The 60,948-nt window shown below is 38.1% G+C and overlaps 1 protein-coding gene across 2 annotated transcripts; it reads right to left on the reverse strand.

Moving 5' to 3' along the window:
• Nucleotides 1-13,660: 13,660 nt before the first annotated feature.
• DHX35 (DEAH-box helicase 35) lies at nucleotides 13,661-56,208 on the reverse strand. 2 transcript variants are annotated; one of them, XM_063297173.1, is made up of 22 exons: nucleotides 56,139-56,208; nucleotides 50,964-51,097; nucleotides 50,335-50,427; nucleotides 47,257-47,334; nucleotides 44,813-44,917; nucleotides 44,170-44,231; nucleotides 42,792-42,861; nucleotides 42,014-42,073; nucleotides 40,203-40,315; nucleotides 36,981-37,077; nucleotides 32,648-32,806; nucleotides 31,580-31,790; nucleotides 30,032-30,156; nucleotides 27,279-27,333; nucleotides 25,736-25,831; nucleotides 24,077-24,171; nucleotides 22,268-22,345; nucleotides 21,373-21,502; nucleotides 20,874-20,955; nucleotides 20,162-20,233; nucleotides 18,319-18,457; nucleotides 13,661-15,694 (listed from the first exon to the last, which is right to left on the reverse strand). In XM_063297173.1, exons 1-22 carry the CDS (start codon nucleotides 56,176-56,178, stop codon nucleotides 15,650-15,652), a joined length of 2,139 nt encoding a protein of 712 aa, XP_063153243.1. In that variant the 5' UTR covers nucleotides 56,179-56,208; the 3' UTR covers nucleotides 13,661-15,649. The 2 variants fall into 2 exon arrangements, with proteins under 2 accessions (XP_063153243.1, XP_063153242.1); XM_063297172.1 differs by having other exon boundaries at nucleotides 18,346-18,457; nucleotides 56,139-56,185.
• Nucleotides 56,209-60,948: the final 4,740 nt, after the last annotated feature.

Genomic DNA, 60,948 nt, shown 5'->3' on the forward strand with positions numbered 1-60,948 from the left:
TCTGATATGCCATACCTGCCTAGTCTAAATGTCTTGTGATGGTAGAATTTAGCAGCATTTAGGTGAGTGGAAAATGATGTGTAGGGGCTTCTTTGCTGTGCAGTGCAATCCTATCGTACTCAAGCTTTGGCAGCAGATAGGATTGCACAATAATAGAAGATTAAGTCTGGGTTTGCAGATTGTATTTCCACTTTTTCTGTCCGCTGAGTCAGGGCATCTTAACTGTGATAAAGAAAAAAACAGCTCTTGCATAAATGGTGGCCTTAATAAATAATGACTATGTAAAAGGCCAGTTGTAAGGCAACCCAGAAAAAGGTGAGTGATAATATGAAGTTGCTTTCAGTTAATGTGCCTGAAAAACAGGTGCTGAAAACTAGACTTGTGCATATTACTTCTGGTCAGCACTTGGCTTTTTATATTTAGGTTGACTGCTTTCCTAGATTCATTGATGGTTGTTAGGATTCACAAACTGAGTAAGATCACGCATGCTTAAATGGAGTATTGTGAAGTGAGAGCTGCAGGGCCACAGACTTGTTTTCTCATACCTTTTCTGAGAGCAAAATCTGCAGGTAGCCCCACTACCAGCTGCATTGCTGGATAAGCCCCAAGGAGTAGTTCCTGCCTACGCCAACAAGACAGGAATGGGAAGAAGCACCAACTTCATGTCAGTTGTACATGAAGGAATCAAGCTGGGGCAGTTACAATGCTGCCCGCATACCTTTATATAAAGGTCTTAGATTTCAGGGCACTTAAATGGCAATTGCTCCATTTAAGAGAAAAACTGACTCTGCCATGCTCAAATAAATCTTCTGTCCACTTGACCTGCCAAGTGGAGGTGGGAGGATGAAGGAACAGGACGAGGCTTGTGGCTGCTTTTCTGCAAGAGAAAACTGCAGTAGACAAGTTCACCCAATTGTAGTACTAATAAAACAAACAGTGTGTGTGTGTGTATATATATATATATATTATTGTATATATACTATATATACTATATATATTATTGTATATATATATAAATTATTGTAAACCGCCTGGAGTCCCTCTTTTGGAGGAGATGGGCAGTAACAAAGTTTGAATAATAAATAAATAAATGTGAGTGTGTGTGTGTGTGTGTGTGTGTGTGTAAATCCTGAAATGCATTAACTTAAACATTCATAGAAGGAAAAGCTTTCTGTTCTCTTTTCTCCTCCCCAAATTTGTTTAAGCCAGTACTTCAACCAATGGAGTTGCAATCGAGCCTCGACTGAGATATAGCCAAGTTCTAGCTCAAGAAGTATGTTGGTAACAGAACAAGGAACTCAGAAGAAGGTTCTCAGAAATTTAGATTGTACAGCCTCTAAGGCACGGATGTCATTGTAAATGCAAGATTGAGCACCATACAGCAGAACACTTAGCATTTTGGCTTTAAAAAGTTTAATTGCTGCAAGCACATAATTGTTACCCTTACACGTTGAATACCTAATGATCGCATTAGAGGCTGTTTGGGTTCGCAAAGAGGTTTGAAGAGTGAAGCTTCCAAGACGATGATAACTGGAAATAGATGCCAAGATGTTTGACAGCCTTCACCTGCTCAGTTTGGCAGTTATTGATCTTCCAGATATGGGGGTGGTTAGCAAACCACCCTGTAAATAGGACTATCTTGGTTTTTGTGTGGTTGATTTCTAGCATTTCAGACTGGCAGTAGGATTCTAATGCATATTAATGTACAGATTAATTTAAATACCATTATTGTAAGATCTAACCCTGATATGGGTCATTTTTCTCTTCCCGTAGCATTCTCCCTAGCTGTCATTGTTCAGGACAACTTCATCCTCCAGAGCTGCTTATTCAAAGTTTGCACAGGAGTAGGGGAAGACTTCTTTTCTGAACTTCCTTTAGTTGACTTTCTCTAGGACCCAACTCATAACAGCATTTCAACTAAATGCCATTATTTGTATAACTATTTACAGAAAAACAAAGCCATCTAGCCTAAAAAAAAAGCTTCTGATTCCAACTATTATCTTCATCCTCAATTTTCCATCTTGATGTTGTAACGTGGAACCAACCAGAGGTGTGTTATTGTCACATAAACAATTGTTAATATTGTTGGTGCCACCAGGAAAGGTCTTCAGGGCAGAAGGAACTCAGCAAAATGAGTAGGAATACCTCTAAATGTAGCAGAGATGGCTTACCATACTTTGAAAAAAGTAACACTCCCATAAAAACGCCTTCCTCAACCATTGTCCAGCAATTACAGTTATGTAATTACAGAGCTATGAAAACACTTTTGCACAGGCCACACCTTACCTGTTGCAACTGTTTCCATTTCTCTAAAATACAAGCCAACTGAGAGCTAGAAAATAATACACCATGGCTAGTCCAGCTGCATGCAACAGGTGCTCTCCTGTGGTCAGACTACTAAGAAGGGTCCTTCTTACATTTGCAGATGCTTGCTTGTTTTCCATTCTGATGCCCAGATGTTCTTAACCCTCCACAAAGCCCCTTTCACAGCTTTGCATTTAACAAGACAAAGGAGACAGTTAACAGGATGAAACTCTCCCCCCTGACTTCCCTTCCCCTCCTCCTTTTTTTCCAAAGACCTTCACAAACTAGCTCAATCTGCTCTTACAGACTTCTTGCTGATACGTCTCACTTTATTGGTGAGTTTGGCCTTGGGTGTCTCAGCTGTTTGATCAATATTGCAGTGGGTCAGTGATATTTTCTCCCTTTTAGTGTCTTGCTGTCTTTAACTTTGTCACCTGATGAACAGCACTACCACTGAAACGCTTATCTTGTATCGATTTTCTCAGCTCTCCTTCTGCATTTCCAGCTGTCCCACCATTTCCTTTCCTGTCACCAGATGCCCATTTAATATGAACTTATCCCCTTCTACACAAACTCCTTGTTTTACAGGGACTTTTTCCCCACCACAAACAGCCAATTGTCAAAAAAACAATTTCCTCGTTTGGGGAGGAGGCTGACTCATTGATATCCTTCACCATTTATTATTGGGATTTCTGCTTTTCTCCTTGTCCTCATCATTATCGCTGCAATTTCAAAAGCGATAGAATGCTGTAAATTGAGGGTTTTCTTCTGTATTTTCATTAACCCAACCCTGGGTAAACCACTTGTAGGAAACTAAGAGCCCATATGGTGCAAAGGATGAAATACTTGCTAAGGTATATCTAAAATATTTATATCCTGCTTTAATAGCAGTTTCCCTAAGCAGTTTACAAAAGGGAAAGGGGAAGTACAGTCACATAACAATAATTATTAAGAGGTTTTTAATTCTCTTTTTTAAGAATAAATCGGCCATCAGGACAATTGTACATGAGAAAAGCCCCAGCAGAAAAGAAAGGTTTTAAAAGGCATAAGCTTTTATTGAAAGCTTATAATCACTTGAGAGACCTAGTTTGGTGTAGTGGTCAAGACACCAGGAGACCATGAGTTCTAGTCCCACTTGAGGCATGAAGCCAGCTGAGTGACCAGCTAGGAAGAAGAAGGCAATGACAGACCACTTCCAAAAAAACATGCCAAGAAAACTGCAGAGACTTGTTAAAGCAATCTCCAGGAGTCAACGCTGACTCAGAGGCACACATTTATACAGGTAGTCCTCGCTTTATGACCACAATTGGGACCAGAATTTTGTTTGCTAGGAAGTGGTCATTAAATGAATCCGACCAAATTTTCTACTTTCTTGCAGCAGTTGTTAAGCAAATCACCATGGGCATTAAGCAAACCACATGGTCATTAGGGAAATCATGCAGTTCCCCATTGATTTTGCTTGCCAGAAGCCAGCCAGGAAGGTCAAAAATGGTGATCATGTGACCACAGAATGCTGCAATGGTCATGGACGCAAACTGGTTGCCAAGCACCTAAATTGTGATCATGTGACTGCAGGGATACTGAGATAGTTGTAGTGTGAGGAGTGGTCATAAGTTGGTTTTTTCAGCACCGTTGTAAGTTCAAACCATCACTAAATGAATGGTCATTAAATGAGGACTACTGTAATCACATCATCAGTTGCATAAACTGCAATTCACAAAAACTTCTGTCTTTTAATAAAATTTCTTAGTCAGAAAAGGTACTCCTGAAATTCTTGTCACCATAGACTAATGCGGTTCTTCTTTTGTAGTAACTACCCCAGCTCACACAATGAGCTTTCACAGTTGGGGACAGACTTGTAATGGTGTTTTAAAATAATTAAAAACACATTAAAAACATATTACACCCATCAGCTTAACAGTGAAAAGTATATCTTTTACTTGCCAGGGTAAATTTAAAAAAATATTTGTATGTCAAATTAAAATTATTATTTAAAAAATGAAATGATTATTTATTTGGGCAATTTATATAGCTGCCCTCTCAGAAATGAGCAGCACACAATTAAAATAATAAACTATAATAGAATATAAAACAAATTCTGCCAAAGGCAACCCAGCAATCAAAACAAGTGTCCAGGATGGGTCGAAAAATCATCCTGATCTTTGTGAAAACCAGGCCTTCATAGCTTTATCAAAGGCAGGCAGGGTTGGGACCGTCTGGATCTATTAAGAGGTATGGTGGTAATCTTATTTCCCTTGGCAAGGAATTCCATAATTTGTTTTATATATATATATATATATATAGGGACGCGGTGGCGCTGCGGGTTAAACCGCTGAGCTGCCGATCGGAAGGTCGGCGGTTCGAAACCGCGCGGCGGGGTGAGCTCCCGTTGCTCGTCCCAGCTCCTGCTCACCTAGCAGTTCGAAAACATGCAAATGTGAGTAGATTAATAAGTACCGCTTCGGCGGGAAGGTAACGGCGTTCCGTGTCGTCATGCTGGCCACATGACCCGGAAGTGTCCTATGGACAATGCCGGCTCCAAGGCTTAGAAACGGAGATGAGCACCGCCCCCTAGAGTCGGACACGACTGGACTTTACGTCAAGGGAAACCTTTACCTTTACCTTATATATATATATATATATATATATACACACACACACACATACATACATACATACACACACACACACACATACACACACACACATATATAATTTTTATTATAATAAAAAAGAAAGAAAAGAGAATAGAAAGAAGGAGTAAAAAATGCAAGAGAAAAGAAAAAGAAAGAAAAAGAGAAAAGAATATAATAAAGAAAGAGAAAAGAAATATATAAAGAAGTGACTTCCAACCTTCATCACAACAAGTATAAACAAATCTAGTGACTCTTCACCCCCTCTAAGGTTACAATTATCTCTTCATCCCATATCCCATCTCTTATCTATACACAAACCCATACATCATCAAAATTTGTTCTACATCTGATATTTCTTCAATGACATCTTTTGGACATAGTCTATCCATAGAAGCAGACATCATTGTTGATATTGCGGCTACTATTTTCCAATTCCATCCTTCAAAACTCTCCTTCAGTATTTTTATTGTTATAACATTTTGCAACATTTTACAGGCTTGTGAATCTTTCCTCTACCTAAAATCTTTAGTCCCCTCTAGTGTCCAGTTTTTGAAATCATTAAATTGTTTATCTTTATTAAGTCTTGTAAAAACCAAAACAGAATCTATTTCCCGCAAGAAGCTGTTTATTCTTTATAATTAATTCCAAAATCTTATTGAAAAATTTTACTATTCCAATTTTATCTGGACCCTTAGTCCGTTTATAACTTTCTAAGATCAAAATCTTATTTAGCTTTTTGCTGTTTATCTCAGATACTTTAAATTCTTAAATTTAAGATTTACATTTTCTTTCATTCAGGATTGAAGGCAGACTCACACAGCATTTTCCAACTTCTTGTTCCAAAGGTTCCTAATAGCTTAAAAGTAGTTATGGATCCATTTCTGAAAGTGATTAGAATCTACTCACCAGTTCCTTGGCCTTTGCTATGGTCGTCAGCTCCGCTTTCTCAAAGCCATCCTCCATTCACCATACCTTGCCCGGAAGTCCAGGAATTCCATAATTTGTGAGCATCCAGGATGTATACATCAAACTTTCTTTAATTTATATGCCAGGGATAGGCAACATGATACCCTTCAAATATTTTAGATTTCAATTCCCATCAATCCCTACTAGCATGGCTAATGAAAGGGATGATGGAAGTTATAGTCCAAAACATCTGGAGAGCGTCATTTGGCCTATTCCTACTATAGGGTAAAATGCATCAGCCAGTACGAATGGGGAATCTGCTGTGGACTCATCTTCTTGATGACTTGGACGGCATTGTATTGACTCATCCAAGTCTCACAGCAGTACATTTAACTTTTCCATTGCAGGAACAACATTTAATCTTCCCTCCACTTCAGATAAGCCATGCTATTCTGCCAAGAACATCCTTCCTTTCCCTGTGATGTTCCAGATTCCCACTATCATCACTGCAGGAAATGTGGCCCATCAAAAGAAAGCATTTCCCTCCCTGCTTGTATACTAACTGGGATAAAACTATATATTTCTATTGATCATATATATTTGTTTGTTTGTATTACTGTCATTTTTATACTTTCTGTAGTGGGCCATCCCAGCCAATATATTCCAATTAAATTAGGCAAATGTCAGTATAGAACTAATTACAATGTTCTAGAGTGACCTGCTTCATAGGAATGTTGTAATATTTAGCTGATGTGAGGGGAACAGAATACCCCTATCATCTTGGGCTTTCTCAGCAGGCTGACTTAATAAAGTAATTTAATTATTAAGCATCTTAAGGTCTCGAGATTATCCAAGAAAGCTCTTTTTGATTAATAGATTTTTTTAATGTGCATTCATGATAGAAAATTTACCATTCATGGACAGCATGAGTAATAAATTGGGCTGTAGTCTAATGATAATATTTATACGTATTTGGTATAAACGTGCTTAACTTCTATACATTCTACTTTTTAAAATTAAAAAGAGTGGGATATTTCAGGCAGTGCAACATATTGAGCCTTTTTCCCCCTTCCTGCTTTTATTTGGGTTTCTATTTTCCCTCCCACGCAAACAGACACAGAGCTATGCTGTGCTGTTAAAAACTATGATTTAACATACATGGACTCTTTTATTCATCTAACAAGTTTATTCCTTTGTCAGGTACTGCCTCATATCAAAGGATTTTACTGAGGTGAGCACACAGGGAATTTATTGCTGTAACAGGTTTATTCTCCCAGCCTTTAATCATTTATGCAGACTCCCTTCCGTTTTACAACTTCGGGGTACACAAATGGGCAAAAGGGGAGAGATCGTGGGGCCACAGTGCCCCCTTGTGGTCCAAAGCAGCACATGACAGCCAGAACATTAATCATAGCAGCAGGAGTGTAAAATTCAATTTTACCTCTCCATTCATTCTGAGATGAGTTGAAGGCCGGCCTTGTACATATAAACTGCACTTTACTTCATCAGGGTGCTGGTAACAAATGGCGTGTCTTCTTCAGGGAGTTTAACCATCAAAAAACAGTTCACCATTTAATTCCCTCCACGCCTAGGGTCAGAGCAGGAGCTCTTGGCATCAGCAAATGCTTCAGTCCTCAGCTGTGCAGTAAACTATGTTTTAGAGATTGTTCCTCAATATGAAATGATCAGCCCATTTATCTGCTAAAGGAGCCCATCTCTTTGTTCAGCCTCCCAATATTTTTTTCCGCTGACCCGATCTGGACAATAAACCAGACCCATCTTAAGATATTCTCTGTTCAATTTGTTATTTGAGTCTCTCCAAGCCCAGCTGTCTCTGTCAGCATCCAGATTTCCAATTTTCTTTTTCGGCCAGTTTGCCTAGGTTCTTCCTTACAAGACTGAGAGGACTGGTCCTATCCCTTCACCGCCCCCCCCCCAAATTATATATTTCTTTTCTTAAACTGCAAGAATGAGAAGTTCAGTCCAAATGAACTGAGAACAAATTGGCATTGTTCTCAACTAATACTGAGGTGAAATTTCTTAAGATAATTTTCACCTCCAAATAAGAGAGGTGAGGGAAAAGCAATGGCAGATTTTCCAAAGCCTTTATATTACATATGGGGGCAGCTGTAGGTCCTTTTACTCTTTCTTTGAAACTTTAAGGTACTTGCTAGAACTCTTCCTAAAAAAGCAGAAGTCTCCAGCTGCCTTCTTTTTTTTATTTCTCCCTCAAGAATGATGTTGAAATAATGCCACCATCATGCTAAAGAGGTTTGGCTTCTTGTATTGACAACACGTCATATTTATTAAGTGTTATGAAGAATACTTGTTAAAATTTTCCCAATTACCATTCCAGAAGAAATGAAGGTTCACAGCAAAGAGTACCTAACTTTTGTGCTCAAGTTCTAAAGTTATTGGCCGGCTGTGTTTCAAAGGTAAATAGCATCTTTGGATCATATCAAATAGCTGGTAAAAAGGGGAATTCCTATTCTGACACTGGCATTGAGACAATTGAGACAAAGGAGACTGGTAAGATGTAATTGATCTACTGATCAATGACGTTGCAATAGACTGGACTGTAAATTGATTCAGTTTCAAATCCTGAAAACACTAAGCCCCATCAACTTTCACTTCCTTTTATTATTTATTTAATATGTTCACATAACACTTCCCTTTGCCATGCCAAGCAGTTTAGTCAATAATTTTAATAATGGCTTAATGAATAAGCCATTCATTAAAACACAATATGAAAGCCAGTTTGGTGTAGTGGTTAAGACACCAGGAGACCATGAGTTCTACTCCCACCTTAGACCCAAAGCCAGCTGGGTGATCTTGGGCCAGTCACTTTCACTCTGCCCTAAAAAGAAGGCAATGGCAAACCACTTCTGAAAAAACCTTGCCAGTAAAACTGCAGGGACTTGTCCAGGCAGTCTCCAAGAATCAGACACGATTGAAAGGATTATTTTAAAAAAGTATAAATTTAAATTCAATTTAAAAAGTGAAGGGAAAAAACAAAACTACCTATCAAACATTTCTACAGGAAGGCCTGGGTAGAAAGGAAAAACATTAACAACTGCTTAAAAAATGTAATTGTATGTGTTTCACAAATAGCAGGAGGGTGAGCACTGCAAGGTCTGCAGGTTAATGCTGATGTAGGACGAAACTCAAAATTTGAAGGCTTGGATTAATAGGTAAAATATTAAATAGGTAGCTAGAATACATGCAAAGAAAGAAAAGAACTGCACAAATCAAGCAGACTATATATGGAAATTCAGCATTCACAATAATAAATCAAGATGGCACCCTGAGAATGGTGTGCATAAAAAGAGCTCTGCCGATTGTAGCCAGAAACAGCAATGGTACATCCGCCTAGGCCACTGATTTCTGGCATCCTAAGATTACTCCTAAATGCGCAAGGATCCATGGATAATACATTTAAATGTAAGCAGGCAGTCTGCAATATGTACGTGAGGAACAGAAGTCAAGGAAGGCAGAATCTCCTTTGAATAGGTTAATCTGAACAAAATGTTTTCTCATTGCTTTTTAAAGCACTTGATAAAGGAAGTTGACAGATAAATCAGTGCAGAACTACACAATTACTGGCTACTTTGCAACTCACAAAATTTCTACAAAAACATTGTGCAAGAATTGCAGGTAAATTGTATCTGATGATTCCAGACATGGATGTAATTGTATTACGTGTATATGAACACAATCCAACCTTGCTTTCCTTGAGTACAATGGTTATAGTATGCCATCATTAAATGTCTGCATATGCACTCCTTGCTACAAATGGGACCTGCAACAAAATATTGTAGAGTAACATTTTCAGGGTTTCAGCAAATCAGGATACCTTATTCTATTCTCTCTATTCCTCCATCAGTAGACAGAATAGATTAAGTTATCCCGGGTGGCTGAAACCCTGGAAAAGGAGGGTTGTCCATCTCAACAGGCAATCAACATTTTCAAATCCTGTCATCCAAGTTTTAAAGCTAATTTACACCTCATTACTAGAAGTGCTCATTTAAAATTTGGAATCCATGTTGTTGGCATGTCACATCCATTTTGGTGGCAGAGCACGTTTCCCATCAGATTTTTCTTCAGTTAACAATAAGCATAGCTCCCAAGAAACAGACAAGGTTCCTGCTTTTAAAAAGCCTCCTTGCTCTATCCCTCTAATGCCAGTTCTTCACCAATTCTGAAGTAGACCTATTCTTTGACCTCTTCAGACTAGTCAAATAAAAGAGTTAGCGGTACCAGCCAGCTACATCTTTCATAACTGTTCCAGACTGTGTTAGCATTTCAGATCTGCTGCACCAGTAGTGCTCTGCAGGTAACACTAATCTTAATCTACGGCCACTTTACTGTTGTAGATAGGAATGAGTCTTGTTGCCTCTCATTCCTATAAAAACTTTACTGTTGTAGACAGGAGTGAGTCTTGTTGCCTCTCATTCCTATAAAACCAGCAATGTTTTGGGAAGTGTGTGTGTGTGAGAGAGAGAAAAAAGTAAAGATGCTGATATCAAGTTTATGATTTATTGTAAAACTGAAGCTACTTTTGGCAACTTTTGTAATCTTTTGTACCTAACCTGGCTTGAAAATTTCATCTACCTATAATTCATAGCTGTACTGTATCTTTTCTTAAAGTGGGAAGATAGTTAGTCCCAGTTCTCCTTCCCATTTCCCAAAATAGCCTAGACTGGCCGGGGAAAACCCCCTACACTGTGCCACACGCAGGTTCTGCATCAATAGGGACATCATCCAACACTAGTCAAGGTTGAAGCCTCTAGACGTCTGAATGTGTCCAACTGGGTTGAACTACATTTTCCCAAGAATCAAAGCCAGCTGTTCAGTTCTTGAGAATTCAGATGTAATTCTGAGGTCTTAATTCTCATCAATATGACGAGCAGACTGAGGATTAGGACCCATTTGAGAGTTGTGAGAGATCAGGTAATACATTTTTATCCTGTTCATAAAGATAATATGACACTAACTGGCAGATTAATTAGGGTGCTGGACGGGCACTGGGGAGACCCGGGAACCCCCCTGGGGAGTTTGGGCCAGTCACTCTCTCTAATCCAACTTACCTTGGAGGGTAGTTCTCTGGGGTTTTGGAGAACAGCAGGACGGAATGCAACGTACACTGGCTTAAGCCCCTGAATGAAAGGTGGGATATAAATCTAAATTGTTTCTTCACACAAACCATAGTTTATAAACTATGAAGTAGACTCCTGTTTCTGCAACAAAAGTTCCCCTTTGTTTCAGAAGGGCTCAACCCCACCCCACCTCCAGAATATTTAGATGTCTTGGTGAAGGGGAAGATGTGAAAAAGCAGTAGTTCAGAATATTGAAGGTTATTTTTTTAGACATTGTCCCTTGGTGTTCCTACAGAACCTTCTGCCTGACAAACAAAATACAGAATGTCATTAAGGTTTAGGTGTAGTCCCTTGACAACTGATCACAACACTCAACTTTCCCAATAGCTAAGCTTTTTAAAAATGACTTATATTCTTTTAAAAAAGAAAAAAAATAAGCTAACCCTGATGCTGATCCACAGTATTGATGGACTATAAATCTTAATAAACACTTAACAATGTTTGAGCAATCCAGTTTATTCCTTTCCCTATGTACTGTACATTACTAGAAGAATTGTGCACAATAAGCAAAAACTCACACATTTTGATGGGCATAATTTAGAATGACCTCTTATCTAAGCCAGGTTCAGTACTGAGTAAATCACAAATCTTATCACATCCTCTAGCTAATTCTGTCTATGGCTATTGAACTGCTGTTTTTATTCTTCCCAACGCAACAGAAGATGGGGAAGAAATTATGTGAAGTACACTAGGAACCCTGTCCATCAGCTGGGTAACTTTCTGAAAACTGAACAGAGTGAGACCAATTTTGGTATATTGGGGGAGAAGCCAGCAAAAAGAAAGTTTGAAGGGAAAAAATGGTCTAGATCAGGCTGTGGGCTGCAGAGAAAAACATTTCAGGAAGAAGTTTCCCAGTGCACTCCCATGGAAGCAGCAGTTTGGATAGCAGCTCAGAATGCTGCTGGCAGCTCCATTTTAAGCCTTCATATTTTAAGCCTTTGTCCCTCCTCTTCATGTGACCAGAGTGGAGCATATGCAAACAGCCCTGTGCTTCCTCACACACACATGCACACATACAAACAGATATGCAATATAAGGTGAAAGCAGAAGCAGAAATTTTATTTTATTTATTGATTTTCTCTCTCTTTTATTATTTTTATAAATAACTCAAGGCAGTGAACATACCAAATACCCCTTCCTCCTCCTATTTTCCCCACAGCAACCCTGTGAGGCGAGTTGGGCTGAGAGTGTGTGAGTGGCCCAAGGTCACCCAGCCAGCTTTCATGCCTAAGGCGGGACTAGAACTCACGGTCTCCTGGTTTCTAGCCCGTTGCCTTAACCACTAGACCAAATACGTTTGCAGACAGACTTAATGTGTTACTTAGTTACATAGAAAAAAATATGCGCCTCCCATGATCATTGCTGGTAAATGGGCTGAAAAGAATTCCAGAAGCCACACTCTGCACACTTTCTCTATTTTGTTACTTGGATGGTCATTTTCCCCTAATAAAAGTTATTTTTTCATTCTTATTAGTAACTAATAAAACCCAATTATGGAATCTTGGGAGGGAGGGTATGTAACCAATACTGTACAATGACAGGATAAAAGCACACACAGAGAGATGGAGGATATGTCTGTGCAGCACTTCAGACTGAATGTGCTTCAGAGCATGTGGGGGTAGAAATGTTGCATTTATCTGCAATCCCTTCAAGCAACTGTGCCTGTTCTCTGGATCACAAATACACACACACACAAACATGGCACAGAATCCCATTTTTCTTGAGAATTTTGCAGCCTATGTAAGGCTTCATCTAATATCATGGTAAAGGTAAAGGTAAAGGTTTCCCTTGACGTAAAGTCCAGTCGTGTCCGACTCTAGGGGGCGGTGCTCATCTCCGTTTCTAAGCCTTGGAGCCGGCGTTGTCATAGACACTTCCGGGTCATGTGGCCAGCATGACTCACGGAACGCCGTTACCTTCCCGCCGAAGCGGTACCTATTGATCTACTCACATTGGCATGTTTTCGAACTGCTAGGTGAGCAGGAGCTGGGACGAGCCACGGGAGCTCACCCCGCCGCGCGGTCTCAAACCGCCGACCTTCCGATCGGCAGCTCAGCGGTTTAACCCGCAGCGCCACCGCGTCCCTTATATCATGGTAGCCAGTATCAATTTCATTATTTACATTTAACTAGCTCTCCAGAAACTAACATTAAAATATAAACTTGATACTTATGAATCATTATATGCCATCAAGTCATTGTGAATTCTGAGTAACCACACAGACTTTCTCCATGGTCCAACCCTAACCTCATCTTTCAAGTCTTCTAATGGTGATACGTAACACGCCCCCCACCCCCCCAGCAAGTCCTGCTATGCTGCCTCATCATGGGGGTGGGGGTACTTGGGAGGGATAAGCAAAGTATATTGGGAGTGTGTGCAAGGTGCATATATTCCCAGAAGGATCATCCAAGGTGTGTAGGTCATCCCAGATGCCTAGCTAAAACATGCAGGCACCTGAATTGAGCAGCAGTGATATAGGAAGATGCTGGAGGAGGAGGAGGATCACTTTAGTGACAATAGCAAAGGCATCCATTCATTCTGTGTGGGAGAGGCAATGGTAAACCACCCCTGTATTTTTACCAAGAAAACCACATGGATAGAAAATATAAAAAGATACTTACAAATTACCTTTTATAAACAGGCACAACATTTCCAGGATTATGGAAGACAACTTTATTTTGTTTTTTTCTAAACTGTTACAAGAAGACAAACAACATGGAAATTTACATACTTTGTATCCAGGACTTTGCGAACTCCTTTAAAGGAAAAGAGCTTTTTAGAGGCTCATTATGGAGCATCAACACCATTCTGGACATTACATAGTGCACAAAAAATAAAAGACAATGGCAAGCCTATGGAATTCACATACAGGGGGAGAGGGAGAAAAATCATAAATCCAAAGATTAGAATTAAATGTTGTTAAGCTGCACATACAGCACAAAGACATTGTGTGGATCACACACTGATGGATCAAGCTTCTCTGCAGATTTGTGAAAAGCAGAATGGGAAGAGGGATTTGAAAAAGTGACTCAGGATGTACATCCATATTCTGTGTAAAAATGGCACAATTTACATAAATTTTAAAAGAGGAAGGAGAAAGAAGAGAACAACCAACTCATGTTTAGAAAGAAAGACAAATACATATATCCAAAATACATATACCTAAAATATTTGAATATATATATCTCAAAACCAACATACTGAGGCAAAGAAGGGAATTACAAAAAAAGAAAAACAGCCAATGCACAGCTTAAGCAATGTACTCTATACAGACCATACTTCATCTCTGAGGAAGACAGTCCTAGCATAACTGCAAAGTTCAGAGCATTTTATTAAAAATGTGTATGTCAAAGTTTTTTTTAAAAAAAAAAGATTCATGGAAGCAAATTTTGTCATTGGTTAGATTTGGCTAAAAACAATACTGTCAGATGGATTTCAAATTAATAGGAACTTTTGTAAAATGGGGCCAGTGGAAGGAATTTAATTTCTTGAATTTGTTCTAATTTGCTGCTTCCACAGAGTATCTTTTTCCCCCATGCTACAGTCATTTCACCAAAATGTATTTATCCTACAAGAAGCATGCAACAAAAACCTAGGTAGAGCACTAGAAGTTCTGATGTCCCACTCCAAGGAATTCTTATATTCTACTGAGCCTTAGGTGGGGAAAAAAAGAATGTCCTCTGGAGGTGGTTCCTCTGACATCTTAAAGTTGGACTCTTTATCCTCATTGCTATAATCACCACTATCTGAATTTTAACAGACTGGCATAGAATATAAACCACAGCCCAAAGAACCACAGATATTTGTTAACTACAATATCAAAAAGTTGAGAATGTACAGATACTTATGCATGAGACTGGCCCCAAGTTCCTTACTTCGTAATATAAAACAAAAGGGAACAACAAACAATATACCCACATTAAAGTCCTTTCTTAAAGAGCTCAATTTAGTGAAAATCTTGACATGATGGTTGTAAAACAGGCTAATTTGAAAAGCATAACCATTATAAGAGACAAAATGCAAGAAAGAACAAATGCAGAAACTGGTAAAAGATTAGAAATCTATTGCTTTACAGGAAAAAAGGCAGGGAAAAAAATCACAGCAGTTAGGCACAATCACAGTTTCAAGGTTTTCATTTCTGCCCATTAAGGTACGTCAAGGCTTTGCTTGTGCTCCCAAATCTGCCTACAATTAGCAGGTAGGTCCAGGATGATCAAATTTCTCACAGTGGTCTGAAGGATCCTGAGCAACTCTCTGAGGGCACTGTATCTGCCTCCTCCCCTTTCTGCTTCAAGAGTACAATGTAGTTATCCATGTTTGCAGATTTCCTTGAATTGTGTATCTCTCCTTTTGCACTGATAATTTTTTCTACTTTGTTTAAAATGAGCATAATGCCCTGATGAACGGGAGTGGTCATCACAACTAGACTGCTGGATAAGATGTCCACAATACAAGCTCTATTTAAGTGTTACAATATATTGGTCATGCATACATCCCTACAGAATCCTGGCAAGCAGGCATTTCAACATGTATAGTTGATATGGGGTCAGGTTGCTAATCAACTAATTGTTGGAAGGACAGTTGTACAATTTCAAATTGGCAACAATTTCAGCATCACACATGGCAAACTTCAACAGCCAGAGAGAGTCAATGGTCATCTACTTTAGCTCTTTTGGCTTTCAGGGAAAGATGCTGCAATGAAAAAAAGAAACTTTTTTAATTTATTGTTTCATAAATGCTCTAATGAATCAACTCTTCATCAAAGAGTTGATCAAAACTAGCAACCTACTAGCAACAAATTCAATGTTGTTACAGCTCTACTAAAACTCCATTTTGCCATACTGCTGAAAGCTTAAAAGCATGCAAACGTTTGCCAATACAGAAATCATTGTTGTTTCTGAATTTGTAAAAATGTTGGTGTCTGGTACTCAAAAAAGAATAAAATGAGGAAAGCACACCTTGCAAAGTTACAGACTTTTATAATTCCTTCATCAATAGAATTTCTATTATTATGGTGTCTTCCACTATTAATCAGATGGCGTAATATACTCACTGCAAGAAGAGCTGCTTACCATACCTATTGCTCGCCTGATATGACAGATGGTGGCTCAGAAGAATTCACAGGGCCAACTGCAGTTGTTTTCTTTTTCCTCCTTTCTATTTGTCTTCTAAAGAAAATACATGCCTTGCCCCTGGATACTAAGCTGACCTCATCTCTCCTTTACATTTAAAAATCGAAGTGATATTCATAGAACAGCATTTTTTTAACAATGGTCGCTCTCTCTTCCATGGAAGACCTTTTAGTTCCTACTGCTTGCTGAAATAAGACTTAATTTTATATATTTATCAATTATTGGTATTATTTATGATTTTCATTGAATTTTAAATTGTTCTTACTGTGAACCGCCCAGGGTCCCTCCTTGTGGGGGAGATGGGCGGTGGTAAAAATATGATAAATACATAAATAATTGTAAGTAAGAGCATTTCAAGAATAATGTTGTTTTTCATTTTGTGCTGACTTTTCAGAAATTCAGCCCTTGTTTGGCAACTACCTTGTTTAGCGGCATTTGCAAATAAGATGGTAATAAACGATAATAAAAAATTAATTTTCCAAAGGAGCAACAAGTAAAGAGAGAATGCCTACTCTGGATCTAAATATTACATAACACTATAAAGATTATTTATTTATTTATTTAATTTATAATATTTCTTTCCCACCCATCTCATATTACAACTATTGGACCACTTTCTACCGGTTCAGGCATGAGCTTAGATATAAATGGTTAGCAATGCAGACACTACCTAGAACTCCAGGCGTGCCCTTTCAGTTAATAGAAAACTATTATTATATGCCTTACTTTCTTGTTAATGGCATATCTGGGCTTGTAACCAGAAACTGAAATATTCACATCTTTAACACTATGTTCCATTCTGCTAAAGTAGTTGTGATCTATTATTTAGTAACTAGCTTTCCTCAAAAATTGTAAAATAGTACTCCCAGTCAATAACTTGAGACCACAAAGTTATTATATGCCTACACATTTTTATAAGACTAGAATTAGCAACCTTCAGAAGATTTCGTCACAGCAAAATGTTGCATTGTGATGTGCTATAAACATTGACATGTTTCTACTGCATGAAATTTAGCATTTCATAGAGAACCTTTTCTAAATATGTCACATAATCATCAGAACAAATCTCTTAAGTTAGGTCAGCATTATTATCCCATTCTTGCAAATGAGAGGGGAGTAGTCTACAGCTGATGGAATACATCACTTGCTGAAGATCACCAAGCAGGTGTGACCAGCTCAAACTCCAATCCACAGGGTTAAATTTCCAAGAATGGTATGTGAAATCCTGTGCTCTCCCTCATTATCCCTTTTTTGAAGCCATTTTGTGGAACAAGAGTAGTTAAAACTAGCTAGATTCTTGGTTAAGGAAAACACGTTTTCAGCTTTAAACTATTATAGGCAATCATTGATTTACACCACCTAGTTCCTGGTCTCCTTGTGCAAGTCAACTTTTGCATAGGTTGACCACCATGTTTCTATATGTACTGGTACAGTGGCCACCATGCTCACATATATGCAGAAAACCAGCCACCATTTTATGCATGTGCAAACATGGCCACAATTTTTTAGTTGCATTTTGCATAACCCGTGAACTACCTGTATATTGGTAGCTGATAATGGTGTGCTGATTAGAGCACAGAGGGATGGGTTAGCCCCACTAATTCATCAAAAAGCAATTATAATCTTTCAGCTGAATTTACCAAGCAAGATAAAATGGGAGAAGGACAGAATTAATCTGGTAAGTGAAAGAGAGGGAGCATATAATCATATCAACTTTGTAAAATAAACTATGGTTGATGTTGCAGGGCACTAATTCTCCTGAGAAGGAACACTATTCCATGGCTTTTCTTGGGTTCTAATCTATTCTGTGTCAATCTCACTGAAAAGAGTATTACCAATTATTCTGTAAATATTAGCCTGTATTATAATTATTCAACAAAACTGTGAATATTAAAGTGTTCATAATAATGTTTTACAGAATTACCAAAAAAAATTCCATGTCAAACATGTTGCTTTAATCATGGTTTCTTTATGAGTAGAAGGTTGTATTTTTCCAACAATTTACAGTAAATGGAGCTCTCCAAGTTGAAGAAAAATGAAACAGATTCACCCATCATAGTATAAAAAGCAGAGCAAACAAAGTTAAATCTTTAAGTATATTGTGGCCTAATAAACACTATTAAAGCAAAATACAAAACACAAGAAAATATAAAATAACAAGAGCTGCCAATACAGCAATGGTACCGTTTGGAGTCTATGCCGAGCCTGTACCGTTCCTTGCTGATAGAAGTGAGGGGCCAGTTCCAATAACCAAGCAGATTCAATAGCTGTAACATCTCGCATGTAATACTTTGAAGTCTGTATGACTTCATTGTACACTACCCTAAAAATTAAATAGAAAAAAAAAATACAGTGTTTGAGACTTCACACCTGAGCTCAGAAGTAAGTTAATTATCTTCCAATATTTTATCCTTAGCTTAACTTCTTGGCATGGCAAATGTTTCACAGACACACTTTGGCCAGATTAGAATCTTAACTGCAGACAAGTACAAAGCTGCACAAACAACAATTGACTGACCGCTACTGTGCAAAGATTTCAAGGACTTTTATATATTCTCAAGGGCTTAAATTCAAGGCTTTTTCCTCCCACTCCTTCATGTCTTGAAGTCAGATAATTGTGTTACTATAATGGGTTTCTCAGGACTTAGAAAAGAGAATAGCAGTTTGAAAATATTTTAAGTACAGAATATCTGTACATTCTTCCTTGCTCAGGCAAAATGGTGGCTACCTTCTCTGTGAATCAGAGGGTGATTAGCAAGAGGATCAAGAAAAGTCCATCCTAACAAACTTTTCAGTAACCTAATCCTTTTTCCCTTTTGATAAATCCGGTTAAAGAAAACTTTGTGAAAATCCTGCTTTTTGATGATCTGCTAAGAGTCTAACAGCTATGTTCATATAATAGCCATCTCTAGCCTGGGAACCATTGGCTTCCACCACACCAACCTCATCCCTTACATAGCTCATTATAAAGAGCATCCATTAAAAAAGCATTTAAATACTGTCCCATTATTACTCCATAAGAAACTACTCATAATGTATCCAGTAAGCCTTAATATGAACATCTTTATGCTATAAATTTATATGCATGTTCCCACTTGTGTATGAAGACATTTAGAGTATTTCAACTGTTTTGGAAGTCAGCTTTACATCTCAGCATACTAAGAAAGAGTTCAAAGAAAATAATGTACGCTTCATGCAGAAATATCCCTGAAGAGCTGAATGATCTAGTGATGACCTTGCATGGGAATTAGCAATACTAATATTTGCTTGTTAGGATTGAGTCCAAGTTGTTCCTCTCCATCCAGACCTGTGCAGCCACCAGACACTGAGCTAGGACATTGATGGCATCACCAAGTTGGCTCTGGGTCAAAATGTACATCTGGGCATCATTGGCATACTGGTGATATTTGACCCCAACCCAATGGGAAACCAATGGCTTCATGTAGATGTTAAACAGAAGAGGAGAAAGCAATGAACCCTGCAACACCCCACAAGTGAGGGACTGTGGGTACAATTTTTGCCCACCCATCAATACTGACTGGAACCGGCCATAGAGAAAGGAGGAGAACCACTGTAAAATGGTGACTCCCACCATAAAAGCCAGACCAAAAGGAAACCGTAGTCAACAATACTGAAAGCTGATGAGAGATCAAGAATCACAAGGATAGACACACCACCAAATAATCAGCAAGTGTGATTAAATATATTATATGTACTTTCCACAAAGGCAAACCCTTTAACATCCTCTAGCAGACAATACAACCTATTCCAAAAGCAGTCACTATGAAGGCTGTAATCAAAAATCAAAGAAATAATACTGGATAGCATTTACTTAAAATGAAGCATACAGAAAGAAGGATAAAAAGCAGTTATTTAATTTTCCAGGCATTCCATGTTGCATCTTACTGTATAAATTAATGTGCCTTCTAAATTATAATCTTTCAAATGTAATGTGTTGTTAAAGATTGGCTCTCAATAAATTACAATATCACATTCATCCAATAATTTAAAAAAATCAACAACTTACCAACGAGGCGGTTTCTCTGCATACAGCACTGAGGTGGGATGGATATGAAGTTCGTGGTCATCACGAATAGTCCTTGAAATAACATTATTTCAGAAATACTTTATTTACCAAAGCAACATGTCTGTGTTTGTGTGCAATACAGGCCACTATCAATTTCCTTAAATATTGGCTTGATCAGGATATTACTGATCAGCAACATTTTCAGAATTCTTTCCCCGTTTTCATTTGAATATTTTGAAATCTCCTTTTCATTTTGATTGTTTTTCAAATGAAGGAGACTTTGTCAAGAAAAACATGCCTCAGCCTAATTGGATTTAGCTCAATTGAATTCACTATCAGGATGATCAGTTTGCCAAAACTGAGCAAGCATACCATGGACCTATTGTTCCAACTGATGGCTATCACAAAGAATGTTATGAATTCAAATTGTGATAATTTAATACAGTATATTTTGTGTGTATTATGATTGTTTCATCAAGTATAATCTTGACCAAACTTCTTCAGTTCAATCATAACTAGCCTGTGCTTCACTGCTAAATGAAAACAGTAATATTTCTACTGGTTTTGGAAGAATTTACTAAAATAAATTGATATATTTTGTGCTTATATTTTAATGTAATTGCTTATTTTTTAATTACTGTACTGTGGATGTTTTATATTAATTGATTACTGCACACCAGATGTTAGGCTAAAATCAAATAAATATATTTACCTATAGGACCCAGTAGAATGAAATCTGGCTGCATTAGCAAAAAATCCAGAAACAATACACCTTAGAACAGGGTCTGGATCACCTAAAATAAAGAGATGGATTTATCATTTTACAGAGGTCATATATCAGAGATAGGTACTTTGGTGTCCTCCAGATATTCTGAACTTCAAATTATAGCAGCCAAGCATGGGACTTACAGGAGCTGAACCCAAAAATAAAATATGGAGAGACAAAGTTATCTTTTCCTATGATACATGAAAGGCTCAGGTTAAAGAGAAAAAATAATAGTCAACAACCATAAATTATTGGTAGAAAAAAGAAGGGGAAAGGTTTTCTCAAAATACATTTTACTGACACAAGTCAGTGGATATTAAGGGAAGATGCCTATAAATAAAGAAACCAATACTATTACATGCTGAACTAAACAGAATAATTCTATTCTGCAGACTAAACGTTAAAAATACATAGGAAACCCATTGTTAAAGTAGGTAGTTCATACCTTCACTGGATTTTTTTGGCACTTTGAACTTGACAAGAAGTTTTTTCAGCTGCTCCCTTACAATTGTGGCTCTAACAAGGCCTTTATAATTCAGAAAGTGCTCCTGACACCACTGAGAACTTTTGTTGTGCTGCAAATAAAAAGGAAAAGCTGAAGCACACCAACAAAATTTCTATCAAAGTATTAGCACTTACTTCATATGCAGTATTCTTGTTTCCTTAACATCACAGGAATGAAGGTATACACAAACTCCCCCCATTGCAGACTACAAGGCAAAACCAATCTCAAAACCTTAGAATCCTTTTGGAAAAAAAAAACAGGGCAATTTGCAAAATAGACTCTACGATCTTGCTAACTTAAATAATAAAATGCTTTAAACCCACTTGACATCCTTCTTGTAAATCTCATGAACTGTGAAACTTGCTGTTACTGTTTAATTTATCTGCATCCTAAATCTTAATTTCTACTGAGAAAGCCATTGCAGATGGCGGAATTCTTCAATAAAGTCATTAACATTGACAAATGCACATACTCCAAAGATAAGCAAATATGCTCTGAGTTACAGAACACAAGTAATTATAAAGATTAAGAATCTCAGCTTCAGTTTTAAATATTGCATGTTCCAATCTCTTTCCATAAGAGAGATAATTCTAAAGAAGTATGTCTACAAAACACACAACATGCTGTTAAATCTCTAAAATCACAACAGTGTTTTCAGTTATCTGTGCTAAGCTTCTTGCCTTCATTACAACTAAAATTGGCTTTACTTGCTTTAGAACACCCATCCAATGTTAATTATTACAACTGATATTTCTGGTCTACATTCACATCAGTTGGAATCATGGCTAGAAAACCCAAAGGTCTTTTTGTACTTTAGTTCAGTTTAGCTGCTTACTTTTATAAAAGCTTCATAGACATTAAGCATCGTGAGATGGTCACCCTCCTCAACAGCAAATTTTCTGTGTTCTCTAATCTGAAAAGGAGAAATATTTTATAGAGCAAACAACAGAAGCAGGAATTATTTTTCCTGGTGGAGATACAGAAATATCAATACAGCTAAAAACAGTGCAAGAAGCCTATGAATCCTCTAGGCTTTTCCAACTGTCAGTGCATCTATTATCATGTGTTATTTCTTTCCATGTTTCCCACAGCAGGTACAATTTTGTTTTGCACACTGTTCATTGTTATGCATATCATCCTATTTCACTTTTAAGGAGGAGGAAGAGGAGGAGGAGGAGCATGAACACTTAAAACTGTATTGCATTTAACACAGAAACCTGGAAGAACTGTATATTTTACTGATATACAATATTTCTACTTAGCCATTATGACTTAAGGTTTGTACAAATAAAGTTCTTAAAGTATTGCAACAGTTTCAACTTTGACAACATAATGTGTTTTCCAAATTATTTTCCAGTGAAATAAACCGAATAGTGAAATACTGTAATCTCTCCCCCCCTACTCTATAACAAACTTTTCTTTACACCTGGGAAAAAAGTATTCTCTTTGGACAGTATTTATTCTACTTGTTCATTTCTTGTAAAGTAAATGAAGTACTTAACCATTGCAAAACAAAAAAAAATCCACAGTGAAAATTAAGAAACTCAAACAGAAATCAGCTAAGCAAAAGGAAACCAACACCACCAAAACAGCCAGAAATGATAATGCACAAAACTCTGCCAGACTACATATTTGCAGCAGTAATAAATGTTTGGCTATCACTTCAACACCGAAAAGGAAAAAAAAAAAGAATCACACAAAGATATTTTTGTATGTTTGCAACAACTATCAGATGCAATGGAATATGCAAAAGAGCCAGTAGTTTCACTAAGGAGGAGACAGTCCCTTAACTTTTTGTTTCTAAGTTAATTGATTAAGGATGCAAAATCTGAGTCTTCAGGCCACAACCAGTCTCATAAAGCCTTGGGTACAACTCCAAGGCTCTATCCAAACATTATTGTAAAACTGTAATTGTTAATGTGACCCCCCCCCCAAAAATTGTTACATACAAAATATGAATTAAGTTAGATTGCTTCCATTTATTTAATCTATTTAATTTTTGTCCTAACTCTGCCCACTGTTTTGCCTCAGTCCCAATTACTTTTTGGAATGCAACACCAGCATGCTACTCAAAAGCTAAGCGTGAACTTTGGCCCCAAAAAGTTTACACACTTCTGATTTAGGACTTTAAAAGTAAAAACACAATAGCTGTGTGCTCCAGGAACCTAGCTGTAGTCATATCCTTAACAGCTAGTTTCTAACAGAAGTGGAGGTTACAACGACCATATCAACCTTCTTTAAAAACTATGGTTGCAATGGCATGTGAGTGTAAGCCAGATAAAGGTGTTCCTGACCATACTAACAAAACTGGGCAATCAGGAGCAAAGCTAGTTCCAGATGAGCTCCCAAACTGTAAATCCTTGTTTTCAACAGGAGTGCAACCCCAAGAGGTTAAATCTCCACTTTGGAACAGAGTTTCAACTAACCAAGAACAGAATAATCTTGTCAGCATTACACTCCAAACTGTATTTCAAAAGCATGTCAAAAACTACATCATTAAAACACAAGTCACACTTAACGTACTTAAATAGCTAATGAGGAGGAACACAATATGAATGAAAACAAGATACCCAACTGTACAGATCAATGCAAACAGCCTGGAAGAGTTTCAAAGGTATGTTGGTGGGTACAGACCAGCACTTACAGCTTGAACCTTTTGGTTTGGAGGAACTGTGAAGATATTTTGGATTTGCATCATGGATGCAATGCTCAGAATCTCTTGGGAGCAGCCAAAATTTCCTGCAAAATTATTTAAGGAAAAGTGGGGTAAGGAAAAGAAAATTCATTGTCACGGAGCAATACTTCATTTGTTACACCTTTCTGATTAAAACAGCTATAGCAGTTATAAAAATAGTATATTACAAAATAACCTAAATATGAAAAGCACTCACATGAACTTTACAGAAGCAGAAAAAAGGGAAAAGCTTATTCTCGCTTTATGAGAACCGCTTTCCTTTCTGTCGAGAATAGTTGGTCATTGGCCAATGGTCTCATATATTAAAACAGTGCCACTGAAATTTTGCTTTTGTATGGAGAATAGAAAAACTAAATGTCACTTGGAAAGGAGATAATCCAATCCAATCATTCTCGTGTAAATCCTGACTATATTCCCATACTGTCTGGCTATGTTTCTGAACCAGGTAATGGATTAAAAGGTTTCAGCTCTTTCATCTTATGATTAGAACTGAGGAGTCACTTGTTCACATTCTGATTTTGAGATTGCCCTTTCAAGAGGGCTCAAGAAATAGAAGACAAGTGCATGTTCATTAAAGCCAGATTGCATGAACAATTACTCTGAAAATGCAAACCTTAATTTAGGGATAGGCAACATGTTGCCTGGGCATATCAGCCACTTCACTTAGTAGCCATCAAACTCTCCATTACATCTGGACTTAACCTGGAATATTACAAAGCTAAGCACTAGTTTCTAGTGTGTTTTTATTTGGAAGGGTACCTTTGGGCCCATAAAGGTCTCTCTGCATGGAAGTATGTGTGCTTATGTCTTAAGTGTGTCTTCTGGTGATTGGTAATACCACTTTCTGGAAGGCAGCCATTCTGTGAGTGTGCCTACCACATACTCTCAAATCTTCAGATATGCCCCAGGCCAAAAAAAAAAAGGTGTTGACTTGGTTCAGGAAAATGGCTGATTTCAGCATTCCAGCAGAAGTCACTTCTCCTGGAATGAATGCTGCTATCCTAATTTTCGGCAGCACCCCTCTGAGCAGATGCAAAGGATTGATATACAAATGCCATACACAACTCCACAGATTGTGGAATCTATGGCATATTTGGCAAGAAGCAATGCAACTATTTCTGGCATTAGTGGTTCTAAAAGGCAGGGTAAAAACAGTCATTGTACTATAGCAGTTAAGATGTTGGATCTTAACCTGGGAGACTCAACTTCAAGTTCACTCTCAACCAGAGTTCATTGGGGAACGTTGGGCCAGTCACTCCTTCTCAACCATACCTTCCTCACAAGGTTGTTCCTGTTGAAGGAATAAAATTAGGGGAGACCCTCATGCATCCCATTTTAACCTCTGAGTTTAGGTGGGATATAAATTTAATAAATTACAAAGTCAAATCATGAAGATTTTTAAACTGTTGTTTTTGTGCAATCACAAGAAACAGTATTGTATCTCCTACATTGCTTTCTCCGTACTCCTATCCCACTTTCATGATCCAGATGTCTATCACATTAATGGAAACATATGGCAAATTACTTATTTTTAATGATAAATGCACATTAAAAATTCTATTTATAAAGTAAGGAATTAACTATCCAAATTATAATAGTCCATATTACCTGATTCTAGGAGCATCTTTGCAAACATGGGATTTAAAGGGAACTCTGCTATCCTAATTCCCAGAGGTTCAGTGAGACGACAATATTTATCAAGTCCTGCAGGAGAAAAATCAATGACACAGAATGTAAATACTGGTAACTCAGGATGATTTAAATATAAAGTGTTCAGAGCATAGAAAGATAATATTGACTGTATTATTTTCCAGAGCTAAAACCATATTCCTGCGATCTTTTTATTATATGGGTTGCTACATCTTCATATAACAAAAATATAATCAATTATGAATATTGAAATCTCCATATCCATTTTTCACAGAAGAATACAATGCCTCCCAATATTTTCACAGCCTGAAATCTTAAAAGAATCTCTTAATGATAACCTAATTGTATAAAATGTATTGCTTCATTGTATTTTTGCTTTTGCCTTTGACTTTTTAGCACATCTGCAGGATATAAATTACTGACAATCCAAATGAAAAATGCAATGACAATCAGAGTATTCTTCTAAAGTGCAAGAAATTATCAGCAAAATAATTTTGCAGCTTACTGAGGGGTTCATCAATCTTTCTAAATACTAGAAACTACTCATTGGAAATGTGTCGTTTCTGTGCATAACTGAACCTTCACAAAAGTACCTATTTTCAGACCCAAGGAATGAGAGGCCCCTCACAGCAGAGTTCAGATGCTGTCACAAAAACAGAAAGCTGAAAATGCCAAAGGCTCAATAATATTCAAAAACATAAACGCATCATCGATGATCAAGCAAAGAGCAGCTCTTTGAGCAAACTGAGCCCAATGAATGACTGTTGCCACTACTAAGAAAGAACACACTCAATTTCTGTAAGAGAAGTTCCATTTCTTCTTTTACAATCCCTATTTTATTACTGATACAGTTTATGTAAAGCAGTGTTTTTCAACTTCAGCAACTTTTAAGATACGTGGACTTCAACTCCTAGAATTCCCCAGCCAGCATGCTGGGGAACTCTGGGAGTTGAAATCCACACATCTTAAAGTTGCTGAGGTTGAAAAACACTGATGTAAAGTAATTTAAATTCTCAAAATCTGTTATCGAAATATATTTTACTTCAGTTCAATTCCAGACAAGGGTTCTGTTTTTAGTCATCTTTTAATTTAGTGGTTTGGACCTATTCCTTAACAATCAATGCACAAATATCTAAGAATTATATTAATTGATCAGAGCAGCACTCCTGTAAGTGATGAGTAGCACTCATTTGCAAAGAATGTACAAGAAACACTGCAGTGGAGATTATACCACATAACAGCTACAGACATTTCTTCTCAACATTCAGTCTGAAAAACAGAAGTGCCTTATAATTTTGGCATGCATTTGAAACAAAAGAAGCAAATCTTCAGAGCGCTCTGCATCAAAGTCAAAAATGTTTTTAGTCTCATAACCTTGGTACTTTAAAAACAAGACAGTCCTATTTTGGTTAATTAATAAATAATGCCTATTTGTAAAGGTGATAATGTGAATATCTTTAATCTCCTCTATAGGTAAAAAGAAACCAACCAATCATCTTACCTCCTAAGGCATACAATAGCTCCAGAGCTTGCACCATTGATTGAGCTGGTGGAGGCTAGGGAAAAAAATAGTAATATAATTTGCTCTGCTTGCTGTAAAAATATATCTTCAATTTACAAACCTGCCCTTCCGTGAATTCAAGAAGGAACAGGTAAGCCCCTACTGTGATCTACTTAGCTTCAGCAAGATTGGCACACATTAAAATATTGTCCACTTTCTGACTTATAGCAGGGTTCCTCAACCTTGGCAACTCTAAGGTGTGCAGACTTCAACTCCCAGAATTCCCCAGCCAGCTTTGCTTCAACTTTGCAGTTGAAGTCCGCACACCTTAGAGTTGCCAAGGTTGAGGAACCCTGACTTATAAGACAAGGAGAGCCAGTTTAGCGTAGTGACTAAGGCCCTGGACTAAAAAACAGGAAACCATGGGTTTTAGTCTTCCCTTAGACATGAAAGCTGGCTGAGGGAGTCACTCTCTCTCTCAGACCAATCCACCTCACAATGTTGTTGTTGTGGGGAAAACAGGAGGTGGGAGCATTAGATATGGATGCTGCCTTGAGTTGACCAAAAATAAAAGTGGGATAAAAGTTAAATAAAGAAAGAATAAAACTGAATACACCTTGATAGCCATGTATTAAATCAGTGGCTGTATGAAATACTATGCCAGTGTTTAACCTGCTTATTAAAGCAATAAAAGAGCAGTAAAAGAGTATAGATACACGCTTAGTGCCTAACAGGCTGAGGCTGTAAAATGCCTCTAAATATCTGAATATACTGAGAACTAAGGTCTGCAGAAGGATTATAAAATTCTGTGAGAAAGGATGAGGTACAAATTCAGTGTTTTGGAATGGCCAAGTCAAAGTCTAAATCAGAACTTGGATAGAAATGTAGCAGAACCTGAAATGAGCAGTTCATGCATGGAGAAAAAAAATTCTTAAATGTTATTTACAAGAAACAGTTTATTATGGATGAATGCACTAAAGGTTCTGAGGGGACAATTTTTCACACTGGCACATTGCATGTTTGTTTATTTATTTACAGGATTTATATATGGCTACCTATCTCATATGCGCCAGACCAGAGAGCCTCCCCCTATCCTAGCCCAATGCTTGGGGGAAGAGCCAAGTCTTCATGGCCTTCCAGAAGGCTAAAAGAGTAGGGATCCCTTGGATCTCTAGTGGGAAGCTATTCCAAAGGGCTGGGGTTGCCACTGAGAAGGCGTGCTTCCAAGGTCCCATTAGATGACAACATTTAAGGGAGGGGAGCATGCCCACCCTATATAACCTAGTAGGATGGACAGATACCTTCAGAGAGAGGTGGTCTTGCAAATAACCTGGCCCTGTGCCATGTAGGGCCTTAAAGGTGATAACTAGCATCTTGAATTGTACCCGGAAAGCAACTGGGAGCCAGCGTAGATCACACAACAGTAGTGTAATTCGGGTGAACCTTGGGGCACACAAAACTGTGCATGCCACTGCATTCTGGACCAGTTGCAGCTTCCGGATGGGCTTCAATGGCAGCCCCATGTAGAGGGCAATGCAGCAATCCAAACAGGAGGTGACTAAGGTATGAGTGACTGTGAGTAAGGCCTCCTAGTCCAGGAATGGGCACAACTGGTGTACAAGATGAATTGGAGCAAAGGCCCCCCTGTTCATGGCTGCCATCATGGCTTCCAGCAAGAGCCACAAGCCCAAGAAGACACCTATGCTGGATGACTTTATGAAATAAATGAAACTACCACCAAGCATTGGTGTTGCTCAAACTCTCTTTAATATCTAGAGAACCCACTTGAAGTTCTGATAAAGTTCAAATAAGCAAACATTTATAAAATCTGAAGAGAAATACTTTTTTGCAGAACTTAAAGTAAATGTCTACTTACCTTCATAAATTTTGAATCCTATTTAATGCAACCAAGTTTGTAACCATGCAGTTTGTCTGCTTGCAGAACACTGCACTCAGCACATAAAGGTCTACAGAGGAACTAGACAAAGCTATGTTGGAGGCAAGGTTTATGTGCAAATCTTACCATGGTTACGCCTGTATATGTAGTCTGAAGCAAAATAATATTAAACTAATTCATGAAAAGCAAGAACCGAGAAGCAGAAATAGCTTCTTCTTTTGGGATCTGCTGTACTTTGATTTCATACAATAAAACACTGCAAGGTAGGTTGAACTGAGAGTGACTGATCCAAAGGGCTCCAGTGAGCTCCACAGTTAAACAAGGACTTGATTGTGGGTGTCTATGGCCCAAGTCTAAAATCTTTATCACTTTACTACACTCACTTTCAAATTATGCTATGGTTCATTGGATTTTGATGATTTGTTGAGTGTCTATTAATTTCAGAGAACACGCAAACACTCTCTCTCCCATCACTCATATTTCCATGAGGTGAGCCAAAATAAAAGGCAACATGAAAGCCAAGCACCATATTTATTCAGCCTTTGGAATTAGCCTTTCAAAATTACCAGCCATCCAATGAAGACAACACAGAAAATGAACTGATGTGGGTACAATGGAGCAAATCCTTCCTCCTCTGCCGGTCATATCATCTGCTGGATGACAAAATAGTTACCCTTCTTTTACAAGTCTCCTTACTCACCCTTGTGGAAATTCCTGATAGTCCTATTTACTATACAGAAGAATGGCAAGGAATAGACCTTAGAGATACTATAAAAGGATAGCAGATCTCAAGAATTCTTGTTTCTCACTGATAACCTGACAAACATGAAAGATTAAACAAGGTTCTCTTACTTACTGAGAGGAAGGGAAACCTAAGCACATTGTCAATTCCTAATGCCTTAAGCTGCAAGATAACTGGTGCCAGGTTACTGCGTTGCATTTCAGGAATGGTGGACTGTGGCAGCTTCTCAAAGTCTTCCTCTGTGGAGAACGCAAAGTTCTTCATGAGTAACTTTTAAACATGAATCCTATCCCATTATAAGATTCCAGAACTCAATTAATAACAGATATAAATGCAAGGTGTTCCAACTGATAACAAACAGGGCTGTGCAAATCCTTTAAAAGTGGTGCTTTAGAATGCACAAAAACATATATGAAGCACCTCTTTTCAAATAATTGAAGCAGCTACATATTTTTCCACACTTGTGCAGCTGCTTTAGAAGTTGCTCATGGCTATCTCCACATACTGTGCACTGCAATAGCAAAATCTCCATCTGCAATACAATTTTACAGAGCCAGTGACAGAACCCACAATCAAAGAGTTGTTAGATCTGTTGATTGTGTTCTCTGCCATTGAAGCAACGAGTGTCAAGCTCCGGATGGGAGGGGAAAAGTTGCTGAGAGTGAGAAGAAATCCAAGGTCGAATCAGCCAGCCGGCCAGGAGTGGAATGCTGGACTGTTAAGGGAAAAGGGGAGGAATGTGGAGGTTTTGACACGCCTGTGTGTCTTTTATGAGGTAGCTGCGTGAGAACTTTTCTAGTCGTGGCTTTATGTAAAGTTATGACCCAGTTGACTCAATAAAATTCTGACTCATCATCCAGATGAAATGCAGATTTCAGATTTATTGATGATGTGTACAGATTTAAGCAAAAAGCCACGACTAGAAAAGTTCTCACACAGCTACCTGATAAAAGATACATAGGCACGTCAAAACCTCCTCCACACTCCCCAAGTTTGAGAATATGAGAATATGGCAAGGATCTTTGGGGCGGGGGGGCTGCCTTCAAGTCAGTGTTAACTCATGGTGACTGCCTGGACAAGTCCCCGCAGTTTTCCTGGCAAAACTTCGGAAGTAGTTTGCCACTGCCTGTTTCCTAGGGCTGAGAGTGTGTGACTGGTCCAAGGTCACCCAGCTGGCTTTGTGCCTAAGGCAGGACTAGAACTCCTTTGTCTCCTGATGCCTTAACTACACCAAATTGGCTCTCAAGGAACATTTAACTGGCTATAAAGAAGAGTTTCACTGGAACCTTCTACAGTACAGCCTCTTGGGCAGCATTAAATAGGATATGATGGACCGCAGGAAAAAGGAAATTACAGGAAAATCTGCTTCCGTAACATACTGAGGAACATAATAGGGAACAGAGATAAAAATGAACCATAAAATTCTATTTTGGGGTGGGGAGGTAGATACATCTGATTATTAACAAAATTCCCTCTATGTATTCTCTTATTGCAAAAGATTTTTTTAACAGTCTGCATAAGAAACAGGTATACAAGTTTATTTTTTTCCGTATAAAATCTTCTTACAGACTGTAAAGCTGAATTATTACAATTCTCAGTTGCATAGCTCAGTTATGAAACTACTGGCAATAGATTAAAACTCCACTATTAAGCGTACTTCACCTGTGTAAAGTCTGTAACATTTTCCCGAGCGATTCCGACCAGCACGACCAGCTCTCTGATTCGCCGAGGCCTTAGATACCGGGACAACCACAAGACACTCAATGGCTGTTTTTGGATTATACGCACGAAGTTTCACAAAGCCACAGTCAATGACAAATGAAATGCCATTGATTGTGATAGAGGTTTCTGCAATATTAGTAGCCACTATCACCTGAAAGGACCAAAGTAAAAAGTAGTTTGATACAAGTTCAATGTCCCTACTCATAAACAACTAGGTAAGCTTGAGAAAACAACAACCATGGCTTGTTTGAAGGGCTGCCTTAAAAATCCCCAAAACAACAAAAACAAAACTAGAGCTATTAGGAAATGCTTATTATTCAACCTCAGTCAATGAATATATAACAGGAACAGCGATTTCAGAACACTGAAATCTTTTCCGTAAAGCATTATTTTGTCCATGTTAAGTCTATACAAACTACAGGTTAAGAACAGATTCCTAAAGACAAAATTACAGTCCACAGTCTGTTCAGTCCAGATATAAAACTGCCAGAATAAATAGCCTAACTGTTAGATGGAAAGCCATGCTGTTTTCCTTTTTAAAAATAAAAAGTTTAACTGTTCTTTCATCTACTATTGAAAAGGAAAGTGCATAATTAGGTAGGATAAAAAGAGGGGGAAAAGAAAACAAACAGCATTGATGCAGAGGATCTTGACAATATCCACTAGAGCCAACCTGTCTGATTTGCATTCAGCATTCTTAACAGCCAAATGAACAACTTAGCAGATGGTAAGTTTCTGAACACAATATAAAAAATAGTAATCTCTATATTTGTCAAGTGTGATATAAAGCATCTCTATGCATATCCCACCAAATTAAGTCTGAGATGACGGACACACACACAGAGCGGCCTTACCCAACTGGGCACCCTCCAAAGTACTCGGACTGTTTCTCCTATAATTTCCAGCCACAGTGTTTATGCCGGACATACTGGGAGTTGCAGTCCCAATACAGACACAGGACACCAGGCTGGGCAAGGCTGTACAGGAACAATAAGTAAAATACTCTACCTTTCTCACATTATGAGATACCCTCTCAAAAACTTTCATCTGCTCAGTAGCAGGCAATCCAGCATACATAGGAAGAATGCGCAGGTGCTTCTTCATGCCTGTGCGAGCAACGATTCGAGCTTGTTCTATCAACATAGAAACAACTGTTTCTACTTCTTCCTAGAAAAGTATTAAAGTGAGTGACGGATTAAATTATATTTACCTTCAAGAGTGTATCATGGGGATGAAATATTCTGAAAGGAGACATATAATAGTTTCTCGTAAGACTTTTCCCCTGTTCATTATCTTAAAAAGGCAGGTTAACTGTGTTAATTAAATAGGATGCCAGGGATCAAAGTGATTTTCTTCCAATGCCCTACAATACTTTCCAATCAAGCACAGAAAGCAGAATGGGAACATTCATACTAGAGCCCCATAGAACCATCAATTATCTGGTTGTTTTTACAGGTCTTCTTCATACATAACAAACTGATAACAGAAAAAGAAGTAAAATTATTGTTTTTCTTTTTTTTTAGCTGAAATTAAACTTCCCTGCAAATTACAGAAGCTGAGTGGAAGATACATATTTTGTGGACTTGGAAATTAGGTAAACTTTCTTTTTCAGGCTTCTTTACACTTTTGCCACCTTTATTTGGATTTGCCCAAATATTTTGCTGGAAGGGTGGGGATTGTCAAGACAAGTATTTCAATTAATTAATTACTATAATGTCTTCTTTTTACTCTTGTTAACAGAGGTAGTATATGCCTTATCTCTTATTTTTCATCTCATTCCAAATTATGATTTCTGGCCTTTTGCACAAAACAACCCGAATTTTTCATTTATTTGATATATTTCATTTATTTATTTATTTTTCAAATTCATATATAAGCACCCATCTCACAAACAAGCAATTCTGGGCATCATACAAAGAACTAAAAACAATCAATAAATACGTCAAAAATATTAAAAACCAATTAAAACAAAAAATAAAAGACGGAGGGATATTAAAAATAAGGGAGTCACCTCACTAGTTCACCTGGCCCCAACCAAGTCTTGAGGGACCTCTGGAAGCCCAACAGTGACGAGGCCAACTTCACCAACTGACAACCAATGCAGCTCGCGAAGCAGAGAAGTAACATGTGTTCTACCAGAAACCCACATAACTGCCCGTGCCACTGCATTTTGCACCAGCTGAAGCTTCCAGATACTCTTCAAGGGCAGCCCCATGTACAGCACATTGCAGTAATCTAACCAGGAGGTGACCAGGACATGAGTGACCATGAGCAGGTCCCCCTGATCTAGGAAAGGGCGCAAATGGTGCACAATACAAAGTTGTGCAAAGGCCCTCCTAGCCACACTGCCACCTGCTCATCGAGCAGGAGCCATGAATCCAGGAGGACCCCCGATTGCACACAGGGTCTGTTTGGGGCATTGCAACCCCATCCAGTACCAAAGATGATAAAGACCTAGAACCAGAGGGGCTCAAAACTCAAAGCCACTCAGTCTTGCCAGGGTTCAGTTAAGCCTGTTGTTCCCCATCCAGACCCTCACAGCCTCCAGACGCTGGGACAGTACATCCGCAGCATCGCTTGCCAGGGGTGGAGATGTATAATTGAGTATCATCAGCATACTGATGATACCTCACCCCATGGCGATGGATGAGCTCACCCAGCAATCTAATGTAGGTGTTGAATAGGAGAGGGGAGAGCACCAACCCCTGTGGCACCCCACAAAGCAGGGGCAGAGGACAGAGGACTCTCCTCCCCAATCACCACCGACTGGAACCAACCCTGTAGAAGAACTGACATATCATATATACTTCAGGACATTTTTAATCTGCTGTCCTGGTCCTCAGTGATCAGACAAGTTCACTAACATGTGAAAATAGCTGGTAGGTCTTATTCCATTTATTGAAAGAGTGGACAATTTCCAGAAACTTCACAAATGAAGCTTACTGCTCTATGCCCAACCCTCCTCTTTTGCAACAACAGAAACAGCCTCTCCAAATATTCTGAAATAAGCTGGCAGCCAGTGTTTACATACCCAGTAGGTAAGGAAAGTAGACTATTCCTCTGAACTGAGATTGTGAGGACTGTGTGTTCTTACAAATCAATCTAAATGCGAAGGACTATATTTCCTCATACAACAGAAAGTGCCAGAATTGCAGTTCACTCAACTGATTGTTACGATATCTGTATGTGTGACGCAGGCCTACAGTATTCATAACTGCATTTTTGCATAATTGCAATTAAACATATTTTGGCTGTCAAGCACATTCCAATTGCTCTCCTTACTCCCAATCTATGTTGTATCATATCCTACAAATTACCATTATATGGTAATGCATATACTTCTGTACCTCAGCCTTCCTACTTCTATATGCTGTTGCCTTGATCCATTAAAGCTAAAATTTTATTTATTTATTTTATTTATTTATCTAATTTATCCCCGCCCATCTCCTCCCGTCGGAGGCCTCTGGGCGTTTACAACAAGTGATTAAAACCATCAGAATAATACAAAAAATAAAATACAGTAAAAATATTATAAATAGAAATAAAAAATAAAGAATAAAAAATCCAAGTGATGAAACACCTAAAACAGTTCAAGTGTGGGAGGAGTGGTCTATAACAACCATCCCCATGTAACTCAATTCCCCTCTCCACCCCAAGCGAGGCAGCAGAACCAGGTCTTCAGACTCCGCCGAAAGGCCAGGAGCGATGGGGCCAATCTCACCTCCGGGGGCAGCATATTCCACAGGGCGGGAGCTACTGCGGAGAAGGCCCACTTCCTGGACCCCACCAGATGAAATTCTTTTACAGACGGGGTCCATAGCATGCCCTCTCTGCACGATCGGGTGGGACGGGTTGATGTAATGGGGAAGAGGCGGTCCCTCAGGTAACCTGGCCCCATGCCATGTAGGGCTTTAAAGGTGATAACCAACACCTTGAATTGGACCCGGAAGCAAACTGGTACCCAATGCAGCTCGTGCAGCAGTGGTGTTACATGTGCCCTTCTGGGGGCACCAAAAACAGCTCGCGCAGCTGCATTCTGGACCAGCTGAAGCTTCCGGATACTTTTCAAGGGTAGCCCCATGTAAAGCGCATTGCAATAGTCTATCTGAGAGATAACAAGGGCATGAGTGACTGTTCGAAGGGCCTCCTGGTCCAGGAAGTAAATAGAAGTAAAGTAAAATAGAAGTAAAGAACTTGCCTAAGGTTCAAAAAGCAATAAGCATTATGACTAAAGATTAGAAATATGAATTTGCATTGTATTACTTAGAGATGTACAAAATGTCCCATGCACAAACCATTCTGGACATAAAACAGCTGATTTCTGGTGGTCTGTGCTGAACCGGAACACATGTTTCTTGTGCTTTGTTCCACACACAGAATGAAATGGGACTGCTTTTGTTCCAGGCAGAAATGGTTGAGGGAGAGTGGGGGGAAATGCCAAGGACGTTGGCAGATGAGGCTACATGGAAAGGGAAAGATTGTAGAGGGCAGACCGGTGGGAGATGCTGAGAACAAAAGAGAAGAGATGGAACAACACACATCAGTCTTGCTCAGCTCAGTCTGTTTCATCTAAACCAGTGTTTCTCAGCTTCAGCAACTTTAAGAGGTGTGGACTTCAACTGGCTGGGGAATTCTAGAAGTTGAAGTCCATACCTCTTAAAGTTGTTGAGGCTGAGAAACACTGATCTAAACCCAGAACAGCCAAAACATTCAAAGCTTTGGTTCTGCTGAACTATGGCTGGTCCAAAACAGTTTGGCAAAATCTCTGAAAATGCCTTGGTTTGTTCCAGGTTCTGAACAAAACATGTTTCCTGTTTCATATACATCCCTAACACTATTGTATACTATCATATATCCACTGGAAGCAAAAGGGAAGTTCTGGAGAAACTGAAATTCCACCGATCAATTTAATTTGCTGTACCACTTGACAAGGAAGAAATATTCATAGATTACTCACTCTTGCATTGGTTTATCATTATTCTAAAATAGGCAAATACATCACTATTAAAAGAAAATGCCTAAATATTTACATTTGATATTTGCACTCCCCATTTGTGTATGTGTCTCTCATGTGCATGGACACACATGTACATACACTTTCCCAGTCTTATATCTTCCTGACATACAACTACAAATCACAAAATTTCAAGCCAAACAGTCCATAGCTACAAGCTAGCAATTCAGTAGCCCCAAAACTTCTCAGAGTCACTAGACTGTAGAAGTCTAATATAACAAATATTTTAAGATAGATGCAATCAACAATCTTGCATGAAAGAAAGTGAAGATATTATCTTATAGCAAACCAATAATTTCAAGAAGACAAAGTTTATTCTGCATCTACCTGGCCAGTTAAAAATGCCAGTATATCTCCATCACCTTCCGAGTTATGAATTTTCATGACCGTTTCCACAGTCGATTTCACATAATCTGGAACAGGACTGTTAGGGGCAAAGGGAGAAACATAAAAATTAGTCCAATAAAGGGAAATACAATTTCTACTTATCACCAGGAATAAAGAAAATACAAATAGATTAGATCCTTTTAACAGGATCACAAAATGAACCCTAACTACTCTTTTCTGTGTTCTTCATAAAACATTTGATACTACCACACATTCTATATTTCAATCTATATACACATGCTTAAAATGTTATTTCACAGTAATGGGAAAAGCAGTTCAAGAAACAGTAAATATCCTTCAGCATATTATTAAAAATCTGATTTTTAAACAATGTAAAATCAATATACACTCAAATGCTTCATATCTGAATAATCTATAACAAGTTTGGAAATCTGGTTCTAATGGCCTTCAGTAACTATTAGTCCAGAAGCAACTTTTAGACTTCCAACAAGCAAGCAGGAATCAAAACTGTCATTATCATATACACGGAGTGTTACCCAAAACATATTGCCTTATCTTAGAATCAGAATGGGCAGGACCACACAAGGAAATAAAAGCGTGGTGGAAAATCCAGCCTTTCAGTGTGTGTGTGTGTACGTGTGTGTGTGTGTGTGTGTATAGTCATATACACTGTGTGCAGAGTTATTAGGCAAGTGAGTATTTTGACCATATCATCATTTTTATGCATATTTTCCACCTCCAAGCTGTATAAACCTGAATGCTTATTGGATAGAAGCATATCTGGTGATGTGTATTTGTGTAATGAGGGAGGGTGTGGCCTAAGGAGATCAACACCCTATATCAAGGTGTGCATAATTATTAGGCAGCTTCTTTTCCTCAGGCGAAATGGGCCAAAAAAGAGATTTAACTGACTCTGAAAAGTCAAAAATTGTAAAAAGTCTTTCAGAGGGATGCAGCACTCTTGAAATTGCTACGATATTAGGGCGTGACCACAGAACCATCAAACGTTTTGTTGCAAATAGTCAACAGGGTCGCAAGAAACGTGTTGAGAAAAAAAAGATGCAAATTAACTGCCAAAGGTTTGAGAAGAATCAAATGTGAAGCTACCAGGAACCCATTATCCTCCAGTGCTGTCATATTCCAGAACTGCATCCTACCTGGAGTGCCCAGAAGTACAAGGTGTTCAGTGCTCAGAGACATGGCCAAGGTAAGGAAGGCTGAAACCTGACCACCACTGAACAAGACACGTAAGTTGAAACGGCAAGACTGGGCCAAGAAATATCTGAAGACAGAGTTTTCAAAGGTTTTATGGACTGATGAGATGAGAGTGACTCTTGAACGACCAGATGGATGGACACGTGGCTGGATCAGTAACGGGCACAGACCTCCACTTCGACTCAGACGCCAGCAAGATGGAGGTGGGGTACTGGTATGGGCTGGTATTATTAAAGATGAGCTAGTTGGACCTTTTCAGGTTGAAGATGGACTCAAAATCAACTCCCAAACCTACTGCCAGTTTTTAGAAGACACTTTCTTCAAGCAGTGGTACAGGAAAAAGTCTGCATCTTTCAAGAAGACCATGATGTTTATGCAGGACAATGCTCCATCGCATGCATCGAAGTACTCCACTGCGTGGCTAGCCAGTAAAGGCCTCAAAGGTGAAAGAATAATGAGATGGCCCCCTTCCGCACCTGACCTAAACCCTACTGAGAACTTGTGGGCCCTTCTCAAACGGGAGATTTATGGTGAAGGAAAACAGTACACCTCTCTGAACGGTGTCTGGGAGGCTGTGGTTGCTGCTGCACAAGAAGTTGATCATCAACAGATCAAGAAACTGACAGACTCCATGAATGGAAGGCTTATGACTGTTATTGCAAAGAAGGGTGGCTATATTGGTCACTGATTTTTTGTTTGAAATGTCAGAAATGTTTATTTGTAAATTTTGAGTTGTTTATTATTCTCACTTTAACAGATGAAAATAAATGAGATGGGAGAATTTTCGTTTTTCATTTAGTTGCATAATTCTGCACACTAATAGTTGCCCAATAATTGTGCACACATAGATATGCTCCTAAGAAAGCCAAAACCTCACTTTTACTTTCTTAAATATTCAGGTTTGAGGTTTATTAACATTTTGGATTGACGGAGAGCACTGTAGTTGTTCAATAATGAAATTCATCCTCAAAAATACAACTTGCCTAATAATTGTGCACGCAGTGTATATATATATATGTGTGTATATATATATGTGTGTGTATATCTAGTCATTCCACATGGTATTCAAAGTAAAAAAGAACTGACTAAATTATATTCATATATGCACATCACTCCATGAGGCTAATGGAATAAGCACTAACCAACAACAGCTCATACAGAAATAAACACTTGCTTCAAAAAGGCCACAGAACTATTTTTTAGCTACCATGGATTAATACGGTTACTCTTCCAGAATGCTTTATCACAATTAGTTGAACACTTCTCACTTCAGTCAGTTGCAAAAGTAGTGAAATTACAAGAACATAAAGGGACAAGAAAAAGATTATCCACCTATGACATCCACATTTCATGCTCAGCACAAGTGCAAAAGCAAGCATGTAGATGCATGGGTAAAAAACAAGCCCACTTTTGCCACCGGACCTGTCCATCTCCTTCTGTGGAGGAGGAGGGAGGGCATGAAGGTGCTGCCAAGCTTGCCCATAGCCCTTCTGTGGTGGGGGAAGGGGAGAATTAAGATTCCAGGGGAGGAAAAGCATGAAGATTCCACCGAGCCCCCGTAGCACTTGTCTGAAGTCTGCTCCAGTTGGCCGGTGCAGAAGGGGACGGGGGAAGGTTCCTGAAGCCCTCCTCCACTCAAGTCTGCGCCTGCTGCTCACAGAATAGGAGAGAGATACAGTCAATTGGAAAACAGGATTTAGGTTTATATGCTAAATGTGTCGGTAACGAAGCCCAGGAATACCTAAAGATCCATTTAGTGTTCCTTTCTCAACCAGACCTTTGGCTGGCAAGCAGGTATTAAAGAGGCATGCTTCTCTTCTAACCACCACTTAAGCCAGTGTTTCTCAACTTCAGCAACTTTAAGGTGTGTGGACTTCAACTCCAGAGTTCCCCAGCCAGGCTGGGGAATTCTGGGAATTGAAGTCCATAGATCTTAAAGTTACTGAGGTTGAGAAACATTGACTTAAGCATTAAACAGGAACAGACCTCTGAACGTAGAAGACATCCACTGGAAATGTCCGTCCTTCCACAGTAAGGATCATGCTGGTATCTTTGCTTGGATCACTGCTCTCATTTTGGTTAAAGAAATCCCTAAATTTCTAAAGTAAAGACAGTAAAATCATCACCATCAACACGAGCTAAAGGAAGCAAACACTTATAAAGTACTGGGAATGCATGGAAAAAACATTTAAGTTTAAAATATAAACATGGATTTGGATTGTTTTCTGCAAACCAAATCCTTCTTTCTAGCAGCATGTTTTCAAAATGACATCATACAGTTAATAAGCAAATATATATAGAAAAGAATATATATGATCTTGCAATCTTAATAACATTTTTCATTTTGACCTTGATTTAATAAAACCTATAAATTATCCATTTTTTAAAAAAAGAAAAACATATATCCAATGTTTTTGGTAAATTTAAAAATAACAATTTGCTCATAAAATGTAAGATTAACTAACAGTAACAGTTACAATTAACTGGAAGCAAATTTATAGGTATATATAAATATATGGGATTTAATTTACATACTTGACATATATTAAATATGCAGTTAAGCTACTTTCTACACTCTATGTAGACAGATAATGTATTATAAAACACCAGCATATAAAATACTAACAATATGAAATACAACTCAACATCTTTTCAAATTAGCAGTGTGACCTATTTCTTGTCTAGATTTACTCAGTCCAATAATTAATGCTTTGAAGACATTTACTGTGATTAATAACAGAATTTTATTTACTACTTACATTACTAATGGATAATTATTTTCCATCAATTATCACTGGCAAACAAAAGTTGCAGCCTTTTAATTTTTAATGAGTAGGAAAATTAGACAGAACTGGAAGTACATAAAAGCAGCCATTTATCCAATAACTCACAAAAAAAATCATCTCATCTCTATTAAAATAAACTAAGAAGCAATTTTGCAGGTTTTCTAACAGCTTCTGAAAGGGAATTCCCGTAGTACACAGTTCAGGCAAGTAGAGATAACATAATCAAAACACTTAAGCTTTACACAAGATAAACATTGTCAATTAAATGCTTTTGAAGTTAGCCATGGCATATTCAGCTAGGAGAAATAAAGTAATCCAAACATTAATTTTTTGCTGAGAAACACAAATTTTAGTATGATGTTCACCACAGCAAAGTTTGCTTTCTTTCCCAGTACTAGCATGATACTTTGACTAGATTTCCAAGACAAGGATCACTGGGAAATGGATCTTCCTAAGGCGAATGTTTTTTATCAATCACAATCACAGAACTATGTTTTTTTTAAATACTAAATACTGAAAAAGGAGTTGTGGGGGCTAGAGGAAGACCTCCATCCCTCTTTCTATTATCAGTGAAACAGGTAAGGGGGAAGTATAGAGGAATTCAGGAAGTGATTTGGAATGGGAATCATTAGGGGTGAATGGAATGCCCCCAAATCAAGACATCTTGTGCTCTCGATGACTTTATCAACTACAGAATCGAGTCCAAATTCAGAAGTTTTCCAAGTGCATCTAATAGTCCACTTTTTTTTTCTAAGCTTAAAATAGCCTTTTACAAATTCTCCTTCAAAAGTCCTATAAAGGTTTGAACAGAATCACTGCTTTTAAATTATCACTATTCATTCTGGTGGGGCTTAGACTTCTTGAAACTTAATGTTTAAGTTTCAAGAAGACTATGCCTTTGTGCCCAAATGTATTGATGAAACCCTTATACTTTGCATTATAGAAGATAGATCACAAGTCAAAAATATAATGCCCTGTTTTTCTAACATTCTCTTCTGGAGTATCACCTACCTCAGCATCCAGTGTAGCTGATGCTATAATCAAGCGAAGATCTCCTCGTTTTTTCTGAACCTGTATCATACCATAGGGGAAAATATTAAAAACTGTTTAGTTATGATCAAATATCATAAAAATCTAGAAATGATGTTACAATTTATGGGAACTACTGGCATCATATACTTACAAGGTTATTACAAAATCAGGTTTTGTTCTCATTTTCTCAGAGAATGACCCATTCACCTAAACTTGATTGAGAAGAGGAACATGTTTTCATGCATTAAAACTAAGCCATAGATTCTCCTCTTCGGTACAATCAGTTAGGTATCTTAATTTAACCCTAGAAGTATCTATCTTTACAATAACCCTAATTCTTGATATATCTTGCCTAAAAACACTACACAGTGTAACAGGATACACTATACTAATTCCTCAATAGCACTCAATACTTATTACTCTCATCTTCTTGAAGAGGCGAGGCTGGAAAATGGCAACAACATACCAGGGGTGAAGAACATATGGCTCTCCAAATACAGAACTGTATTCCACAGCATCTCTACTGGCCGTGGTTTGTAAAGTTACTGGGAACTGTAGTTCAGCAACTTCTATTAGGGTCGCAAGTTCCCATTCCTGATGTAGATCAAATATAATGGGTTTAGAAATGATTGCAACTGAATTAAGACCTAAGCAAGGTTGCAGGCCTACGGCAATGAAATAATTGTAAATATTTGCTTTGTTCCCCACTCAGTGGTTGCAAAAGAAGGTATAGAGAATATATAATTAGAATTCTAACCTTTTTTAATAAGCCAATGGCAATGTCTGTATACAGAGTTCTTTCGTGGGCCTCATCCAACATGATGACACTAAATAAAAGCCAAAATATATTTTTAAAAACATTCCAATCATGAAATGTTAATCACATTTAATATTAAATGTGCTTGGGAACATTGAATTAGCAAATATAATTCATGATATAATAGCCACAGTTCATATATTATGGAAGTCATATAACTAACCTTGATGTTACACACTTCTGACTCACAAAATTTAAAAACTTCAACAGAGTTACAACAAACCAGAATACATGCTCAGAATCTCTTACATTCTATGTAAATTCTCAGAACTACAATAAAAATAAATAAGTAATAGAAAGTCAGGAATAGCTTTTTATTTAAACCATGTCCTTTAAAGAAGATATTCAAGATTTGGGATCTGAAAAACATGTTCTTGGGCTATATCCAGCTATATTATTCCACTGGCAAATGCTGGTCCATTAACCAAATGGATTATTTTCCATCTGACCTACTGAATTATGGGACCCTTCAAAGCATATCTGGAGCACACAGAGGGAGAGAAAAATAGAAGCTGTTCTTGCTATGGGAGTTAAAGTTTGCTTACATAATAATGGATGTAACCATTTTGATTTTTTAAATAAAAATATGTTGCTTGTTTACTACAAATGAATACAAATATGTGATATGGATTGCTAGCAAAACTCTGAAAGACAAATGTAGTGGGATAGTAGAAATGAAAAAACATAATCTTCCTATACCATAATGATATGTATTCTAACGTCTCTTATGAATTGTGTTAATGTGTGTGGATATGCATATGGATACAAGTAGTCCTCGCTTAATGACCACAATTGGGACTGGAATTTTGGTTGCTAAGCAAAGCAGTCATTAAGCAAATCCGACCCAATTTTATGACCCTTTTTTGCGGCAGTCCTTAAGCAAATGATCATGAGCATTAAGTGAACCATGGGGGTTGTTAAGGGAATCACGCAGTTCCCCATTGATTTTGCTTGCCAGAAACTGGCTGGGAAGGTCAAAAATGGTGATCATGTGACCATGGGACGCTGTTACAGTCGTAAGTGTAAGGACCAGTCAGAAGTCAGTTTTTCAGCATCGTCTAAGTCCCAACCATCACTAAATGAATGGTTGTTAAGTGAGGACTACCTGTATAGATATATATAGTGTGTGTATGTGTCATTATAGTGTCTGATTTATTGGAATAATAAACGAAATTCAGAATATAAGATTAGCCCCTAAATGTTTACAGTGTATGTTCCAACAAAAGTAAAAAAATAAAATAAAGAAACGAAGGGAAATAGAAATGAACACAAAGGAAGAGACCACCATTAATAGCTTTACAATCATCAGTCTATTTACCTATATCTGGTTAATAATGGGTCAGCCATCATTTCCCTGACCAGCATTCCATCTGTTAGAAACTGCAACAAACAAACAAAAACTATCTATGTTTGTTCTGAAACAAGATTCATGGCCCAAAATTCCAGCAGACAGTAAGTGATTTCATCTACTTCCATTGAGTTCAGAGATTAGTGTGGCTCTTTTATATAGACAAAGTAGTAGCATATTTGCAGAAGACAGAGAATGCCTGGAAGAAACGGAAGGTCTGGAGGAGGGCAAAAAAACTGATAGTTGAGAATGCTCAATGGAACAAAATGTTGACTGGCTGTAGTGGGAAAGAAGGATAATTGTCGGGTTACAAAAGGCAGCATTTTCATAAACACTTAATGTATTATTTATTTATTTAAATTTATTGGCCGCCCAACTCCAGTGGACAAATCTGACATTTCTTCCCATCGTTTAAATGTGCTTTGGAAAATTGGAACCACCCTGGACCCACCTAAGTATGCATGAAAGTGGCCCTACTTGCCTCTGAAAAACATTAGATCCTATTCAAACAGCCAATCAGTATAGATCTCTAGTGTTCTCATCCCCAGAATTTATGGTTTCATTTACTCTTGACTGACTGGAGGATTAGAAGCTTTTTGTTCAAATGCATTACCTTAATCCTTGTAACCTGTGGGTCAGTACAATCATCAAATCGTATGCAATATCCTACTTCATGACCCAGCAGGGCACCCCTCTCCTCAGCTACCCGCCCTGCAATCTAGGAGAAAAGATACTATTAATATTGCAAATAACAAACACATTTTGGTTTGTGAATATGTACTGTTTGCTTATCTTGTACTACTAAGGAAAAATAATGGAAAAATCAGTGGAGTAAAATTTGTTGAACTGAACTAATCCTGTTGGACCATTATATAGTAGGTAGTTAAATATAACCAATGTTTATATGGCAAGGCCCAGTTTCTTTTATGAGTACTGGCAATTCAGTTATTCTGCTTCTACAAGTACTAGGAAAAAGAAAAAAAATTAAAATCCTCTGTATTTAAAGACTGCACCAGCACAAGGACTTCAACACAAGAAAGCTGGAGATTCTCCAAAACTTTCTTTAACCAGAAGGCTGCCAGACTATCAGTGATTTTGCCTTCACCATCAGAAATGTGTTATTTGGTGGAGGCCCTCCAGCTGTAAAATGCTCTCACTAAAGAGGTATACCTGGTGCCAAAAAGGTTGTTTAATAGAAGTAGGTAAAGGTAAAGGTTTCCCTTGACATGAAGTCCAGTCGTGTCCAACTCTAGGGGGTGGTGCTCATCTCCGTTTCAAAGCCAAAGAGCCAGCGTTTGTCCGTAGACACTTCCATGGTCATGTGGCCAGCATGACTACACGGAACGCCGTTACCTGCCCGCCAAAGCGGTACCTATTAATCTACTCACATTTGCATGTTTTCGAACAGCTAGGTTGGCAGGAGCTGGGACTAGCAACGGGAGCTCACCCCGTCATGCGGATTCGAACCGCCGACCTTCCAATCGGCAAGCTCAGCAGCTCAGCAGTTTAACCCGCAGCGCCACCATGTCCCTCTTAATAGAAGTACTTAATAGAAGTACCAGACATCTTTTTGGACCCAAATTAAGACTAAAAAAAAATCACAGGAACTTCAGTTTAAGAAATGACATTGTCTGCTCCATGTTTCTGTATGAAAAGGCATCAGGGAGAGAAATTAGCCTTGTTGGCATCCATTACCTTTTTAAAGAGATGATATTACAGGAAAGCAATAAACATCTGCAATGATTTGACACTCAATGAGTTAAATATTTGTTCCATTTTCTTATACAACTCTATTAAGGCTGTTTCCCATGTCACAGTCTTGTGTCTTCAAGGCTATTTGACAATATTCTATCAGCAAACAGATAAGCAGTTCACTCTAAAAATCAATTTCCATTAGTTATAAAGCTATATAAACAAAAGTATAATTTGTATCAACTAGTGTTTGCTGTACCAAAGATAGAAATATCCAAGTGCATTTCACACTTGTTCATCAAAGTGGGCCTTATGGTAAATTTCAACAATCTTGATATGAACCATGACTAAACCCAGGATAAATATGAAGCCCAAATGACACCCTTTAATGATATACTATATATGCAATGCTACATTTTATTAAATGTAGAAAATCTTCTGAATATAATGCCTACAATCCAAGAAAAATATAGCAAACATCTACAAAGTTCCAAAATTGTTAAGTATTTTGTATAGTATATTTCACATCCTTCAAGTAAATGAGGCTATGATGTCAAAGCAACTATTTATTGCTTTCTCATTTACTGATTTTCCTAACTTTACAGATTAAACTGGTCCAGGTCACTCTGGGGAGTCAGCAGATTAAATGGATGAAATCTTATGAACACCAAATCTTGCAAACATTTGGCTTTCTCACAAGATGGTGACTATTTTAAAAATGTATTTAATTTTTTAGGGATCAATACCTGAGCTATTGTGCAAATCATGCAATAGAACCCAAGGCATGAAAATTCCAGCTCCAGGTTTAGTCTGAGCATTCTGATATTGGGGCAATACATTGAATCCAACACTTCTAGAAGGGAGAAAATGAAGGCGTGGCATACAACACCTTTCCTATAAGTAGCAGTTGTTGCTATAGTCATCCTCTCCCACCGTAAGTAGCAGGAGAAAATTGAACTAAATTTAAGCTGCTTTAAACTTGGTCCCTGGTCAGAAACCGGGAGGGCTTAGGACGCGTCACATCCTTAAGGCCCTCTCATATGCCTCATGTTTAACCCCTTACATATCCCCAACATCAGACTTTCCTGATATGGAAAAGACTTAATTTGGGAAGTGGAAAGGAAAATCCAGTGTCAGATTCTCCTTCTAAATTTGGAATCAAAATTGATTAATCTTATGGCTTGAGAAAGAAAGAACCCCCTTGGAGAGAAGTTTCTTTTGGAAGTGCCCAAAGAAATATAAAACTAAGGAAAGTCAATTTGTCTTGCATGCTATTTCATTCCATGGGCAACCCATTTCTGAAAGCAAGACGACTTTCAAATCAATTGGTGATATGTAGAATAAATTGGAATTCAGGGCACTCACTGAAACACAAGCAACTCTCCGAGGTTGTGTTACTCCCACTATCCGGCCTTCAGCGGTCCAACCAGCTTCTGTTAGATACTGTGATGGGGAAAAATATTTATTAGAACTGATGTATATATTCTACATTAATCTTGGTTTTTAACCAGGATTAATTGGAATTTTCATTCCTCCCCATTTTCCCTCCATTTCTACTTTCTCTCCAAATAAAGAATGCCTCACTGGCAAAACAAACTGTAGATCTAATTCTATGTACAGGTAGTCCTTGGGATACAACAGCAATTGGGACTGGGATTGCCATTGCTAAGCAATGCGGTTGTAAAGCGCAACATCATGTGACCGCATTGCTTAGCAATGATCATCACCACAGTCCCAGTTGCCATTGTAAACCCAAGACATGCAGGTTCTTAAGCAGGAAGTGGCAGGACTCCCAGGTAAGGAGAGCAGGGATGCCATGGTGGGGTTGACACAGGGGAGTAGAGGTGGCCCTGGGAGGCCCAACACAGGCTGTGTGCAAGGGCAGGGAGGCCAGCGGAAGCAGGGCACAGCGTTGAGCAAGCGCACGGAGGCTGAGAGGAGGCCGCAGATTGGCACAAGCATAGGGAGGTCGGGGGAAGGGGGACATGGCGCCATGCGAGTGCAGGGAGACCGGAGGGACTTACCAAAATGACTTGCAACCTTCCCTGCCTGGTTTCCCATTGACTTTGCTTGTGGGAAGCTGGTAGAGAAGGTCACAAATGATGATCATGTGACCATGGGGTACTGCAACCATCATAAGTGCGAGCCAGTTGCCAAGCACCCAAATCGCAATCATGTGACGGCAGGGGTAGTATGACTGCCAAAACTTCGAGGACCAGTCATAAGTACCACTCATTCAGCGCCATTGCAACTTTGAACGGTCGCTGAATGAGTGGTCAGTAAGCAAGGACTATCTGTATAATAAAATAGCACAGAAAAGACAATAAACCACTCCTGTTATTTTTGAGAAATCAAGTGAACTTGGTTAAACTATGCATGCTATTATAATAAACATCAATTCTTAAAATATCTAGAAAATATTTAATGAATTTCAGAAAAATAAGTAATCCACTTTTTCCTATTAACTTATATATTATCTTAGTTGGACAGTTACCATCTATCAGACTAATATATTTGAAAGGGCTTGGATCTACATCTTGGTTTCTATAAATGGAAAGGGCCTTCTATCAGCAAAAGCTTTTAATCCAGAGGAACATTTCTGGAGGCAAAATCAAGAAAGAGTTATCTTTTATAGACTTCCTCTTCAGCTCCCTGAAAATCTGTCCAAGAAGGTTGAAGGTTCTTCTGGAACTTTATGGAAGGTGGTGCTGGTGATTGCAGAAGGAAAAGGGAATTGGTAGCAAATCATTTCTTTGCCAACCTTCCAGAAAGTCTTCAATAAAGCTCATCTCAGAGAGTGTCCCTATTGGCAAAACCAAATTCTAGATCTAATTTAGCTATTATAATGGCAAAGACTTACTGTTAATGTGAAAATTGTAAAATATTTTCATTAGCTCAATAATCATCTAGAAAAAGTATGATACTTAATTAGCCATGGAGTTAATGTAGTTATCTGCAAACGTTAATTTGAAAGTGGAGAGTATTTTTGAGTATGCTTCTCTGCCACAAATAGCTGGTTTCAACTCCAATAAAAAAAGGTAGATCCATACTCAGTAACTCTGACAGTAGATCCAGTGAAACCAATGGGACCATTTGGACAAGTTAGATACGATTACTTAGAATCACTGATTCCAGCAGGTCTATCAGTTCAGTGACTTCTGCCCAGCATTCATGAATTACAAACTAGAGTCCCCTTTTCGGGAGAGATGGGCAGTGATAGAAATTCAAGAAATAATAAATAAATAAACGAGCCATGGTTATGAAGGTTATGGCACACAAGCCAGAAAAAAATTATATACTATGAGAGTTCCTGATTGCAGCATAAAGGGAACTATGCATATGCCTATTTAACTTATCAAAGGACATTACAGGTAATCCTTGAGTTGCAACAGCAATTTGGGCTAGAATTTCCATCACTAAGCAATGCAGTCATAAAGTGTGACATCATGTAACCGCATCGCTTAGCAATGGCAATCCCAGCAGTTCCTGTTGCTATTGTTAGCCAAATCCCACCAGTCATTAGCCGAAGACCCAGCCTGATCCAAACCACTCCCAGCTTGGTCCCTCCCAGCCCCAAGCCTTGTAAGGTAAGGGACTGCCACCTCTTCAACTCCCCCCACCCTATCTATCCCCCATCTCTGCCCTTTTGGCCACCTTGCACTCTGCCACCTCTGCCGGCCTTGCCGCCCTGTACTCCTCCCTCCTTGACACCCTGCTGGCCCTGCCATCGCCATCCCCAAGCTGACCTTCACCATCTTATTCCTGCCGCTGTTGATGAGGCATGCCCAGCCTGGCCCTTTGTGAAGCAGCTGCTGGCCATGCCAGGCCTTCTTCCCAAGGTGATTCCCACCCCTTGTCCAAATCATGTGTGGCCTTCTCGCAAGGGGGGGTAGGGCCAGCAAGCATAGGGTGGCAGGGCCAGTGAGCACAGGGCGGAAAGGCCGGTAGGGGTGGCAGGGCAAGCAAGCTTTGGGTGGCAGGGGTGGTGAGGCCAGCAGGGCCAGCAAGTGCAAGACAGAAAGGCCAGCAGGGGCAGCAGAGCCAGTGAGCACAGAGTGGCAGGGGCAGCATGGCAAGGGCGGCAGAGGCAGCAAGCCAAAAGGGAGGGGTGGCAAGGAGATAGGCAGTTGGGGGGAGTTAAAGCATCCCTGCAGTCCTAAGTGCAGGCACTTTTGATCACATGACCATGGGGGGGCTGCAACTTCAGGGACTGGGCATAACTACCATTTGTTTAGTGCCGCCATAACTTTGAATGGTTGCTTAACAAATGGTCATAATTCGAGGACTACCTGTATTAAGATTAGGTCAATCATTTAAATTCATTTTTTCTACAAATATATTATTCAGGGCCAAGAAGATTTGCAATACATCCATGGAAAATGACTGAAAATCAGGTCAAGAATTCCATTAATAAACAAATAAATACAGATAATTCATACTCACTTGAGGAATCTGAGTGCTTTTCCCACATCCTGTTTCTCCAACAATCACTAATGTCTGATAGTTTTCTACCAGATAAAGAATATGATTTCTAAGCTGGAAGAGAAATATATATTCAAACATGGGTTAGGGGAGCTCGTAAAAGAAATTTAATAAAAAGGTAAGGATGGAATCCACCCTGTGATAACAGTATTGAAATATTTATTTAGACTGCTTTATTTCATACATTCTTAAACAAATCATAAAACAGATTTCTTTGGACTGTATTATAATTCACTTTAAAATGATACACTAACAATATAATACCTAAAACAATATCACACAATAAAACAAACAGGCATATAATCTATACCAAATAAGCTACAATCTAGCACAGAATTCTTAATACCCATGGAATTCGACTTGTGTTTACATCAACAGTGCATAGTGGCAGGCTTGTATTGCTGTCACAATGTTCCCATAAATTGAGATAGGAAAAATTATTTTATCAGAGGATAATATGATCCACATATGTTAAAAGATACATTTATTCTCTATGTTGCAAACTCAGTTTAAAATATGAAATGGTGAAGTATACAAAAAAAGACAATGCTTGAAATTATGCAGTTCAAAGTATCAAAAATAATTTATACCTTAAAAACAGGCAGCTTTTGCCTCTGTTGCTCAATAGAAAGGGCAACATAGGGATTATAGATGACCGAAACACTTGAACTTTCAGCAGCATTCTGTCTTTCCTCTGCAAGGCTGACTCCAGGCCCTTCTGTGCCTACATACCCAAGCAAACAAATCATTATTAATATGATGCAACTTTTAAAAAATACAAAGATGGTAAAGAAATATTTTTGTCTGTAATTTCACTTGTAATCTGAAATGCTAACTTTGAGGGAGAATTAGTCATCACCACAAATTCAGAGACAGGCAGAATAGGTTTATTTAAATACTGCAAATCCCTATTTTTGTTAACTCAACAAAAGGATGCTACATTTCTGATCTCTGCAGCCAATTTTGAGCTGAATGAGGATGATCAGACTGAAGCTTAATCATGTCAAGTCAGAGACAACATGGGTGGTTAAGCACCCTAATCCTGATAGAGGCTTTGCATCTCATCTTTTTACAAACTTAGAGTAGTTGTAGACTCTACCACCCCAAGATTACAATATCAGATTGATGTATTTACTCTCTGCTCTTGAACTGGCTCTCCACTGATGTAATGGAAAGTGTGAGCAATATTACCTTTGGTGCTGTTCCTTACAGGTTTGATTTTTAAAATAGTTTTCCCCTTTTGTTTTTTACTTCCTTTTTTGCTTTTCATGTTCTTTTCAGTTCAGTATTCTAAAATAAATGTTTTTTTAAAAAAATACCAATTTCCACTGGCATACCAGTTATGTCCATATCTGCTGAGGACAGATTGTACCTCAGTTACCTATGTTCCAATGGCCTCCAAGCTGGAGTTTTCTAATGTACTGTGTATAGGGCAGCTTTTTAATGACCATTCAGAAATTAAAACAAGAGCAAACTGCAGCTACCATTACTGGTAGCAGAATGAAATATATGCAGTTCTGTGATACTAGACACACGGATTATGAGGTAATTAAAATGCTGGATTTTAAAAACCTAAATAGTTTCAGCTGCTGGCAATGTCCTGCTGTTTTACTCCATGGCCTCTCAAGGCCCAGCAACCAACTGGACTGGTTGCTAGGACTTTTCAAATACTCTCACTCAAACCCACAAAACATGTACCGTATATGTATAGTTGTAATTAAGGGAGGGAGGTTGTTTAGCCTATGACTACTTAGACATTCTACAGAGATAAGCACTACAGTATGTAGTAGCAACCAGAAGCATAAAGTACAAAGTTTCTGAAGGAGATGCTCTGCGGTGTCCAAGAACATATACAAAGCACCTTTTCTGAACTGCTGAATTAGCCATGTCATTTTCAAGGCTCATGCAGCTGCTTTGGAAGGTCCTCCTGTCTGTCTGTGCATGCTTTGAGCAAAGTGGTTGTGCATGCATATTGCAATGTACTGCCTTCTGCATGTAAAGCATCTCTTTTGAAGACTCTGCGTAACCTTACTGTATGCAGCTATTTTATGCTCTTGTGATTGTATTCTTTAATTACAGTGTTTTGGATGGATATACATAATAAATTACGTTGATTTCAATTGGGATAATTTCTGAGTAATATGAATAGAATGTCTACTGTACATTAATTTTGTTGAATACAGATCACTTGGCATATGCAACTTCCATTTTTGGCCAAATTCTATACACAGGTGGCCCTTATTATCCATGGTTTCACAAAATACTAGTTAATAGTTAGAGCCCAGGCCTTGATATACTTATAAAGGTTTTTGCATAGCTATGGTTTTTTGTTTTTTTTTAGACTGGCTTCTGTGCATCCATCAAGTTTTGTTTTTTTTAAAGGATCTCTTGTCCAATGTGGTCTCCAAGCACTGTGAGCAGTTTCCAGGTACCACTAACATCCAGTGATGTGATCAAGAGGCCCCTCCACCAAAGAGTGCGAAATAACCATGTGGAGCAGAGAAGTCAGTATGAGCCACACAGTGTAAGTAGGGCAATACCCTGCACCACCAGCTAAGTGAGTTGCTGTGAAGAATGCCATTTGCTGCAAGGAAACCACACACAGCCATGCCGCCAGGCTGACCCAATGAGATCCATCAAACTAAGCAAAGAAGTGGTGGAAAAATAGGCGCATTGTACAGTTAATAGCAATGAGAAGATGAGGAAGAAGGTAATCATGGACAAAGAAGGTAATCCCAGGCTCCTCATACCCACAGATTCAAGGTCATGTTATTCTTTGTTTTGTATCTGTAATTTTATATTGGAATAAGTACAATTTTAGGTGAATGTAACCATAGGATCAACATATATTTGTTCTGTATAATTATTTTAGGAATATACTTAATATCTTCCTTTTTACTGAATACCTTTTAAATATTTTAATCTTGGGTCTAATTATTTCTCCTGTGTATTTTATATTTTTTAAACTACTTTATGATGTTTTGTGTAGGAAACAATATAAAAATGCATTAAGTAATGAATTTTTGGCCTTTAATGAATTAAACAAAGGAAAAAAAGAGCAAAACAAAGACTATATACAGAATTGCAGAAATCACAATTGTACCAAATCTGTACAATTGTCTGTTAGATACTTGTTTTCTACATCACAAAATATTAAATGAACAATTAAGAACAAGATTAAAATATTTAAAAGATATTGAGTAAAAAGGCAGATATTATATATTTATTTATCACCCTTCCTCACAAATACATATCACATAGGAAATGTGTTAATATTATGACCATAGGAAAAGAGAGAAGTTTGTACACTTGGAACAGCCTAGCATACAGCATAGTAAAGAAACTGCTTAGTGCTTATCTTACTATGACTTCATGTATGGAGTATGGAGTGCTTGACACCTACCTTGTAACTAATACTCTGTTTGTAATGTGAGTCTGTGTGTTTCTGTAGATATAACCTGCATTTGCCAGTGGAAGGGGGTCTTTCACTTTGGGAGGGTTCTTAAGGCATCCTTTGTGTGTGCGACTGACTTGGCTCTGCAGACTTTTACAAATAAACAACTTTGAAGACTGAGCATTGGATTGGCAATCTTGACTAAATAGACAAAGGAACTGGGATGAATCTCACTGTAAGAACAGTAAGAACAGTTGGGAAGGGAAAGGGAGCTGTGGTAATCATGAGTTTTATCTCCAACAACCTTCACTTAAAATTGTGTTTACTGAAATACTTACTAGTATTTCAAAAATGTGTAGCCTATTTCTAAATTTTGATTTTTTTGTGTATGATCTACTACTTACATGCTAAGAATAAGGTACATACAAATATCATATTCATACTAAGTAGCACCTCCCATCAAAATTGACCACTAATTTATATAATCTGTATAAACCATTTACGTTTATACAGAATTATCAAATTGTTACAGGTTTTTCCTAGAATAAAATATATTAAACTTCATAATCTATTCAAAACCATTATAAAAACGAATGCATCAAATTGTTACAGGTTTTTCCTAGAATAAAATATATTAAACTTCATAATCTATTCAAAACCATTATAAAAAAGAATGCAAATATTACTATTAAAACCTGCATACAGAAGAACCACACTGAAGTATAAGGCTGTGTCTATGTTCTCACTACAAATCAAGATCATTTCAAGGGGAATTTAATTTTTCATGGATATAACAAAGTTTGCTTAATAACTTCAGAAAGAATTGGCCATCATACCAACAGTGAACAGTACTGAAAGAATAAAATCTATGGCATGATCAAGCTCTAGTCTTCCTTATAATCCAAATGTATGAATGACTATTAAGAAACGTGTTCCACTGAACACAATTATAAAGTTAATTAGAAACGTGGCTCCAATAATAGTTCAACACAGGTAAATATATACAGAATATTAAAAGCTATGATGTAGATTTTTGTTGCATTAATGTGCAGGCAAAACTCTCCAAATTGCGCATACTCTTTTGTAACCTACAAATAGTAGCAACAATCTGTATACATGCACAAATAAATACATCATAAGGGAAACTACAGCTGTTCTTGAGCTGTTAAGGAGGCCAGCTCCATGTCTAAAAATAAGCAGTAATTTAATTTAAATAAATATTGGCTCTATAAAATTAAATTTTTGCATTGGAAAACTGCACTCTAATTATTCTTCATGCCAGAAAATCACCTCAAGTACACAATGCAAATAGATAAGAGCTACCATGTAAATTGCTTAGCACTGCAGAAGAACCTGACTGCTATCTCAGCACTTGACTGCCATTGCATTTACACATAATGAGCTAGCAAGAACAGCATCTAATTCCACTACTAAGGATTTTTACTTTGCTATTTTTTAGTGGAGTGCAAGCTAACCCTCACAGTTCCACAATGCCCCTCATTTAAAATGTCTTTTGAATTCAGATCACAGCTATCTAAAAACATTTCAAGTTATTACTGCTGTATATACAACAGAAGCAGATCCATTTTGCCATCGCGCTAGCTAGCATTCATTGCCTATCAAAATAGGTATTTTTTAAATTTCATCTACTGATAGTAGAGACTAGCGGAGCTCTCTCAATATATTATAAATTTAAATACTTGTGTGGCTTGCTCCCAAGGGGGTTCATTGGAGCAAGAGCAGAAGCATGTATTTATGGGTGTGTAGTTTTGAGTATTCTACAAGTAGAATTAGACTAGTCATATATTCAATGATAAACCCCACTCACCTAAAAAGAGTCTTCACTTAGCAAATTTAAGTTCGGAATTTTGTAGGATTTTTTATTATTATCAAGCAGCTTAACCTCAATCAGCTGCATTAATTACATTATTATTCAACTCTACCTGAACGAGACAGCTGCACTACTTAGCATTACATGGCATTAAAAAAAAAAAAAGAGGTGCACCGCCAATAAGGAGAAACACAATTTTCTTAATCCAGAATTCGCAAGCCTCCCATTCAAACGAACGGCACGTTCAAAGGTTAAATATTAAGATGCATTTCAGCAGGTGCAGAATAACTTTTCTTTGATCCTTGTTAATGTCCGGCCACTTATTTTTTTAATTTATTTAATGAGTCACAGGAGAGTCGCGCGTCCGTTCTCCAAAAGAGAGCATCGTTACATTCCCTATTGCATATCCTCCCCTTGTCCTTTCGCCAAATGAAACGCGTTTCCTCCAAGAATAGAGAAAAAACAGCCATCAATCTTCCAATTCTTACTCCTTCCCATGGTATTTATATTCCCGTCCTTTACAAAAAATTCAATCCTCACCTGGTTTCCAAAACTTCAACGGACCGACGGGCGCCGCCATCTTGGGGTGAAAGGTCAAAAAGAAAGGAACGAACCCTCTTGCCGCTGAAAGGATCATGTGATCGTGCGGAGTTTTGTGATTGGCTGGTGGTTACCATGGCTTTTTTCCCTCGGGCTTGCGAAGAAGCTGCTTCTCCTCCAGTCCTCCGCCAAGGGCAGAGCTCCAGTTGAGACGGAGTGTTCTTCGAGGGCTGCGTGTTTTCATGGTCTCTGTGTCCTTTGCATTCCGAAAGGCCAGCCTTTGGGATATTTTAGATGCAAAGGCAAAGGCTTCGGCCGGAACACAGAAGCGGTTTGCCACCGCCTTCTTCGAAAAGAGCGTTTTTCAACCTTGGCAACTTTAAGATGTGTGGACTTCAACTCCCAGAATTCCGCAGCCAGCATGCTTTTTATTTCAGAAATATTTCTGAAAATAATTCTCTTACCAACATCCCAGGTTCAGTATAACCATAACTCCTCAAAAATAGTCAGATTCCAGAGTTTTGGAACATACTGTAACATTAATATCTGTAACGTTAAAAAATGTCCCCATAACTCTACTTAGATACATTAAGATATTATTCCTCTTCATTAATCACAGGACCAAACCATGAGTCAATGTCCCCTCAAATTTTTACATCACCAAAAGGGAAAATCTGACATCCATCCTTTTGAATGCATTCTTTGGGATGGCCAATAAACTCGGAAAACAAGCAAATCATTTTAAAATGGGTAGAGAAAGGGAAGGAAAGGGTAAGGGGGCAGGTGCAGTATCAGAAATTTAGAAATTCTTTATTTCAGACACACCTATGAAAAACATTTGCAAATAAATCACTAGGCATTGCATGTTCTGTGTAGGAGAACTATATATACATTTTAAAAAAAATAAAATTGGTATGAGATATAGCAACGCAAGCCCTAGAATGCAGCAGGAACATTTACACACACTCTTTCACTGATGAGAGCTTTATTACAGGCCAACCTGGCATTAAACAGCCAGAGTCCAGAGCTACTGAAACCCGATCTCCGGGCTGAGCACAGGGGGCCAGAAAGTGGTATCCCGGTCATTGTCTCTGTTTGTCATGTGCATTTCCATCTTGATTTTCAAATCTTTAATCAGCTTCTTCTGTGTATCCAGTAAAAAGTCCTTATCAGGGTCATTCTCTTGGCTTGCCATTTGTAATTCCACCTAAACTACCTTCTCTATTTTGTAATCTGCACTTTTTTTTATTATCCAGTATTTCTGGTTCTAGTATTTCTGCATTAGATTTAAAATCTTTTGGACAATCTATCCATAGACATCATTGCTGACATTTCTCATATTGTAGGTACTAATGTCTGGCCCCATTATTCAAAAATCTCCTCTAAGTATTTCTAATGTTATAGCGTTTTCTGTCATTTTGTAAATCCCCACACTAACCAAAATCCAAAGGCGTCTACACCTTTTTTCTGCCTGGAATCTTTAGTCCCCTCTAGTATCCAATTTCTGAAATCATAGTCTTCAATTTCTGTTTTGACTTAAGATAGACAAAACATTCTGGTTCCCACTAAATGCTGTTTATTTTATTTAATAATTTCCAAAACCTTATAGTAGAAGTCTCAATATTCCGAAGTTGTCTGGACCCTTAGTTCATTTATAACTTTCTTAGATCAGAATCTTAGCTTTTTACCATTTATTTCCAAATCTTTAAATTTAACTTAATGTTGTTTGTTCAAGAAGAAAGGTAAACTCACCAGGTGGCTTTTCAAACTTGTCATTTCAAAGATCTCTAATAGCCTTAGAATAGTAAATAAGCAATTTCCAAACATGATTAGGAAGTGAGGTTTGCAAACTCAGTATCTTTTAAGCTCCACCGTGGCTGTGTCTTGGCTCCCTCCTCCTGTCTCCTGGCTCTCAGAGCTGCAGGAGACCACTGTCCTATGGCCTCCTAGTGAGGACCAGCCATCTGGAGCACATGTGGGTCACTCCCATCCTCTCATCAGGAGAGGTTCCGAAGAACCAATCTACTTGCTGGTTCTTTGGTCTTTGCCGTGGTTGTTTAGTTCGAGAGTTTCACAGGTGAAATACCTTAAGTATTCTGGAAGAATCCAAAAGAAGCACAACAAACCTAAAGTAGACTTTTCATGGGAGATACGTGTGATAGTATCAAATAATTTCTTTTAAGTGAGAAGCAAACCCAGAAGGCTGTGATAGTTGATCCCATCTTTTCTTTTTTTTACTCCAAATAGTTCCTACATTCCCCAATAAAAAAGACCAAAAGTGGGGGAGCCTATGCAATCAGCTTCTGAAAAGATACCATTATACAGCATACCATTATTATTCCCAAGATTGCTCTATGGACGCATCCATTAAATCACTAGGAGCCAAGCTGACTCGAGACTTTATATGCTTTAAGGCAGTGCTTCCCAAACTTTTTCCTTCATTCCCCAAGACTGCTTACCAGAAAGTCCTTTTCATCCAGTGTAGGTAAAACACTTTAAGTCAATTTAAATGTCCCTGTTCTGATTAGGTAATGGGTTTCTGTGTCATTACCCAAAGAAAAACCACTTTTACCCAATTTGGGGTAATTTACCCATGTTTGGGAAGCACTGCTTTAAGGCTTTTTAAGCGTCCTATGACTGAAAATTGCCTAGCTATTGTGGCATAAAGGTGGTATATAATTCATTCCAAAAAAATAGATTTCTATCTTGGAGTAGAAATAAGCAGGTTTAGTAGAGTAGCAAGGAGAAAGGGGAGGCAAGCAAGATGTTGTGCCCAACAGGGAGCAAATAATTTCTGTTCCTTAAGACAAGCTAAGACCAATTACTGTTATAGAACTGGGCGTCTGCTAAATATCAGTAGAAACATTTTAATATTAGGATAAGGGCCTCTCCTTAACAGAAAGCTATTAGTCAGATATGATGGCATTCCAAATTACCAGAGGTAAAAGTAGACGTGTACAGCATGGAGGCCTGCATAGCTTCCATTACTGCAGATACTATGATCAGTAGCTAAAGAAATGTTAGACTAGATTACCAAGGGAACCCTTTCCACCTTATATCTCATGTTTCTCCCATGTAATAGTCATGCAAAAATAGGAAGAATTTTGGGTATTCCTATTTTTTTATGTAAAGTTAAGATTCCTGAATCTTTAAGAAGTCACATGTCTGACAACCTCAAGAGAACATGCTAGCAGAATTGTTAAAACCAAATAATGGCATTTTTAAAGTTTTTTTCTTTCTCCCCATCCCTAAGTGCTCTGAGTAAAGGATTTTGAAAGTTTGCTTTTCAGTGATCTTTATTATATTATCCATAATTGCCTCTATTGCTTGGAAGCCACTTTAGGAGAGCTGTTTTCTTGAAAGATAGGGAACAAATGTCTGCAACTCTAAATGGCTTCCTTAAGTAGACTACAATCAACTCCTAGCCATGCTGGAGATAAGTGACATATTGCCTCTATTATCAGAGATAGCAAGCCTTTAAATACAAGCTGCAGAGCATCATTAGAAAAAGAACAATTACTCTTAAGTTTTCCTTGTGAGCTGGTAATTGCACTTGTGAATCAAACACAAACTTGGTGCAAATCTTATAGGTCAGTTTTTTTTTCCAATTAGTTAAACCCATTTTATTTAGATATTAAGCTAAAAAATAAATCAAAATTGGTATTCAAATTATGTGTTCTTCCTAGTATTAGCTAATTAACTTGTTCTTTAACATTTCCCCCTCTTGGCACTAAATCTGCCAGCTAATTTTCAAAGAGAAAATGAACGTTATTCATGTATACACATGGATGTTTATCGCATGATTTGATATGACAAAATAAATGAAAAAGGGTGACCTTGTAACAATAGTTTGTAATTCAAGAATTATCAGATATTATTTTTAAGCAAATTAAAAATCTGTCACACAGAACCCAGCAGTGGTATTGAATCCCACGCCCACAGCCAGAATTTCAGCTACCAAATACAGGCAGTCTGGTTTTCATCTTGAACATTAAACTTACGTACGTTATATGTAGCCTATTTTGTCCAAAATTTTTTGAAGAGGGACATTGTGCTGTGAAGCTGCTTGTTTACTTCTGTGATGCTATTAGTAAAGCTTGTGTAACATACCATAATCATGACATGCTCAGTAGTCTAGCACTAACAATGGGTTTGATACCAAATGCCATTGCAAGCTGTTCCTATCTATGCTTTGTTGGCCACTTACTGTGTTATTAACATTGCCATACTGAACCTTGAGACTTCTGTTTTTTGTTAATAAACAATTGCCTTGAAAAAAAAATAAAGAGGCCAAATTGCACTGGAGGCATAATAGAGATGGGAGGAAGCTCAGCCTTCCCTTACAATTATTTCCCCTACCCTTCATCCCTTATACTGGGTGTGGGTAGAAAAAGAAAGACAGAAGACCTGTGTCTGGAATAGCCCCATGTTCTGGGCACTCTAGTCTATTTCCCTGTACAGAGACCAGAACTAATATAATCCCCATCTGGGTTTAGACAACATGCTATACCATGATTTAGGTAAATGAAGCAACATCCTTTCAACTGATTAAGACCTTCTTTAACTAATTTGAAAAAGTAACCTAGATATCCAACTGTGACTAACCATGAGACAGCATGATATAGCCAGTTTGCTGTTATGAAACCTGACAGTGTTTTAGATTATGTATTTCATAGAACTTCCATCTTTGGCCCCAGATTTCTGTACAGTGTTAAGAGATGTTCTCCTGCTACTTCAGCATATTTACAGGAAGTTTAAATTTCTTTCAGTATGTAGTAACACCCCTCAAGATATTTGAGCTCAAGAATTT

The sequence above is a fragment of the Candoia aspera genome, chromosome 3 (assembly GCF_035149785.1).
Source record: "Candoia aspera isolate rCanAsp1 chromosome 3, rCanAsp1.hap2, whole genome shotgun sequence".
Taxonomy (NCBI): domain Eukaryota; kingdom Metazoa; phylum Chordata; class Lepidosauria; order Squamata; family Boidae; genus Candoia; species Candoia aspera.

Coding starts and splice junctions, on each gene's coding strand:
- DHX35 (XM_063297173.1), bottom strand. CDS start 56,178: ATGGCGGCGCCCGTCGGTCCGTTGAAGTTTTGGAAACCAG. Junction 40,316..42,013: donor CAGCTACACTGGATGCTGAG/GTAGGTGATACT, acceptor TCTTTACTTTAG/AAATTTAGGGATTTCTTTAA. Junction 18,458..20,161: donor GCAGAGAAACCGCCTCGTTG/GTAAGTTGTTGA, acceptor TTTAATTTTTAG/GGTAGTGTACAATGAAGTCA.